The 72,089-nt window shown below is 36.7% G+C and overlaps 1 long non-coding RNA gene and 1 pseudogene across 3 annotated transcripts; one reads left to right on the forward strand and one right to left on the reverse strand.

Annotated features, from left to right (window-relative positions):
- Positions 1 to 5,307: 5,307 nt before the first annotated feature.
- LOC119530512 lies at positions 5,308 to 21,726 on the reverse strand (annotated as a pseudogene).
- A 3,410-nt stretch (positions 21,727 to 25,136) lies between these two features.
- On the forward strand, positions 25,137 to 39,912 carry LOC119528863. Of its 3 annotated transcripts, XR_005215775.1 has the most exons (5): positions 25,137 to 25,267; positions 26,383 to 27,471; positions 30,573 to 30,730; positions 38,930 to 39,165; positions 39,687 to 39,912. It is a non-coding gene; the product is annotated as an uncharacterized LOC119528863 (long non-coding RNA). The 3 variants fall into 3 exon arrangements; XR_005215776.1 differs by lacking the exons at positions 38,930 to 39,165; positions 39,687 to 39,912 and adding an exon at positions 32,605 to 32,642; XR_005215774.1 differs by lacking the exons at positions 38,930 to 39,165; positions 39,687 to 39,912 and having other exon boundaries at positions 30,573 to 30,828.
- The last annotated feature ends 32,177 nt before the right edge of the window (positions 39,913 to 72,089 follow it).

The raw sequence follows: 72,089 nt of genomic DNA on the forward strand, positions 1-72,089 counted from the left end.
AATGTTAACAAAGCAAAGATATAATTTACGTGTGACAAATGAGTCCTTGTTCTTTTGGTTTTTCCTTACTAGGCTAAATTTCTTTTTTCAGATTGTGTTATTTGAAAACTTCAAGTTATCAAATGTATTGTAACTCCTTTAGTTATATGAGAAACTATGCGGCATTTTGGCTAGTTGAAAACTGTTCTTTTAATATAACATTGCTAGTCATGGGCATTTTTGAGGACTTCCATGTTGAATTAGCAGACGGGTGGATTTTCATCAATGATACTGCATTAATGCGTGCTGTGGAGGTCCATGCCCTGGTATGCAGGTAGACCTTGATTAGGGACATTCCTGAGCGCAGATGTTACCGCCTGCAAGGATTGATGAGAAAAGCAAAGACCCCAACACATAACTCAAAGAAAGAAATCAACAGTGAAGATAGGAGCTCTTTCTTCCTGTCAGCATCTGGATCTTATTGCTTTGGCCAAAATGTTGCCAGTTGAAGAACACAGTTCTGCACCAAGGGAAGGAAGTGACAACCATGGCTCTCACTCAGATTCGATGTCGATGAACCAAACTAGAACTATGCGATGATTTGCTAAGAATATCAGTGTCTTGACTATTTTGGGCATTGCCTTATGAAGACAAACACATCTATGCTAACTCCAGTTAAGCGTCATGTTATTCAATAATGGAGACCCAAGAGATGAAGAAGGGACACTAGTATTCAAAACAAAATGAAACAAAACAAGCAATTATAAGGAACTGAGAGCACTTGACACTGAGTTGGGAGGCTTAAAGTCTAGTGCAAGCTCCAAGACTGACCAGCTGTAGAAGCAGGAACTAGCTGATCATGAAGTTCCCCTTCAGCTTGGCTTAAATGATTTGGATTCATTTTCATAAGGAGTTAGAGTCTCAAGAACACTGAACGTTAGTAAAGGGTAAGTGAATTTGATTTCCCTTTGTGATGGAGAGACTTGCAATTCTATGTAAATAATTATTTGGGTTTCCTTTTGTGCATGCCACATTTGTTTTATTATCTTGAAAACTAAACTTGTTGGTTTGTGATTTGTTGAAATGTTCAAATGTGTGAAAGTGATTACACTGCTAACATTTGTTTTCTCAAGTAAGAATGATGGATCTACTTTCCTAGTGCCAGCCCTATTACTTCTTCATTCTGGCCAGTTAGATCTGTTGTCAGGCTCAGTTGCAGTGATTTGATTTAACATAGGTAGTATAATGAGATTTTCTGTTGGTGGCCTCTTCTTCAAACAAACAGATGCAAACCCACACAAACCTCTGGAAGCTACTAGCATAGCAATGTTTTTAGTTTTGGTATTTCTCTGGCAGTAGGGAAAAATAAATTAGGGAATTCTGAGGCAAAGACCTTCTGATTTTCACAACTACTAGAATGTTCCATTCAAGAGATTAGACACATTTAAGTAAAATGAAAGGGAATTAAAATGAATTACAGGCTAAAAGCAAGCAGCCATAGGTCTCTTGGCTGATGTTTCCAGGCAACACTGAAGGAGAAATGCCAGAAGAGATACTAAACATGAACAAGTGTACACTGCAATTTTTACCTCTCAAGGGGAATGTAAAATGATCTTGCTGTTGTTGATGTAAATATGTGTAAAACAGCAACCACAAAACACCTTACCCTTGAATATCTTTGAAAAGCTCTAAATGTTGATCAAACAGGAAATTTGATTAAAATGACAGTTTCTCACCACTCTTAATAGAGAAGTATGAATAAAAACAATGAGTGTGCATGTGTGTATGTGCACAGGAGCACACATGCAAGGGGGAGAGGTGAGGAGGTTCTCTTTTGATGAGAATCAGTAGACTGACATTTGACTCCTCCAAATTTTATAAAATCTTCCATTGCCAGAAGAAAAGGAAGCAATATCAAGAATTACTTTGGCCCTTATTATGCTAATATATAGGTTCTCCTGTTAATGTGTTCTGTCTAATAAGGCCTCTCTCATGTCCAGCTGAATTATTCTCAGAGGCCTTTTGCTCTTTATTTTTTGCCCAAAACTTCCATATGTATTTGGGTAACACCCCTGGGATACTGACTTGATGCAGTGCCTGAGGATGGAACAACCTGTCACTTTGTTCTTTTATGCCTTTAGCTTTTAAATCTCTGATTTCTCTCATTATTTCAATCTGGATCCAGGAGATGAGAGTGGGGAGTTGGTTGTGCTTGTAAACCACTGTTTCAAGTCCCAGACTCCCAGATGGATATACTGGTGCTTGTAGGAGCACTCATTAAAGACCTAATCAAGCAGGCTGCGTTGACTCATGGCTGCCTTGTTGTTGCTGGGTAGGCTTTTATGTTTGTTATCTCTCTCTCTCTCTCTCTCTCTCTCTCTCTCTCTCTCTCTCTCTCTCCTTTTCTCTCTCTATTTCCTTGGCACCTCTAGTATTGTGTTGAAGATCATCTGAGACTGAGAATGATATGTGATAGAAGGAAATTGGAACTGAATGTATTTACTGTCCTGGCACAGGGACCATGCATTTCTAAGCTGGCAGGCTTACCTGAATAAACTATCTTTCTAGGTCATAGCATATTACTTTAACCCCTGGATATCTCCTGTTACCTCTTCTCAAAGCAAAAATGTGGGAGAGAGTAAAGGAATCATCCTTATGGTTGTATTCACTCTTACCAGGTTATATACCCCAATGATGGCTTTTAACAAGAACAGTCACACCTAAGTGTTGCTCTTATTTAGAACAGACAATATTCAAAGAGAATCTTAATAAGAGAATAAGATATTTTCTGTTTATGGTAACCTGAAAAAATATAAAAATTTGTCATTCTACTATCTCCTGCTCTCCTATGCATAATTTTCCAGGCTTTGGGAATGCAAATTTCCTTCTCTTTTTCAGAAATATGTCATACAGGTGGATTTGCAGGAAGAGGATGAGAGGATGGACGAGATAGAATAAGAAAGTTTAAACAGTAGACTTTGGTGGGCTGGAGAGATAACTACATAGAGAGTCAACCAATCACTTAGGTGAATTTACTTTTTTGAGTTTCGTACAAAAAGGCTAATGAAAGGCTAGAAACAGACAACATTTTTATGCAGACAAACTTTGGGTATATGTTCTCTGATTTATACTACAAAAGCAAGGATAAATTGATAGCATGCAAGACTGTATTAACTTTTTACCCTCTGACTTTAAACTGATTAATAAGAAATTTGTTTTTTAAATGAGAAAGGCAGTCTTTGCTTTTGAAAATGACATTTGTGTAGTCGGAATGTTAAAGAAACTAAGAGTTTGAAGGATAAGAAGGGGAATGGAACAAGGTGATGTATGGAAGAAGGTGCGTGTGGAAGGGGGAGGTATATTAAGGAAGAAAAATCCATAGCTATGCAAAATGGTTTGGATCACTTCATTTGTTACTGAATCTGTACCAAAATGAGACTCAGAGTCTCTAAGCTGAGGTTTGCCCCTCTGTAGTGGAGTAACCTCATTTTCTGTATATGCAGAGGTGGATCAGAGGACGACTGTGAGCTGGCATTCTGGAACCCTTAATTACGTCTGGCATCATGAGAATTCGCCCATCTTGTGAGAGACAATTTGTTAAATCCCATTCATGTGTCCAAATGTGTGATTAGGGACTTGCAGTAACCACCCATGTTCGCACATTTATCATTCAGACACAAAACAAAATAGAAAACACCAAATGTCTCTAGAGTTGAGTCAGATCTTTCTTATCTTTGAACAATCAAAACTTATAAAAGCCTCAGGGAATTGAAATGACTTATGAATGTTCAAAGTTGCTAAGCTTTTGACAATTGTTCTAGCTTAAACAAAACTGTGTACAGTATCTTACATTGTCATACAGATTTTAACCAAAAAAAAAAGTTTCCAAAAAAAGAATATTGTTTTCTTGTTTCTTTTCCTTCTATTTAGACATATGTATATGTATCTTTGTTTTTCCCTTCTGAATTTTATTCTAAGTAGGCGCATCTGGGGAGAAACAGAAACTTCTCGATAAAATGTTAATAAAATCTCTGCCCTGGTCTGGGCTGCAGTCTGCATCCTGTCACCAGGCTGACCAGAAAATACACTGATAAGCTCGTAAAATACCAGGGAAAACTGTAGGCTCTACGATATGCGGATTCTACCACATAACCAACAGTGTTGGTTAAAGGGCCTAGATAAATCTTCTCTTGGAAGCTCCTAGGTCCAGCTGTCAATGCTCTTTCCAGCATGTATGTTTCCATAAAGTAATTTGTAACATATCACTGATGTTTAAGTTCATGAAGGAAATAGCTGGCCAACTTATTATTTTTAAAAGCGTTAATTTATGGTACAAACTATGGCTCGTAATCAAAGTGTATTATTTCCCTCTTTTAATTATACAGTTTCTAAAGAATGTTCAGCTGTCATGTTTTTCCTGAATATAGAGCATCAGGATGTGGGGAGCATAAAGTAGTGATTGCAGAGACGACAAGGAATCACAATTTATATTCTCTTCACTCACTTCTAAGGTAAAACCAGAAAGTGTGAAGTGCTGTAAACTAAAAATATAACTAACTGATCCATTGTGGTTAAATGCAGACTTTTTTTTCCCCCTCCTCAGTATTAATTCTAGGTGATAGGCGTTTCATGGAATATTGAGGCCCTCGATTAAGAAATAATTATGTTTCATTAATGCTTGATTTAGCATCTTATCATCCTTAGATGACAGAATGTAAACACCTAAAACGTCTCAACCAATGTTGATATCTTTACTGACAATATCATTTTTCATATTTCCATTAAAACATTCAATGTCTTTAGGTATTCTTGTCTAGTGAGAGTGGGATTATAAATTGGTGCAAGTTTTCCAAAAGTAACTTGGCAACATGCTATAAGAATCTTAAAATCATACTTCTTGAACTAGCCATTTCTCTTAGAATACAGCATAAGCAAAGATTACCAGGTATAGAATCAGTAAACCAATATGTTGATTTTTATGTAACCTGAGGTTCCCCAAGCTCCTCCAATTATATGAGAAAATCCTTTTGTTTTAATATCCACGTTAAATAAGTTAGCTCTCATCCACAGTTACTACAGAAAATTCAGGGACTTCCCAAAATGTCTAAGAATATGTGGGTGAGGTGGAGACAAGAGAAGCTTATATTTTCTTGGCTGACTCTGTTTTAACTTGCTCCAAACCTCTGCACCCACTTTTACCCAGTTCTCTCAGCATCTCTTCTCTGCCTCTGTATGCCACACAAGTCTTTCTGCTCCACTTCATGCCATTTCCATCATTCTCCCTAGAACCACTAAAATAACTGAATGTTCAGGAATGGTGGAAAGGATTTACAGCTGAAGAGAGGAGATAACCTGAAAATGGATCTGAGTCACATCTGTGTTGTTACTCTGCTGGTCTCCCAGGGAGCCCTGTCCCGGCAGACCCCCTTTTTTGGGCTCCAGACCGTCTCCATGGTGATGGGAACTGGTCGCTTCTATGAAAGCCTCCTTCCCGGTTCCTGGATTTTCTGAATCCTGGAGATCCTGTCCTTCTATCTCCCTTCCTCCAGTCCCAGATCTTTTCTCTGAGGACCACATGGAAGTATCTCTAAATCATTTTTTTAATTGAAAAACTTTTTCCCTCAGAAGAGATATACTTTTACATTATTTTCCAAATCAGTTTAGTTTCCTTAAATTGACCTCCACATGTTAAACTTTGCCCTGACTCTGACATTTTAAGTCAGGGGTCCTATTAAATGTTTTCGCTGAAATAAAAAAAACAATCTGCTAAAGTTGGATTCTGCTCTCAGTCCTACCCAAAATTCATGAGAAAGAACCCCATTTATCTGATGTCCCAATATATTTATAATATGAAAAGTATTCTGGAAAAAATAATGTCCCTAAAAAAGGATAATGATTGGGCAAAGTATAGTACATCAATAGAATAAAATAACATCTAATAATTAAAAATTATATTCATGAAGATGTTTATAGCTTATACGTGACACCTTTAAATAATATAACATTGAGTAAACTATATGACTTTGTGTGAAAATACTTACAAAGAAACAGAAGGAAATATACAAAAATAAAGGGTTTCTATTCTGAGTGGTGGAGTTAAGTGCTATTTTTAACTTTCTTTTAAACATGTTTTATGTTTTCCAGTATTTCCATAATAAGCATATATTGCCTTTATTTCTTAAAATGTGACTTTATTTATAATTCCAGGAATTTGGACTTTTAAACCTGTAACTTTTTTTTTTTTTTTTTTTTTTAAAGTTCTCCTTTCTCCTGATACTATTCATTGTTTCTTCACATTGGTGGTGTTGATCTTGTCAGCATGAACCTGGATATGCCTGATGACCTGGGATGAATAGTGAGGCCAGTAATCAAGAGTCTTAGGTTAATAAGTGTTTAGCTTTCCAGGAAAAAGATAAAAACAAAACGAAACAAAGAATCCCCCATAAATGTTCTCTAGGGATATCCATTTTGACAAACTTCCAGAAGCAATGTTTGTTAGTCAAATAACTACCAAGAAAGTGGCATGTATAGATAATCTTCTAAATTGATAACTTGACCCCAAGTTAGAAACCAATTTGGTCGAGCCATGTTCTGTTCATAGTAATTCAGGAAAACACTTTCACTGCTAACTCATATATAAACTAGGGACCCTGAATTTTATATGATTAAAGCCATCTATTGTGATTACATTTTTCTTGACCTGACATTTCAGGCTGCTGTGCACCCACATACTACATGTTCTACCTTATGGTGAAAATTCCTATCAAGATGGGTGGAAGAATCTGTTGTGTCTTGTGTAGCCAGTTGAGTCTTACGAAATACATCTGGCTTTTAAACTGTTCTCACAGCCTCCATTCAGTGCAACTGCAAAAATACTTTTCTTATAGTACATCTTTCTTCATAAGATCATGCATTGTATCTGGGCAGTACTTTCACCAGTCCAAGTAATATTGGAATCAATGATACAGAAAACCCGTTTATTGCACAAGGTTTAACTGTGCAATGTGATATGCTGGAGCACCCATACAAAGCAGATACCCATCCCAGGCAGATGTTTTTGTGTGATATGCTCAAATATATCTATTATTGATTAATAGCTACACACATTTTCCCAATTTATTCAGATGCCTTTAGCAATAAATAATATAAAGCAGTAGCCCCTTTTCTTTTTTCATTGAGATAAAAAGATCTATCAAACTTGGAATATCTGATTTGAAACAAATTTTTTCTTATCCCTCTCCTGGATTCACATATCAGAGGAATAAGACAGTAAAAAGTTTTTCTGTTAAACACATATTTGGAGACTCACTTCAACCCACAGTTTGAGATAGCCGTTTCCTTGCCTTCTGCAGTTTGAATTACACCTTGTATCTGAAAGTCACAGAGAAAAATAGTCTTTAGCCCAGGGTACCCATGCTAAGGCCAACTTCAAGGGAAATTGGGTAATACTTGTAAAGGAAAAGAATATGGTCATTTGGCTATGCAAAGTAGGAATCTGCTTTTATAGAATATATATAGAGATTTTATCTCCTCCATCATACACATACATTTGGAAATAGAGTTAATAGCCACCACTTACTGAACACTTACATTAGCCAAGCACTGTTCTAGATGTTCTATGTATATTATCTCCCTTATCCTCACAATCCTCACAATCTTGTGAATTAAATAGCTCATAATCCCCATTTTACTCCTGAGAAGACTGCAGCTGAAGGAGGTTAAACAATAATCCCAAAGTCACACAGCCAGTTGGTGGTAGATTCTGGATTTGAACTCAGGCTGACACTAGAGTCCATGCTCCTTAATCCAAGACAACTGCCCATCATTGCCATTTAGCTACCCTGCAATCACACATACTAACATTAAACCTGCTAAGCAGTTATTCCATTATCTTCCTCTTGTTAACATGTGATATTAAATATTTGGTACATACATGGGGCCTTATGGAAACAATCCTTTCTTAAAGAAAATTAAAGTCAATAGAGGTACACATTAGTTACCTTCTCCATTGCAAAAAACTTTATCAAAAATTTTTATAAAATAAATCCTAAAATACATTTTTTCTCTATTCAATTGTAAATTCTACTCCTTCCCTGAAACTATCCTGTCACCTTCATAGTATAAATTTCTCTTGAAGTTGGCCTTAGCATGGGTGCCCTGGGCTAAAGGCTATTTTTCTCTGTGACTTTCAGATACAAGGTATAGCTCAGACTGCAGAAGGCAAGGAAACGGCTATCTCAAACTGTGGGTTGAAGTGAGTCATACTCAGATGTTATTTCTGTGGTTGAAAAGTGAATTATTTTCTTAGTTAGAAATACTAGTAAGGGAAGTTGAATGGTGAAATCCAGAATGAAATGTAGATTTATTTTCCCGCAAGAAAATGTCAACTGTTGTTTTCCAAAGAATATCAAGTACCACTATATCCATGCATCCAACAAAAATTGACAGAACACATCCTCTGCAAGGGCTGGAGTTACAAAACAAATAATGCAAAGTTTTCACCCTCAAGGAGCTTTTCCTCTGTAGGGGAAACAGGCAAATATCAAATAACTCTGCTGCAAGGTAGAAAGGGATAAGTGCCTCAAGAAACTTAGGGATAAAGTGTCATCCCTTCTTGAAACTACTGAACAAAGAAAAATTCATGGGAGAGGTGGCATTTGAACTGGGCTTTAAGAGATCGCGAGATCTGAATGGGATGTTCTGAAGAAAACACAGCACTGATGGCAATTGCATTAGCTAATGTAATTAGTTTTGATTTTCTAGATCCATGTGTGTGCAATGAGTTATTTCTGCATGTGTTTTGCCTATGGGATAACTCAAAGTTTAAGTGATTAGATTCCCCATGCTGTACTGCATGGAGAAATTGGGGGAGGGAAGTTCCTGTTGTAACTGCTATCCCCGAAAATTAATTCAAAATGGGTCATAGAGACACCTAACATTTCTGGAAGAGAACACTAAAGAATACTTTGAGATCTAGGTATAGGCAAATGTTTATCAACATTTCTAAATTGTGCTTCTCCAAAATGAACTTTTACTTATCAAAAGGCACTACTGAGAAAATGAAAATTCAAGCACAGACTTGGAGAAAATTACTTCTATCCTGAATATATAAGAACACTTACAATCTAATAATAGATGATCAACCCAGTTGAAAAATGGGCAAAACAACTGAACAGACGTTTTGGCAAAGAAAACATACAGATGGCCAATAAGCATAGGAAAGATGCTCAACATCATTAGTAAGCAGGAAACAAAAGTAAATCCTCTGGCTAAAATTAAAGAGTGACAGTACCAAGTGTTGATAAGGATGTGGAACAACTGGAAGTCCTATATTATGCCAATGGGAATGCAAAATGGTACTGCCACACTGGAAAAACAGCTTGGCAGTTTCTTATAAATTTAAATAAAATAAATCCTATGACCCAGGAGTTACACCCCTAGATATTTTCCCAAGGGAAATGAACAGATGTGTCTACAAAAATACTCAAACAGTAATGCTCATGTGATTCTCTAAATGTCTACATTGATGAAAGAGCAGTTAAGAAACACAGAAGATAAACTGAAAGGCTTCAACACTTATCTGATAGAAGCAGAGTAGAGGAACTATCAAAGAAGCTGTATTTAAATACTTAGAATTTTCTATAATTAGAGACATGGGTATTCATATAAAATATACTCTAAATCCTAAGCAGATTAAATAAATCTACCCCTAAATACATTGTAAGAGAAAATTTGAAAAGCTTTGTCTAGAGGAATGACAGCAGACTTCTCTTCAGCAGTAATGGAGGGGAGAAGACAACAGACTAATAAACTAAGAAATTGTTATAGATTGAATTATGTACCCCAACAAAAACATGGTTTTAATCTTAATCCACATTCTAGTGGGTGTGAACCCATTTGTAAATAGGACCTTTTGAAGTTTTTATTTTTAATTAAAGTGTGGCCCACTTGAATCAGGGTGGGCCTTAATATATATTACTGGACTCCTTTATAAACTGAAGAAACTCAGACAGTCAGTCAGAAAAGAGCCAGAAACCAGCAGAATCTGGAAGAGCAAATGAGAGAGAGAGAGAGAGAGAGAGAGAGGTATCACCATGAGAAAGGAGGCAGAGAGGCAGGTCAAGGAACCCCAAATGCTGTGGCAAGCCATCACTAGAACACCGCAGACCCACAGACTCCGGGAGGAAACATGGCCTTCTTAACCCTTGATTTTGGACTTCTAGCCTCTAAAACTGTGAGCCAATAAATTCCTGTTGGTAAGCCAACCAATATGTGGTATTTGTCATGGCAGCCTAGTAAACTAAAACAGATGTATTGCAGCAATGAGAAGATGTGTGTATAATGAGATATATTAGTAGCACAATAATTAGTAAAATATGAGAATACATTTAACTATTGCATACAACTGAATAATTTTTTTTCCTTTTTAATTTTTATTGGGATTGTTCAGATACCATACAGTTATCCAAAGATTTAAAGTGTACAATCAGTTGCCCCTGGTACCCTTCATACAGCTGTGCATCCATCACCACACTTCATTTTTGTTCAATTTTTAGAAACTTTTCATTACTCCAGACAAGAAATAAAGTGAAAGATGAAAAAAAAAAAAAAAAAGGAAAAGGAAACTTGAATTCTCCCCTATCCCTAACCAACCCCCCTCAATTGTTGACTCATAGTGTTGGTATAGTACATTTGTTACTGTTTATGAAAAAATGTTGAAATACTACTAACTGTAGTATATAGTTTGCAATAGTTATATATTTCTTCCCTATATGCCCCTCTGTTATTAACTTCTAATTGTATTGTCATACATTTGTTCTGGTTCATGGAAGCGATTTCTAGTATTTGTACAGTTGATCATGGACATTGCCCACCATAGGATTCAGTTTTATACATTCCCATCTTTTGACCTCCAACTTTCCTTCTGGTGACATATATGACTCTGAGCTTCCCCTTTCCCCCCCATTCACACACCATTTGGCACTGTTAGTTATTCTCACATCTTGCTACAGACATGTCTGTTCATTTCCAAACATTTAAGTTCATCCTAATTGAACATTCTGCTCATACTAAGCAACCACTCCCCATTCTTAAGCCTCGTCCTATATCTTGGTACCTTATATTCATGTCTATGAGTTTACATATTATAATTAGTTCCTATCAATGAGACCCTGCAATAATTGTCCTTATGTGTCTGGCTTATTTCACTCAGTATATTGCCCTCCAGGTTTTGTCATCAACCCATTTTTTTTTTAATATGGTTTTGTTCACTCACCATACATTCCATCCTAAGTAAATAATTGATGGTTCTCTGTATGGTCATATATTTATGTGTTCACCACCTTCACCACTATCTATATAAGGTCTTTTACATTTCTTCCACAAGGCAGGAGGGAGAGTCAAAGAAGGTAAAGAGGCGAAAGAAAGAGGGAAAAAAAATGACAGCTAGGAAGCAGCAAAAGGAAAAATAACCTTAAATCAAAGTAGAGTAAAGAATCAGACAATACCACCAATGTCAAGTGTCTAACATGCCTCCCCTATCCCCCCGTCTTATCTGCATTTACCTTGGTATATCACATCAAGGTAAGATGTTTGTATAACAAGATATATTAGTAGCACAATAATTAGTAAAATATGAGAATACATTTAACCATTGCATACAACTAAATATTTTTTAAAATATTTTTTAAAGGAGTAAAATTAAAATTTTCAAATAAAAAGGCATTGGGGAGAATCTGGTTTCAGTGATTAAAGGTTCTTGTTCAGAAATAAAATGCAAGTTTCAGAGAACTACTGAAAAAGGGTAGGATTTGATTTAAAAATTATGGTTAAGTCTGTATCAACATTTAATAAATACCTTTATAATATCCAACTTTTAAATTAGCAGAAGGAAAGTAGGATTATAGAAATATTATATATTCAACAGAAGCTAGGACAGTAGAAAAGGAAGAAGCAATGGAAAATAAAGTAAATAGTAAATAGAAAATACAAATTAGATGGTGAAATAAGCAGTAGTATTAAGAATAAGTGAAAATCTAATTGAACTTGCCTATCAAAGAAGAATTTGTCAGATTATATTTTGTAAAAGCCCCAGTTGTTTTACAAATATTGCTCCTTCTCTCACACACACCACAAAAAAAGTTAAAAAAAAATAAAGAATTAAAAAGGCATACCATGTAAATAGTAAAACATATAAAATAAAGTCTAAACTGGTAATATTGATATCTGACAAAATAGGGCCCGATGTTAAAAGAACTAATAAGAATTAAAAGACACTACATAATGATAAATTTAAAAATCCACAAAGAGGATGAATTCAGTTTAATTACAAAAATGGCCTATGTCCAACTACTTTTGACCACTCAAATGACAATTTCTTATGGCTCAACCTAATGTTCATCATGAATTTGTATCAACTGAAAGGGATATGAAGCAATAAAAGCCAAAGTTGTACGGGAAGAAAAGGACAAACCAATGATAATTGTGATAACATTTTAACATGGTTCTCCTTGAAAGTGATAGATAAAGCCTACAAAAATTTAGCCAGGATGTAGAAGATATGATCAATGAAATTAAAAACCTTGATAAAAAAAAGATATATTAAAAATACATAATCTGTATATGTAAGTACAAAAAGAATCTTTATAAAAGTTGGCCCTGTAGTAGGTAAAAGCACCAGTCACAACAAAATTTCAAGAAGGAATATTATATAAAACACACTCTCTGATCATTTGTAAATATAGGAAAAGTACCTTCTTAGTCTGCATATATCATTTCATGGGTTAAAGAAGGAAAAATATGAAAATTATGAAACACTTATAACAATAATAAATTACTAAATTTCAAAATTTTTGGTCTGCAGCTTAAGCCATGCTTATAGATCAATTCACAGCTTTAAATGCATTCATTAGAAAAGAAGAATAAAAATAAAGGAGTTAAGCTTTCAATTTAAGAAGCTACAAAAAGGACATTAGAATTAACCAAAGGAATTAAAGGAAGGAAATTTAAAAAAGGGCAGATTTTAATAACATGCAAAATAAAGATAAAATACCAAGGATCAGCAAAATGAAAAGTTGGTTGTTTGAAAGGATGAATGATATAGTCAAACTTCAAGCAAGATTGATCTCCAAAAAAAGACGCAGAAATAAATCGGATTAGGAATGGAAAGGAGGCTACAAGTGCAAATGTATTTGAGCTTTAAAAATCCTATGAAAATACCACAAACAACTTTATTCCAACCAAATTGAAAATAGGAAAAATGAGTATTTTTTTAGAAAAAAATTTTATTCTGTAGATGCAGGATTGCAGAATAATTTAACATGCAGCGTCTAAACTATACTGCCTGGATCTGAATCCCAATTTACTCTTATTCCCTTTGTGACCCTGAACACATTAGTTAAATTTTTGGTTTTTCCATCTGGAAAATGTGGATAATTATAGTACCTCATAGAGTTGATATAAAGATTAAAATAGTAATGCTTGTAACATGCATGAAACACTCCAAGTCAAATATTAAGTACTTGATAAATATTAATTTTTTATCATTATTATGAAATCTAACTCAAGAAGAATAGAAAAAATAAACCAATCACAACTAAAAAAACTGAATTGATAATTAAAAGTATACTTCCTCCAAAGATACTATTTCCATTGTTTTATAGATGAATTTTACCAGATTTTCATATAACAATAATCCACATTTTCAATCGGCAGCTTCAGAGAATTAAAAAAGAGAGAAGGTTGTTTAACATATTTTACAAGAATTAATAGAACCTTGAAAAGGACAGTATTGTACTGAATAAGGACAATACAAGAAAAAATATATAAACCAATGTCATTTTAAACCACTGATACAAAAAATATACTAATTAAAATTTGGCAAATTAAATTTAACAGTGTTTTAAAAATACGTTGTGACCATGTAACCTGCGAAAGGAAGGAAGACAGAACTGCAGAAGTATTTATTAATGTAATACATATGTTCTTAATGAGTTGAGAAAAAAAATGTAATGAAATTTAACACAAATTCATGATAAAAGTGTTTCACAAAGTAAGAAAACAGAGGCACTTGTAATGTTTAATATCTGACAAACTAGAATTTAATGTTAAAATACAACGCACAGAAATTTGCGGCAAATATACTTAATGTTAAGATTCTAGAATCATTTCCAGTAAAGTCAGAAACAAGTGGCAATGCTTGCACTTAACGTTTCTATTCAATATTGTCCTGAGGTCCTAATTATTACAATAAGAAAAGGCAATGGGAGCTTTAAGAATTTAAAAAGGAGTTATAATATTCTATTTTAGATATGATAAACTATTAGATAATAGATAACTATTAGAACTAAAATGAGTGCTAATGTTTTTAGATATTTCAGTATACAGATTCAAAACAGGATTGAGAAGCAGTGAGGCATATTATCTAGAGCTAAACTATCTTGAGTTCAAAATCAGATTTCATCACACATTACGTGGTTCCTCTATTTCATATACATAAAATGAAAATAATGTCTCCCCATCTTTTAAGTTTGTTATAAAGTATAAATAAGTTAACAAATATAAGGTGCGTAAAACATGGCCAGACATATCATAAACACTAAATAAATGTTAACAATTTTTATAAAGAATTGGTATTAAAATAGAGACTAAAAATAAGTAATAAAAAGAATCTTATAGAAAATGGGTAAACATATGGACCAACATCTCAAAGAAGAGAATACCCAAATGACTGATAAGCATTGGAAAAGATGATCAATCTCACTAGTAATCAAGGAAATGCAAATTAAAATGCAATGAAGTGTTATTTCACACTTTGGAGACTGGCAAAAAACAAAGTTTAGGGCTCTAGAGCAATATTAACCCTACACACTGCTGGTATGAATGTAAATTGCTACAACCAATTTAGAGAGTAATTTGGCATTATCAAGGAACATTGGTGATACTTACACTAGATAATCCAGCAATTACCATAAGGATATAAACCCTAAGGAAATTTTAATGTGTGCCTCAAAAGACGTGTAAAAGAATTAGAAATATTTTTTGTAAGCAAATAACTGGAAGCAACCTAAGTGTCTTTCAGTAGAATAATGGATAAATAATGTTATGGTATAAACATATAAAATAATACTGCACAATGGTCACAATGAATGAACAAGAGCTACAGCCATGAACATTGATAAATATCAAAACAATGTAAATCACAGTTTGTACACTGGATCCCATCTCTTCTCACCACTCAAGCACACCACTTCAATTCCCTCTCTCCCTCTTCCCGGCATGAGCAAATTTCCATTTCTACTGGATTAATCACATGAGCGTACATCATGCTAGTCCTTATACCATTTTACAGGCTCTTCCAGCTACCACCTCTTTCCTGCTCCTTTACGCCAGAACTCTTTGTAAAAGAGTTGAACTCTACTTGGTGTATCCAATTCCTCTCCTCCCAACCTCCGTTTAATTGTTCAATTCTCTTACTTCTTTCCAAAACAGATGGCTGAGTATCATCCACACTTCTAGCTCTGCTTCTTTTGTTAACTTAATATTTTCAATAGATGATATAGTCATATGTTTCAGAAATTTAAAAAAATATTTATAATATATAAACAGTGAAAACTCTTCCTTCTACTTTTATCTCTTTTCTATGCAATTCCCACTTTCTTCTCCCAACTATTATTGGTTTCTTGTGTATTGATTCCATTTATTTATTCAAACACTACCTAACACTAATACATATTCTTATTTCTCCCTATTTTTACATAAATATAGAATATTATATATGAATATTGTGACTCTGTTGTAGAATTCTTTTTTACCTAATAATGTATCTTGGAGACCATTTCATATCAACATATAATAACTTTTTATTATTTTTTACAAGTACCTAGTATTCCATAGAATAGAGATACCATATGATTTATTTTACCACATTCCTATTGATGACATTTAGAAATTTAGTTTCCATATTTTTGCATTTACAAACAATGCTGCCATGAATTATCTGTGTATTTTGATACTTTGCATTTGTGTAAGCATATATGGATGAATTTCCAGAAGTGGAGATCCTGGGCCAAATCATAAATGGATTTTAATTTTTATATATAAAGCCAAATTTCCTTTCATAGGGCTTAATGTCAATTTATACTTCTCTCAGGAATGTATGGGAGTACCTGTTTCCCCATTGCCTCACTGAGAAATCCTATTATAAATTAAATTTTTTTCATTCTCATAAGTAGAAAATAAGTAGTCTTGCATTTCTCTAACTAACCAAACTTGAATATCTTTTCATATATTTAATGCTTCTTTTTATTCTTCTGAGAACTGTCAATTTTTAGCCTTTGCCTTTTTTTTTTTCTATTGGAGCACTGCTCTTTTAATTATCAAATTCTAGGAGCTCTTTGTATTTATAGTGGATATTAGTCATTTTGTCATTTGCGTTTAACTTTGTTTATGATTTTTTTCTGCCTTACAGAAGTTTCTTTTTTTTTTTTTTTCCCAATTTGTTGATTTTCTGTTTTGGTTTGAAGAACTGGCCCCACATCAAGGTTATAAAAGATTCTTATGAAGTTTTCTTCTAATGCTTTTATTGATTCATTTTTTTTTTACAACATTTGAATCTCTGGACACTTTGGAATTTATCCTTAGCATATAATACATGGCTCCAACTTCATTTTTTTCCAGATGGCTACACAATTATTCCATTTATTGAACATTCCATTTTTCAATGCCAACTTTAGGCTGTTCTTCATTTTTATATATTGGACTGTTTGTCTATTCATGCATCAGCACCAATTGTTTCAGTTGCAGTACTGAGGCTTTAAAATAGATTTTAGTATCTAATGTGGTTAATCCTTCCAGCATTGCCCTTCCTTTCTTGAATTTTCTTGCTTATTCTTATTTGTTTATTTTTTTCACATGAACATTTTTGTCTAGTTCCTTAAAATTCCCCTTTGGTATTTTTATTGTGAACACATTACATTTATAAATTAATTTATAGAGAACTGAAACCTTTGCAACTTTGCGTTTTCTTATCCAAGCACTTGTATTATGTCTTTCATTTCAGCAATATTTCTTTCATATGGCTTTGTATATTTCTTCTGGAGTGCTGCTTTCATATAACTTGCTTATTTGTTTTTATTCCCAGGTATTTGATTTTATTTTTTATTACTCATGAAAATGAATCTTTAAAATATATTCCTAAACTATTTATTATTACTGTATGTTTTAGTTTGCTAAAGCTGAAAAATGCAATATGCAATATAAATAGGGATTTATTAACTTAGAAGTTTACAGTTCTGAGGCCCTGAAAAATGTCCAAATTAAGGCAACAGCAGGACAAAACCTTCTCCCCAAAGACCTGCTACCGTGATCCTCAGCTCCTCTGTTATGTGGTCAGACACATGGTCATGTGTACTAGTCTCTCCCTTCTCTCCTGGTTTTGTTGCTTCCAGCTTCTGGCTTCAAAGGCTTCCTCCCTGTTTCTGTGGGGTTTTTTTTAGCTACTGTCTCTCTTAGCTTGTATGTGTCCTTTCTCAGCTTCTCTCAGGCTTTCTTCTGTGTCTTCTCCTCTGTCTTTTATCCTCTTATAAAGGACTCCGGTAAGAGGATTCAGACCCATCTTTCGGCAGGACTCAACTGAAATAACCTAATCAAAAGGTCCTACCTACAATAGGTTTATACCCACAGGAATGGATTAGCTTTAAGAACGATTTTCTGGGCCCCATAAATCTTCCAAACCATCACAATATACATGAACTCTATTAGTTTTCTTTTCAATATTATGCAACATCCCTTGATGTAATTACAATTGATCTCTTGCTTTTTACACATTTGCAAAAATGATAATTTTACCTTTTTGCCTCTTAACTTTCAGAGTTTCTTGCCTCTAAATATTTCCTCTTGTCTAATTGTGTTGATGATGATGATGAACCTTTTTTTCCTTTGGCCAGATTTCTGAGGGAATGTCTTTAGTCTTGGTTTATGGGCTGGCATAGCCATATCATGTTATCATGTAAGGAAGTTTCCATCTATTTCTCTTTAGCGAGTGTTTGTTTTTTTAAAATAAGAATTTCAATTGCATTTTCAGCATCCATGACTACCTGATTTTTCTGTAATCTATTGCTATGGTAAGTAATATTAATAATTCCCAGTATTGGTTTACCCTTGCATTCTTAGCGCTCACCCTGCTTGGACATGATATATTGCTCTATCAGTGAGCTCTTGAATTCTGTTTCTAGGACTTTATTTAGGGTTTTTACATTGGTATTTCTAATGAAATTTGTCTAATATATTTTTGTATCCATGCAATTTTTGTCTGTTTTCCTATTAATGGTATACTTGTTTCATAAATTTACTTGAAAGCTTTCCTTCCTTTTTTATGCTCTGCAGTAATTAAATAATACTGATTTATTTGCTCTTCAAGGAGCTGGTAGAATTCCTTTACGAATATTTTGGTACCTGGTACCTTTTCTTAGGGTGGAGAGGAGGGAAGTTGTTTGACACATTTTTCTATTTATTTTTTAACAGATCAGTCTGTTTAGATTTTTCCTTTCCTCTTGGTTCAGTTTTGAAAACTCATATTTTCCTAGAGTATAATACATTGGCTAAAGGTTTTCAAATAATTTGCAGTGAGCTGAACAGAGAATCTTTTGTGATTCTTTTTATTTCTTCTGTTTTTTGTTCATTTGTAGGTGTGGTTATTTATAATTTTTGATTATTTCTCCTTGTGTCAGCTTTAGGAATGTTGCTGCTTTTTTTGTATATAGACATTTATAGCAATTAGACAAATTTTCAGTTTTGAATTATGTCCTTTAACATTAAAAAGTTACTTTATCTCTCAATGCTTTTTTGACATCTCTGATATTAAAACCATGACACTTTGTTTGCATTTTCCTGGTATATTTCCTACACATCTTTCCCATTGTAGTATTATTTTAGGTATGTTTTCAGGATTTTTAAAAAGTCTCTTATGATTTCTTCTGTTTGCTCTATTGTGCATGTATATGTGAGTTGTGTGTGTGTGTGTATGTGTAGTTCTTTGATAATTAGGAAAGTTTGTGTTTTTATTTTCTCAATTACCTCGCAGTTGGCTGATCATTTAGAAGTGTCCTCAAGATAGTTTCATGGAAACAATATTTCTTGATTTCTTGCAAATCAAAACTATTTATCTGTAATCTTTACAACCGAAGGATAATTTGAAGATAAACAATGTAGGCATTCCTTTACTGACATCATGGAAGCTACTGTGGAAAAGCATGAGACCAGTTTGATCTTTCTCCTGCTTATAAGTATGCTGCCTGTTAAATTTATTTTCCATCTACCAAATTCTGAGAGTAAACGGATTCTATTAGTAATTACACTGACACAAAACCATACACCAGGACATATGAACATATGCAAAACTGTGATATATGGTGACCCTAACAATAAGTGATTTATGTTTTGGTCTCAGCCACACAAAGATTTATTTCTATTTAAAGTTTAACAACTTTATTAAAATATGCCTCAGAGCTAAGTGTTCTGAGTCAATTTTCTATGGCATATGGAAAATTTCAAAATGTAGGTTAAATTGCTCTTTTATTTCAAAACAGTTGTCTTAAGTTATATTCTTTCAGTGTTTGTTTTGTTCCATTACTTTGCTCTTCTTCTTTTCCAGGTATTCTTATGCTAGATCTTTTTTTTTTACCTGTCTTATGCAACAATCATTTTATGTCTAATCACTTTCTCTTAATTTCTGTGTCAATCCGGTTGCTTTTCTCACTTCTGGTGTCTCTTTTCCTCGACTGTATATAATCTGTTTTGTGTCACTTTCAATTGCATTTTTTTTGTGATTTTTTCCTTATACTTCATTTTTTAATTCTGCCAGATCACATTTTGTCTCTTATTCTTTCACCATCTCTTTCTTTAGATTTTGCATTTCTGTTTTATAATATTCCTTCAGAGATGTCATTGCTTCACTAAGTTTGAAAATTTTCATGGCAAAATCCTTGGTGAAAGTTTATATCTGCTCCATAGAACAACATTTTTATGTTTGTTCCACACCTGTTGATAACTTTTGCTGCTTTTATGTAATGTGTTTCTTATCCTTGTATTGGCATGTACCAGCTATTTTTTATTACTTATGATTGGATGAACTGTATTTTTTAATCTCAATTATATTTTTATACTCCACAGTTTATTTTGAAAACAACTTTTTCTGATATATATCCAAATGATTTTGAAATTACAGTTATCTCAAAGTACACAGAAATTACCTATATTCTCCTTTAAATGAAACAGTGATAAAAGAACACAACATATTATTTAAGAACTTCAACATAACAGAATTCTATTTTTCCAGCTTTTAAAACTATTTTTTCCCCTCTAGGCCAATATGTAATTTTTGACATTTAGGTTATATGTACATATAAAACAGACACATTTATCAAAGTGAGCATAAGATAAAACTGCATACAGTGTCCTTTCTGGATATAAATTTTCAGAGGCAAGCTGGTCCAAATGGGAGCAAAAAACTGACTTCCTTATGAAATAAGCTAGATAAACAAAAATTAAGAATAATGCTAAAGATTTATTCCATAAATCATTCTCTTTCCTGTACTTCTAACATACAAGTGTGCACTCTGGGAAGGTGTGAATCAAAATACTTCTGGTCAAGATTGTGAACTCCTATGACTAGGGGTATCTAATTTAATAAAAGGCCCTGGAGTAAAAAGAGAAGTAGTATAGGTGAATAGAGGAAATTTGTCCATCAGGGTATACATATCTATTTTAAAAAGAGGTAGATTATTTAAAAGTCTCAATGGGCTCAGATATTGACTTGGTCCTGAAAGTGCTTTTTAATTTCTTATTAAGATCTTAATTAAGCATATTAGAATGCTAGCTGTCAATGGATTAGTACCTTAAGGTTCATTAGAAAGAAATGATTGCTATAAAACACACACAAAACATTATATTTTGTGGTTCTACTATTTTGTTTGTTCCACTATTTTTGTAATTGGGGCAAGATAAGCGATCCAATCTGTTTAAGAACATTTAATGTACCCATAAGCTATCTGAATCAAAGATTTTTATTAACTCTTCTGCCAAACACAACATTGATTTCCATCTACAATTATTTTTTAAGATTTAAAAAAAAACAATAAATAAATTGAAAAAAAAGTTGTGGCCTTGAGCTATGAAGCGTTACACTTTTAACACACTGATTGACTGAAAAACCTAGCACATCACTGTAAAGATGTTAATCATTGTTGGCCTTCAGCAATGAGTAGATGCAGCTTTACTGTGACTTTTCCAAAAATGCTTTGCAGCACCTAACACACTGCTGGTACAGTCTCAGAGTCAGAGTCATTCTCATAATAGGGATCTTCAATAATAAGTTGTTTTTGTAAATCATAGCTCCCAAGTAGTTCAGTTTTCACTTGGCAGTTTTTAACTTCCTTTTTCTGTTCAAATCTCTGAGATTGCTTTCATCCATACATAGTATGTAATCAAATGTGGCAAAGTCTTCTTTGGTAACTTGCCAGGCTATGCGATTCATAGGAATATCATGTTTCTTCATGCAATTTTGCCCTTGATAATCAGGAGAGTTTCCTATCTTATAAATGGAAGTTGCAGCACTGTCTATCTTCCAATTGTCTGAAATATTTTGAAATATTTTCAAAAAAGTTTTCTGAAAACTGCTTCTGCAATGGGAGTTCAGGAAATGTTACCCAAACATACAAAGAGCACCCACTTTGTTGGCTGTGCTGCCATCTTCTCAGGAGCGAAGAGAAGCAGAGAAGAGGGGATGAATTGTGTTTTCCTGCCAGAAATTTCTTGTGAGAAGCTCTGTAGGGCCAGGTAATCTCTTAGGCTTTAGAAATCAAGGTGTTTTATTTATGTTTCTTTTAAAGAAGGCTGTTTCTGGCCAATACAACTCACCTTTATCTAGCTGTCTCCACTGATTTTATAAGCCAATCACCCAAGAATACTAGTACCACTTTTGCTCATTTCAGTTATCACTTGAAACTTGAAAGCAAGTGATATGGTATTTACAATTCAGTTATCACTTGAATAAGTGATATTCACTTGAATTTACAATTCTGTTATCACTTGGAAGCAAGTGATATGGTATTTACAATTAAGGTGAGCTCCATACCTTAAAAAAAATGTATTTTTTCCAAGAAGGGGAAGGATGCTGATGATGTAGCTGTGTTCCTGCCAGAATTTCTCTGTTCTTTTATGAGACTACCCTAATCAATATTTTCCCCACCCCCACTGAAACAGCTCTTGCCAAAATCATCAATAACCTCCAAACTGCTTATTCCAGTGGTCGATTTTTAGATGTTATTTTATTTAACTTACCATCGACATGTAGCACAATTGATAACTTCAGCTTTTTGAAACATTTTATTCTATTGTCCTGTAAGAAACCATTCTCTCAGTTTTCCTCCTATTTCACTGGCTAATTCTTCTTGATCTCCTTTGCTGATTCTTCCTCATCTCCCCAATCTCTAAACATTGGAAAACACCAGGGCTCCATACTCAGACCGTTTCTCTTCTCTGTCTTCCTCTCCTTCTTAGGTGACTTCATTCAGCCTCATGACTTGCACACCATCTAATTGGGAATGTATTCCAATTTTATGTATTTCAACCAGAGCACCCCACAAACTCCAGATTGATATGTTTAATTTACCACTGAACATCCCTACTTGGATGTTTAACAGACAGATCAAACTTAACCTGTCTGAAAACAAATCTTCCTCTCTCCATCTGACTTTTCCCATAGTCTTCTCCAAATCAAATAATGAAGACCCCCTCCTTCCAATTGCTCAAGGCCCAAACCTTGGAGTAATTATTGACTCCTTTTTTTCCTCAAAGAAACCTCACATCAAGCTATCATCAAAATTTGCCAGTCCTTTCTTTAAAATATATCCAGAATCTTAGCTCATCTCAACAGCCACCAACCTCCCTTGCTTGGATTTACTGAATTGCTCTCCTAACTGGTTTTCCTGATTTAGCCTTTTCCCTTCTAAAGTCTGTTTTCCACATAGCAGCCAAACTAATACAATTATGTGAGACTTATATCACTTCTCTCTTCAGATTCCTTCAAAGGTTGTCCACCTCACTCAGAGTGAAAGCCATGGTTACAAGCCATGATCTGGCTCCCTGCTCCAAATACCATCTCTTTGTGGTTTGGCAAACACTTCAAGAAATTTCTCACCTCAGGACCTTTGTACTTGCAGTACTCACTGCCTAGAATTTTATTCCAGTTGATGACTGCTGGTCTCACGTTCTCACAGTCTTCAGATTGTGCTCCAATGTCCCCTTATCTGTAAGTCTTTCTTGACAACCTTATGTAAAATGCCAGCCACTGGTCACCCCCCTCATAAGCACTAGGTAACTCCCTTATCCTGCTTGATTTTTCTCTATAGTATCTATCATGACCTGACATATATTAGAAGTTTACTTATTTATTGGTTCATTTTCTGTCTTCTTCTTGAATGTAAACTCCATGAAGGCAGAAGTTTGTTCGTTTTCACTTCTATATCCTCAGCACTTTGACCCATAGTAGAAGATTAGCTGAATCAATTAAGTGAATGAGTAATAAATGTGAACTACAGAAATATATATAAACTGTCATGTCATATATTTAATACTTAAACCTGTAAAATAGTATTTCATAACACTTATGGATATGTAATACATAGGAAAAGCATATAAACATCCGTAGGAGTAAGTGGCTATATTTAGGGAGAGAGAGAAATCACTGGAAGAGGCTATGGAGACCCTCAATTAAACATGTGAGGTTTAAATTCTTAAAAATGATTATAAGCAAATATAACAAACGATTTGATAAAACTGGGTGGTGGGTGCACTCATTTTGATTTTTTCATTTTGCTGATGTAATTAAAATATTTCGATTTTTTTAAGAAGGGCAAAACTTAGATTAATTTCTTAAAGATATATCCAGCAAATATGTGGAATTTAAAATTTATAAAGAGTAAGAAGAAAGCACTGAATTAACACAGAGTGTATCATGCCTGCAGAACCAATTGAAGTGAATAATTTGGCAAGGATGAAAATCCTCCTAAGATATTTAAACAACTCTGAAGGTGAAAAAAAGTTTTACCTGGGTCTTTATTTCATTGGATGCCAAGTGAAGTGAGTAATGGCTAAAGATGTCATTGATCTCCCATAGAAAAAGCAGCTTAATCCATAGTTTTAGAGACAATTGTCCTTGGTTATTAAAAGAAATAACAAAATATATCATGAGTTTTTCTATGATCCAGACTTGTGCTAGCAAGAATACTGAGCTGAATAAGATGAAATGGGGGAAAATATTTGGCTTCAAAGAGTTCGCAGTCTAGTGGGGAAGATGGACAAATAAACAGTTATAAAAAATGCTATAATAATGCTATAATAGTGATGTGTGGGGTGCCACGGGGGCAGAGAACTGTGAGAATGAGCTTCCCATATGTCAATAGAGATCTGTGCTCACAGAGAAACTTTACCCAGAGCCATGCTGTCATCAGCTATGTTCCAAAATCTACCATAATTATTAGTCCTAACTGCCAAATCCAGGGCCTCCCACTAGAATTTATTATGCTCCAGGTTTTGTGATTTTTTTTAAGTAATAAGGCATTTGTTAAAACTCAACACATTCTTACAAAGTTTTTATTCTCCAATTTATGTGCCATGTGGCTAACTTAATCAGATTTTTTTTCCTCTGCTTCTAAAATATCCTTATCAAACCAACAATCAGCAATTGATGGCCTTATTTATCAGAATACAAGGCATTCAGAAGAAAATTTATTCTCTCAATAATCTCTTGGTAAGAGATATGGAGGAAAACCTCTTTCAGAGGAAGTATTAATTTTATTTTCTAAACCTAAAGTTACAAAATCAGGTAGCCATTTGTTAGGCATTAGCTGGCTCCATCTTATGAGGCTACGAGTTTAGTTATGGGTAAAAGCATGTGTGGCAATTGTGATAATGAGAATCGGTATGAAGGGAAATCTAAAAGTATCCATCCAAATGATGGTGATAATAATAAATAAAACTAATAAACAACAAATAAATAATAAGCAGAAATTAAGAGAGCAGTAACAGGGATTTGTTCACGGATTGCTATTCACAAGTTCAATATTGTGCTTGCATTTGACTAATTATTTCCCACTTAGATTTATATCCACTGTCAGGAAAGAGCTTCATGGGCAAAATCCTCCTGGTTGGGATGAACTGTAAGTTGGCATCGTCACTACTGCTCCAAGCCTTCAGGTCTCCTGTCATCAGGTAAAAAGATTTTACAAAGGTAAGATGGCTTTCACACTGAAAGCTGTAATATAGAAATATTGTTCCTTTTGGGTAGGAATGCCATCTGCATTGCTTGAGATAGTTTAATCAAAATGGGAAGTAACAAATGGCTATTCTATGAACTTGGCAACTCGCAGATGAATGGTTTATGTGTTTGGAGGTTATTTCCCTTAAATGAATTATTGTAATGGTCAGCATTGCCCTTATTTTAACCACAATGTTTTCCCCTCCAGCTAGAGAGGAAAAGGTCCTAAAACTTTGAAGTTCAAGGAAGTAATTTTCCAGACCCATGTTTCATTCAGACATATGATGCTATCCTCTAAGAGGAAAACAGACAAATCAGAATGGTTACATTTAGAACTTCATCCAACTTATGTTATGCAGGAGGAATTTCAATAGTTGGATGGTAAATTACAGGGAAAATAAAGCTCTTTTTGGGAATATCCCTGGTCTGTCTCTTTGCTTGCAAGAAAAAGAAATGATGTCATATTCCTAGTTGATACATTAGAATGACTGCCTCAGGTTTCTGGTTTGTATTTTAGCTTATAATGTGTTGTATAACTTTAGGCCATTGGCAGGTAACACATCTATGAAAAAAATTATGCAACATTCAATCAATTTCATTCCTTTAGAGTTTATTCAATATAGCATTGCCAGGACAGACTTTGATGCAATTCACATCATGTCTCAGTTTCTGCTCAAAGCCATTAAACATGGCCTTATTTGCTTATAAAATAACGTCCAGATACCTAACTATAACATTGAAGATCATCTGTTGTCTGGCTCCACACCACCCTTCTATTCTTTTCCTCCATTAAATTCTTATTAAACATCCCATTTTCTGTCTATAGCTATCTCTGTGAATTTCCATCAACATACTTTCCTTGTTCCTTCTAAGTGACTTGATTTCCTCATCATAATATCTTTCTCCTCTCCTCACACTCACGCTTCAGAACCCAGTTCAAAACTACCTTCATGAGACCCTCCCAATCTTTCTGGTTAAATCTAATCTGTCTCATATTTAACTTGCTACTTTCCTTCAGACCTTAGGACATTATAGGTTCTTCTATAAATATTTAAAAAACATATTTACATTTTTTTTTCATTTCACAGACATTTACTGAGCACTACAATGTGCCAGGCACTACTATGACCAACAACAACTTTGTGGACCCTATATTCTAGTGGGAGAGACAAACCCAAAGGGAAAAAAGTAGAGGGAGAGAGAGAGAGAGAAAGAGAAGACAGATACGTAAATACAGATAAAGAAATTGACCGTGTAAGTGAACCTATAAAGAAAGCAAACCAGGGGATGATTTTAGAACTATCACAGAGACTGAGGCACTTTAGGTAAGTGGTCAAGGAAGGCTTCCCTGAGTTGGTGAAATGTAAGCTGAGATGAGCATCAGAAGAGTACAGCGATGGAAATAGCTAGGTAAGAACAATTCAGGCAGAGCAGACGTGTACAAATCCCTGAGGAGGAAAGAGCCTGACATGCTTGAGGGCATGAAAGGCTATAATGTGTAGAAAGCAAGGGCAGATCATTCAGTGGACCGTGGCAAGAGGTTTGGATTTTATTCTCAGTGCTAGGGGAAACCATTGCAGGGCTCTGTAAGAGGAGGGGACAGTTTCTGTTTTAAATGTTGTGATCTAAAATTAATGACCACTCTGTCTTGAGTGGAGAAAATGTATTGTGGGGAGATAGCGTACAATGGGGAAGATTAGTTAGAAGGATGTTGCAGTAGTCCAAATATGGCAGATTGAAGCTTCCTAAATGGATGCAACCATATCTTCCATCCCACATGCTTTGATGCTCCTGGAGAGGTGGGGTCAATGGTCCCTCCAGTTGAGTAGAATACAGGTTGTGATTGCTCCAACCAATTTAGAGTGGTAGAAATGATGTTATAACTTCTGAGGCAATTAAAAGGATACAGCATCTTCCTAGCTCTCTCTCTTTGGGAGTACTCACTTTGTTTGAAGCTAGACACCATGCTGTGAGGAAGCCCAAACTATGTGTGACCCATATGGATATAAACTGAGACCTCCATACCCAACCAGCATCAACCACCAGATGTGGAGTGAACCAGCCTCCAGATGACTTCAGCCTTCAGCTTTCTAGTCCCCCAGTGGAAACCCAGATGCCATGAACAAAGACAAGCTGTCTTCCTTGTGCCCTGTCCGAAGTCATGATCTACAGAATCTGTGAGCAAAAAAAAGTTGTTGTATGCAACTAACTTTGAGGGGTAATTTGTTTCTTAGCAGTAAATAAGAAATGGGTGATGGTAAACAATGCAACAAGAAGGCAGATCATGATATATTTTGGCAGTTGAGTCTATACAATTTGCTGATGAAGTGGTTGTTGGAGATGAAGAACAGGGAGTAAAGGATGACACAGATTTTTGGTTTCAAGAACGACATTAGCACCACTTACTGAGATTGAGGAGACATGGGGTGTGGATGATAGATTTTGAGAAAGAAAATCTGATCTTTTCTACTAGATTTTACACTCTTTGAGAGTAGGTAATGGTTTTATCTACTTCCTCCATAGTACAAAGTATAGTGTCTTGTGAATAGTAACTATAATAAATATCTCCTAAATTGAACTGTGTAGAAACTACTGCCCATGACTTTTCCAGTGAGATCATCTCTTCCCAAAGCATTAATCTACTATAAATATATGGATATAAATGAAGAGGCATTTTTAACATTTGCATAAAGTGAACTGACATATTACATCAATTAATCACATTTGGCAAGGGACAGATACATAAATTAACTCGCTGTCTTTCAGTCTCTGGCCGCACACAGCAAAGTGATATGAAGACCTGGAAAATCTATGGTTAATTTGGCTCATGGAGACATGCATATATTAAAACAGGTCATATTAGTCACAAAAATGAGAAATTGTTTTTCTGCATTGTGTTTTGTATACAAAACCGTTGTGAGTCTTGCTTTTGGCTAATTCTGGATTGTGCTTGTGTAACCTTGGTCTTTTCTTTATAGCCTGGTTGCTTAGATTTGTATTAGCCAAGCCTTCTTTATAAAGTGCCTAATTGAATATATTCTCTCCAGAGTTTCTGGGAACTTTCCTGATGGGTCAGGACTTTACATAGACAGCACAGAGGTAACAGAGCTGCAGCAATGGAAAGGCCACTCGGTGGGGAACTCTCCAGAATAACACCCAAGTGGCAGCTAGGTTTGTCTGAATTCCCTCAATTTCCAATGGGAAAAGCCATCCCATCTGCATTTTTGGTGTTTCACATAGTGCTTTATGAAAGCTTGCCCACTTTGTAAATACCTTCACAGGGTCTGGTTTGCCTTTCCCTTCTGGCATCTAAAATTAAGAATTTAGCCCTCTCAAAATATTTGCCAATCTCTTTTATATTCAGAGGGTAAATATGAACTCTTCAGACATCTCCTCTGGCCACATATTTGCGTCTGTGTTTCTGGTGGAGGGAGCTGCTGCCATGTGCACGCAGTGATTGCGCCTGCGCGTGCAGTGAGTGCGCCTGCGCGGAGAGAGGCAAAGGCACAAAATTCCGTCCGGCCGGTCCTGGCCACTGGAGTGGTCGCACGGACTCCTTCTGAATCGCTCCCACCATCCTAGGGAAAAGGTCCAGTGCTTCAGCTGATAAAGATGTGCAGTGACAAAGATGCCTCACTTTTGATTTTCTTTCCTATGGAAGGGAAGTTCGTTTTATTCATTTGGCTTATCTTTTAAAACCCGGTGGTCCTGTGTAAGACGTTAGTTACTGTTTATCCCTTATTAAATGCTTCTTCTAATTAAAAATCTCTCCACTTTGAAAAGGAAAATTGATTTGCTGTTTAAGATTTTTGTCGATAAAATCACGGTGATTAGGGAGGTTACAGTTAGTTAAGTCCTAATGTATAGTTGTCACATTTAGGCCATTATTTTTTAAATAATGTTCAATGACACATTGGGTTTCCTGAGGTCTTTAGAGTTTTTGTCAGTCGTAATCCTCTTGTGTTCAGAGGATTATGAGGTCCTTCAGGGAGTAGGTGCTAGTGGCCAACAGGTTTTTATTACCAACAAGGGAAGGAGTTTGCCTAAAGGATTGAGTAATTCTACGTCTATTGACCTTCAGGGCATCCCATGCTTGGTGAATCTAGCACCCACAGTGTTTTTGTTTTTGTTTTTAAAGAAGTGGACATACCAAAATAAAAGAAATCTCCTCAATATAAAAGGGAGGAAGCTTGGCGAAGTGTAGAGTGGAGGAGGGAGGGATGGAGCACACAGCAGCTACTTCAGGTAACTGGATGGCTTTTTGTCGCTCAACCCTGTTTCACTCATCTCTGCCACCATTCTGCATCTATGTCATAGCACCTGGGGGAGTCATATATTAAGGAAATGAATTTAAAAATTTTCTTTTAAATTTCACATAATAATTTTGTTTATTGTAGAAGTCTGAAACAATACCAAGATATAAAAGCCCTTCCCCCTCACAATGACTTACTACACTGCTCCTCCTGCTTCCATGTGGCTCTAGTCATAGTTCTCAATTTGGTTTGTATCTTCCTAGGCCTTTTTTCTATATACGTGTGCACGTGTGCCCTCATACCATATATATACGTGTATGGCTGTGTTTTGTTTTGCTTTTGTCAGAATGGGATCAGGCAATATGGAGAGTCCTCCAGCTTGATTTTTTTTTTTTTTTAGCCAATAGTAATACCATGTATCATGAATAGTCTGCCATATCAGTAATATTCCATTGTACACTGTTCCAAAATTTACTGAAAGGAGCCTATTATTGCTTTTTTTAAAAAAAAAAGTATCCAAAATTGTTTTCCTAAGTCTAGGTGCATTCTTTCTATGATGCCATCATTTATTGAAATAATGTCACTCTTTTTGATGTACTTTGAGAGACAGTTGAGACAAACCATTACTTTATCTTGGGACCTCAGGGGAAATGAAACATGCATTTTTTGGTTATATATAGTATTATTATTATTTTTATGAAAATAGAACCAAGTGTGGGAGGCAGAATTCTAAGGTGGCCCTCAAAATTCCTGCCCCTTTGGGTGTATACCATGTATAATCCTCTCACCTTGAATGTGAATGAGCTTGTGATAAGATGGAATATTGTTCTTGTGATTGGATTACCTTTAATGGAAAATATGTAGTTAAGATCCCTACTCAGCTGACTTTGGGCTAATCAAAAGGGAGATTATCCTGGTTGGGCCTGACCTGATCAAGTGGGCCCTTTAAATCCAGGTCTAGAAGTCAGAGACAGAAGTTGGACCAGTTTAAAGTTGCAGCAAAGGCTCTTCTGTTGGCCTTGCAGGAGCAAAGCACCATGTTATGGAGAAGGCCACGTGGCTGGAAATGTCACCCATCCTCTGGGAAGTAAGAACTGACAGCCAGCAGGAGGTGGCAACCTTAGTCATACAACCTCAAGGAACTGAAGTCTGCTACAACCATCGAGCTTGGAAGAGAGCCCAGGTGAGAGTGCAGCTTCATTTGACACCTCTATTTCATCACTTTAAAATGCTGAGCAGAGGACTCAGCAAACCCATCTAGTACTTCTGATCCGCAGAAACCATGAGATAATAAATGTGTTGTTTTAAGTTTCCAAGTGTAGTGGCTTGATTTGTGGCTCCCAAAATATATGTCCACCTCAGATGATCTGGCTTGAAATAAGGGTCTTTACCAATGCAATTAATGTAAGAACCTCTGGATGATATCATCATGATTATGATGGGCCCTAAATCAATGATGAGTATCCTTATAAAGAGAGAAAAGGAGAAGACATTGAGACAGAGTCAGATATTGGAATTGTGTGGCCCAAGTCAGTGAATGCCAAGGGTTGCTGGCAGCCACCAGAAACTAGAAGAGATTCATGGAATGGATTTTTCCTCAGAGATCCAGAGGGAACCAACCTGTTGGCACTTTGATTATTTTGGAATACCTCCAGAAGCGTTAGATAATAAATTAGTTTTCTTTTTTTTTTAAACTGCATAGTTTGTGGCCATTTATTGCAAAGCAATAGAAAACTAATACACAATGTTAAGATGTCAAGAAGTTTATTTCTCTCACAGCACTTTATTAGCATCTCATATGGCAATAACTGACTGGAGAGGCACCCCCGGCTATTGGCCCAGGTGAGCCACACTGCATTGCTGTCATACACCTCATACCTGGACTGATTTCTTATCTTCTGGCCCCTACAGGCTTTTGCAGTTTTGATCTTTGCTTTACGGTTTCGTATAGTTTTTGACATCAAACCATTTATTGGCATTTTATTGTTTCTCAGAATTGAAAACACTCCCCAGCAGGCATGGAGGTTGTTCAGAACAAAGGTCAGTAGATAAAAAAGTGAATTCCAAACTAGTTTCAAACCTATGTTGCACAGAAGCAAACTTTTCAGATCAGGCTCAGCCAAGAAAACTCTACGCTGGACTTAATGAGGTGTCCCTTTGTATTGCAGACCTAGTTATTTTATAGTACAAAAAATTAAAAGACTTTCTAAAACTTACACTGCTGTTTCTTGCCTTTAAGCTATGATGCAAGCACAAAAAATATAGCAATCTTAATTTCATTGGAAACTGAACTTGTCAAAGACATACTGACTTTTCAAAGATACAGTTCTGGGTGAGAGCACTTTGAGTTAGATTCATAGTTCATACTGTATAGTCTACTGATTGCAGCTTCTCCCAGGTTGACAGAAAGATTTGAAATACTGTCTTTATTTTTATTTTTATATATATTTTTTTTATTAAAGAAGCTGTGGTTTACAGAACAATCATGTATAAACTAGAGGATTCCCATATAGCACCCTATTATTAACACTTTGCATTGGTGTGGTATATTTGTTACAATTGATTAAAGTGCATTTTTATAATTTTACTAACTTGAGTCCATAGTTTAAATTAGGGTAAACTCTTTGTGCTTTATAGTCCCATGGAATTTTTTAAAAATTTTAAATTTGGTAACATACATGCAACATAAAATTCCCCCTTATAACCACATTCAAATATATAATTCATTGTGGTTAATTGTGTTCAAAATGTTGTGCTACCAACACCACTATCCATTATCAAAACTTTTCCATCATCCCAAATAGAAACTCTACATTTTAAGCCTTAACTCCCAAGTCTCTATCCCCACCCCATCCCCTGTATTCTAGAATCTGAATCTATCAGTTCATTTATTCTAATTATTATTTGATATCTGTGAGACCATACACAATTTGCCTTTTGTGACTGGCTTATTTCAAAGAACATGATGTCTTCAAGGTTCATCCAAGTTGTTGCACGTATGAGAACTTCATTCCTTTTTATGGCTAAATATTATTTCATTGTGTTTATATACCACAGTTTGTTTATCCATTCATCAGTTGATGGACATTTGGGTTGCTTCCATTTTTTGGCAATTGTGAAGAACACCATCAACATCAGTGTGCAAATATCTGTTCAAGTATCTGCTTTCAATTCCTTTGGATATATGCCAATAAGTGGGATTGCCAGGTAACATGGTAATTCTATACTAAACTTTCTAAGGAACTGCCAAATTGTCTTCCACAGTGGTTGCACCATTTTACATTCCCAGCGGCAATGAGTGAATGTTCCTATTTCTCAACATCCTCTATAACACCTGTAATTTTTGTTTTTTTAATAGTATTTATTCTAATGAGTGTGAAATGATATTTCATTGTGGTTTTGATTACCATTTCCCAAACCCCTAATGATGTTGAACACCTTTTCATTTGCTTTTGGCCATTTGTATATTTTCTTTGGAGAAATGTCTAATCATGTCTTTTGCCAATTTTTAATTGGGTTGTTTATCTTTTTGTTGTTGAGTTGAAGGATTCATTTATATATTATGTATATTAAACCCTTATCATATATGTGGTTTCCAAATATTTCCTCCCATTGTGTAGGTTACTGTTTTAATTTTTATGATAAATCCTTTGATGTATACAGTTTTTTTATTTTGATAAGGTTCCATTTATTTATTTTTTCTTTTCTTGCTTGTGCTTTAGGTATAAAGTCTAAGGAAACGTTGCCTAACACAAGGTCCTGAAGATACTTCCCTATGTTTTCTTCTAGGAATTTGATAGTTGTGGCTTCTTTTTTTAGGTCTTGGCATTTTCAGTTGATTTTTGTATATGGTGTGAGGTAGGGGACTGCCTTCATTCTTTTGCAAATAGAGACCTAACTATTTTTTTTGAAGGGAAAATTCTTCCTCAGTTGAGTAAGCTTGGTACCCTTGTCAAAAATCAGTTGGTGTTAAATGTAAGGGTTGATTCCTGAGCTCTCAATTCAACTCTATTGGTATAAATGTTTGTCCTTGTGCCAGTGCCATGCTTTTTTGTTTACTGTAGCCTTAATAATAAGTCTTAAAATTGGAAAGTCCTTTGCATCTGGGGTTAGAGTTATTCCTAGATTTTTTTTTTTTTTTAGTAGCTTTGGAAATGGAGGTTTTTTTCATGATTTAATCTTCAGTTTGTTCATTACTAGTACAGAGAAACACTACTGAGCTGTGGATGTTGATCTTGTACCCTGCCACTTGGCTGAATTCATTTATTAGCTCTAGGAGCTTTGATGTGGGTTTTTCAGGATTTTCTGTATATAGGCCCATGTCATCTGAAAATAGGTAAATTTTTACTTCTTTCTTTCCAATTTTGATGACTTTTAATTCTTCTTCTTGCCTAATTGCTCACCTAGAAATTCTAGTACAATACTGAGTAACAGTGGTGGCAGTGGGCATCCTTGTCTTTTCTTGTTCCTGATCTTAGAAGGAAAGCTTTCAATATTTCACCATTAAGGAGGATGTTAGCTGTGGGTTTTACATATATTTCATTAATCATGTAAAGAAAATTTCCTACTATTTCTAGTTTTCTAAGTGTTTTTGTCAAGAAGTGGTACTGGGTGTTGTCAGATGCCATTTCTGCATCATGAGATGATCATGTGAGGGTTTTTTTTTTTAATCCTAAGGTGATGTAATACATTAGCTGATTTTCTTACATTTAACCACCCTTGCATACCTGGGATAAATCCCACTTGATCATGATGTATAATTCTTTTAGTGTGCTGTTGGATTTAGTTTGTTAATACTTTGTTGAATATTTTTGGATCTGTTTGCATAAGCAATACTGGTCTGTAATTTTCTTTACCTGTGGTATTTTTATTTGACTTTAATATGAGGGTGAAGTTGGCCTTGTAGAATGAATTAAGGAGTGTTCCCTCCTCTTCAATTATTGGAAGAGTCTGAACAGGTGGTAATTCCTCTTAGAATATTTGGTAAAATTCTCCTATTAAGCTATCTGATCCTGGGCTTTTCTTTGTTTGGGAGTTTTTAATTAATGACTGAGTATCTTTACAATTTGAGGTAATGTAGGTTTTTCTAAGAATGTGTCCATTTCATCTAGGTTTATCTAAATTATTGGTGTGCAACTGTTCATAGTATCCTCTTATAATCCTTTTTTATTTCTGTTTGGTTAGAAGTAATGTCCCCCTTTTCATTTCTGATTTTAATTATTTGTGTCCTTTTATTTTCTTCATCATTTAGCTATTCTAATAGCTAAAGGTTTAGCAATGTTATTGACCTATTCAAATAACCAGCTTTTGAATTTGTGAGTCTGTATTTTTTTTTTTTCTTTCTTGATTTCGATTTTTCTCTGCTTTAATCTATGTTTTTTCTTCCTCCTCCTCACTTTGGGCTTAGCTTGCTCTTATTTTTTTCTATTTATTCCAGTTTTGAGGTTATGTCTCTTATTTGAAATATTTCTTTATTTTAATGTAACCATATAAGGTTATAAATTTCCCTCCCAACACTACCTTTGCTGCATCCTACAATTTTTGGTACATTGAATTTTCATTTTCTTTAACCTAAAGATATTTCCTAATTTCTGTTTGATTTTCTCTATTATCCAATGGTTCTTTAAGAATATATTACTTAATTTCCTAATAATGAGTTCCTTCTCATTTCTATATACATTTTCTATGCATTTTCTTTGTAGTTTACCATGGGGTTAAAATTCAACATCCTTAATGTATAATGATTATCTTTGATTTGATACCAATTTGACTTCAATAGCATACACACGTTGTTTCTATACCTCTCTGCCCCCTACCTGTTTTTGTTACAAATTACATCTTGGTACATTGTATGTCCAAAACCATAGATTCATCATTACTTTGTATTCATTTGCATTTAAGAAGTGGAGTAACAAACACAAAAATACAATAAAGAGTACTGGCATTTATAATTACCCAAATGGTTTCCTTTACTGGAGTTCTTTATTTCTTTACAATGCTTTGAACCATTGTATAGTGTTCTTTCCTTTCAGTCTGACAACTCCCTTTATAATTTCTTGTAGGTCAGGTCTAGTGTGGAGAACTCCCTCAGCTTTAGTTTATCCAAGAATGTCTTAATCTCTCCCTCATTTTTGAAAGAAACTCTCTCTGAATACAAAATTCTTAGTTGGCAGTTGTTTTCCTTCAGCAGTTTAAATATTTCAACCCACTGCCTTCTTGCCTCCATGGTTTCCGATGAGAAACAGGCAATCTAATTGGGACTGCCTTTTGTATAACACATTGCTTGTCTCTTGCAGCATTCAGAACTCTCTCCTGGTCCTTTCCATTTGACAGTTTGTTCATTTTGTGATAGGGCATATTTGTCTTCACATTTATCCCATTTGGTTGTCTCTGGGTCTCTGGAATGTACACATTCACATCTTTTGCTAAGTTTGGGAAGGTTTTTGTCACTATTTCTTTGAATAGTCTTTCTTCTCCAGTGGTGGTTAAGTTCATGTGCCAACTTGTCCAGGTTATGGTATCCAGTGGTTTGGACAAGCAAGCACTGATCTGCTTATTACTGTGGGATATTTCATGGATTTAAATCATCAGTAAGTTGATTGCATCTATGGCTAATTACAACTAATTGAAGTCTCATCAATTAGTTGAAGGCCTTAAAAGGATAAGTGATGATTTCAACAGTCAGAAGAGTGAATTTCCTTCTCTTTAGCCAGCCAGCTTCTCCTGGGGAATTCATTGAAAACCTTCATCAGAGTTCCCAGCTTGTGACCTGCCCTGTGTAATTTGTGCTTGCCTGTCCTCATAGTCACATAGTAGAATTCTTATAAAAAATCTCATAATATTTACATAATACATATACAGATATTTATACGTATACATATACAAGTACATTTACATATACATATCCTATTGGTTCTGTCTCTCTAAAGAACCCTGACTAATATATCCCCAGTCTCTCTTCTCTTTCTGAGATTCCCATAATGCATATATTGGTATGTTTGATCTTGTCACAGAGGTCACTTAGGCTATTTTTGCTTTTTGTAAGTCTTTTTTCTTTCTTCTCAGACTGACTCATTTCAATTGTCTTGTCTTTGACATCACTGATTCTTTCTTCTGCCATCTCCATTCTGCTGTTAAAACCCTCCTAGAAATTTTTCATTTCAGTTATTTCAGTCTTCAGTAGTTCTGTTTCATTTCTTTTTAAAATTTCTATCATTTTATTGATATTCTTATATTGTTCATCCATTGTTTTCCAGATATCCTTTAGTTCTTTTTCTGCATTTTCCTTCATCTTCTTGAGCATATCATGATCATTTATTTCTGTCTTTGTCTGGTATATTCATAGTCTGGTCTTCTTCAGTGATGTTTTCTGGATTTTTATCCCCTTCTTTTGGATGGACCATCATTTCCTCTTTCTTTATTTGTACCCCCTTGTTGCACACTGTACATTTTAATATTTCAGAATGTTAACTCTGGGATTTAATCCCCAAGATACCTGTTTCTTATGATTGTTAGCATCTGGTGATATGACAGAGATTTTCCTGAACTTTACCCCTCCTATCAGGAAGGTCCACCCAAGGTGAATGCAAGTTGGGTTCCTATCTATCTTTTCTGGGTGTGTGTCTTGCCTTGGGCTTGTGTCTTGCCCTGGTCCTATGCTTGCTAGTAACCTTAGTAGTTCCTCTGTTTTGAAAGCCTCCCTTACCTCCCAGGAGACAGACCTTCTCCCTCTCCCAGGTTTTTCACAGCTGGACGTAAAGTAACAAGCCTTTGTCCCAGGCTATTCACCTAAATAGTTTCTTAAACTTCTTTCCTTGTTTCAAACACATTGTGCCTAGAGAACAAATTCTGGGAAGGGGGCACACCAGAGAGGAGTTCCCCAAGTCAGCCTTCCCAGCTGGAACAAGGCCAATCTGCTCCAAATTGACTTGGAAAGAGGATGTGGGAGGGGCCTGGAAGGGTTCCAAGAGCTTTTTCCATGATCCTCCTAGCTTTCTTGACCTGCCCAGCCAATGCAGCCCTTCAGCTGTCCTCCACAGCTCTGAGGAGCTTACTCTTTCACCACCTTTGTCTGGTGTGGGTTGAAACACTGGCCACACTCAGAGCTGGGATCCAGTGATCCAAATAGTTAATCAAAACTTGTAATCAGTGATTGAAATGTGCACACTCCAGATCCTGGATTTTTATATCCCTTTCTGGCACAAGTCAGCTTTATCAGGGGCCAAACCCCACTGCTCCCTGCTGCAAGTGTGGGGCATTGGCACTGGTAACCTCCACATGGAGAGAGCAATTTACTGGTATTTACAGTAATTTACCAGCCTCTTCCTTCCACTCCCCAGTGTTCTATTGGACTTATGAGTTTCAAAAAAGTTGGTTCAGATAGTTCCTGCCTCTTTAATAGTTGTTCCGATGGAGGGACTGATTCCTAGAACTTCCTACTCTGTCATTTTCCCTCAATCCTGCCTCTGTTTTTTGAAAATGTGCCTCTCTTCTGTGAGACTGATTTATTACTGCAACTTATGCTCAGATCAAGACCTTCATTTCTTCCTATCTTCTGCAGCAGAGTTCAACCTGAACTTATTACTTGTTCAAAAAGGCAAAAATTCTCCAATGACTTATTATTTCTTTGTTTGTCAGCCTGCACATAGTGAGAAACATTTAATGAAAGAGTTAAAATGAGAAGGAGGAATTGATAAAACTCTGAGGAAAAATGAAGGCACAGAATAACTATGAGAGGGAATAAGCTCCTTTTTCATTTGATTTCTTAACTTATCTGCGAATAAAACCTGAGCCTCTGTCACTTAAGGAAGTATGAGAGCCTAGGAGTTGTGTTTTGATGGTGGCTGTGATTGAATATCAATCAGAATTCAATGTTCAGGTTCACTGCCTTAGCACTATTACTACTTTATACTGACACAACATGTAAGGGTGAGCAAACCTGTGCCTGGCAAACGAGATTGCTATTTTTCCCTAGTCCCCTAGGGTTTGTTGTAAGTAGGTTTCTCTCATGATCAGCAGAACCAATCGATATTTATTGAGTGCTGACTGGGTGCCTGGAAGTGTGTAAGGTCTTTTCATTTGTAAGATACCTTTTGTCACTCATTTCATTTTTTTAAAAAAGATAAGGAACCTCTACTATTATTTTTTACAAAATATGAATAAATTTATTTTATTGACTATCCACTCACCTTAAGATAGAAAAGGAATTAAAAAGTTTTCATTGCACTGCCTCACAAATAATCTCTCCCCCAATATGTCAGTTTTGATTTATACTGCTTCTGAGCTGGCTGAAACTTGTGTTAGGACCATTGAAGAAATTGCACTTCTATGTCTGTCTTTCTTCTCTAAAAATTTCAGAGCTCATCTCCACTTTAACTTGCAGTTTCCTCAACTGGGATCCAGAGAAGTGAAAGGGTCATCCAAATAAGAGGAACAAATTGCAAACAGGCAATAGAACATTGATGATATTAGAGACAGATCTCTAAATGGAAATGAAAGGAGTACATCTGACACACTTACTAAAGGATCCAGTCTTGAAGTTTTTTGGAGAACTTCTGTGCATTTCTCACAGAATGCCAGTTTGTTGACAAAGGCATCAGGAAGTAAAATATTTGTGAGGTATGTTAGGAGATGGATTCATGCTTCAAACCATTGGTAAATGTCATCAGTGTTATCTTACATCATGCAAATTATTGGACACTATTTCTTTTTCTTTTTTCATTTATTTTTAAAAATTTCATTCATCTTGCTAAATCACTTTTCACTAAGTTAAATGAAAAATATTCATGCTGGAAAATCTTAGAGCATTTAAAAATTTTCAATTTTAAATTTACAAGTTTATTTGTGTACCAAGCATAAGTTGAAATAGTCTCCTGTTACAACCCCACCCTACTTTCTTATTTTACGCATAATCTTTTGAATCTTATTTATTCACCATTCAAAAATAAGAAATAAACTGGATGTAATGAACAAGGAACCATTTTCTTTTGTGAGTGTTTCATTTGTGGCTTCTTAGAACAGTTCCAGGGCCAGTACTAATTAGTTGTCATTGTTTGTTTTTGTTCTCTGCCTAGGTTGGTGGGTGGGAGACCAGCTTTTATAGTGCCACTTTTATTTATTATTTTCTTACTCCTTCTTAGGTTGAAAATACCCTGCCTCTACTGTTTTACTGATTGTGATGAAAATGTACTTAATTAACATTTAAGATTCTACAGACACTTCAACAAATGTCTTTAGCACAAAAGTATCTATCTGCCTGGTGATCTCACTGCCCTCTCCCCTACGTGGGACCTGACTCCCAGGGGTGTAAATCTCCCTGGTAACGCAGGATGTGACTCTCGGGGATGAATCTGAACCGGGCGTCGTGGGATTGAGAACATCTTCTTGACCAAAACGGGGATGTGAAATGAAATGAAATGAAGCTTCAGTGGCTGAGAGATTTCAAATGGAGTCGAGAGGTCACTCTGGTGGACATTCTTATGCACTATATAGATAACACTTTTTAGGTTTTAATGTATTGGAATAGCTAGAAGTAAATACCTGAAACTACCAAACTCCAACCCAGTAGCCTTGACTCTTGAAGATGATTGTATAACAATGTAGATTACAAGGGGTGACAGTGTGATTGTGAAAACCTTGTGGATTGCACTCCCTTTTTCCAGTGTATGGATGGATGAGTAGATAATTGGGGACAAAAACTAAATGAAAAATAGGGGGGGGGATGGGGGGAGGATGATTTGGGTGTTCTTTTTTATTTTTTATTCTTATTCTGATTCTTCCTGGTGTAAGGAAAATGTTCAAAAATAGATTGGGGTGATGAATGCACAACCATGTGATGGTACTGTGAACAGTTGATTGTACACCATGGATGATTGTATGGTATGTGAATTTGTCTTAATAAAACTGAATGTTAAAAAAAAGCACCTATCTGCCTGAGAGCAGAAACCTTTCCCCACATTTAAAGACAGCAAGAACAACTGGTGATGTTGCTTGTATCCAACTATATATGTGTCAGGAGGCATGGATGTATGCCACAACAAAAATTAAATTCTTCTATTTATTTATAAATTAATGAATGTTTATAAAATATTAACCCAATATGATATTTTATAAAGGCATTATTCTTCTATACATTTGTATTACTATTTATGACAAGAATAATTTGTTTAAAGATGGTGGTGCTAGATATTCTTAGTAGTGTATATGGCAAATTTTACCTGAAAACATTAAACACTGGTGAAAGGAATTGTTGAGAATAATTATTTAATGGAAATAAATGTTTTACTTTTTTCTGATAGCATTTTCTCCCAGTATTAAAATTTCAAAATGAAGAGTTGACCATGGTACTCTAGTGATTAAAAGTGCCTTAATTTATCCCCATGTTTTTCAGTTCTGTGATCCTTCATGATGTTCTCTGCCTCCTTCTCCAGCCAAATCTCCCTCCATGTTCTTTACTATAGGCTTCATGATGAAGGTTGCCTTCCATATTACCACTTTCTTTTACTTTTTCATTCCTTTTTGTTGTTGTTGCCGCATTATATGATTCAAATTTCCTATATTTGTCACAGTCTTTCCTGCTTCAAGATACTTCTGTTGAATATAACCTAATGCATTTGTATTGCATATTAATTAGAATAATAGCTACAACTGAAAAATTTAGATATTGATTTCTGATGGGAGGAATCAATGTACTACTCTAGAGTTTGTGACCAGGTCATGATTAGGACACTGTTAACCTATAATTGGAAAAATTCCTGTGTAGTGAGAATGACCCAACTGTCTATGAAGCCCACTCCCAGGTATGCATGCGGTAAGCCACTCTTCCATTAGGGTCAAGTTTATATGGGTTTTTATTTGTTTTAAGCAAATACCTGACAATGACTACTATAACAGATTATGCAGGTAAAATGCCCAGAACAGACTGCCATCTCAAAGGGAGGGAGAGATAGAAAAAAAGAGAGAATGAGAGAGAGATTTCTCCTTTATGGTTGATACGAGTGCCACCAACCAAACAACAATCAAAAACAAAAGCAAGCAGAGGCGATGTTGTCAATATGGCAATGTAAACATCCCCTGGAAAAGCCACCCGTCAGAAACAACTAATAAGGACAAACTTCACTTGCTTGGAACTCTGGATAATGACAGAAACTGGAGAAGGACCCCACAAGTGAAACTGGAGAAGGACCCCACAAGTGCTGAAAGAAGAAAAAGAAAAACAATCTTGAGTAGAAGATCAAGTATATTTTCTTCCTGGACCTGGCAGGACACCTCCCCCCTACTTGGTCCTGCCTTGTTTGGGAGTCACACAGAAGCAGCATGGCCTGGTCCCTCCTGCCACAGATGCAGACTAGAGAGTCACTCAGTGGTGAGTTAGAACCCCACATGCATACAGGCACAGGGACCCAAGTCCAGAGACACCCAGGGCAGAGCACAAGCAGCTGAGGAATGCTGCATAACCCCCACCCCCTCCACCGGCCCGGGGGTCAGTGGGGAGACCAGCAGAACTGTTAGGAAGAGTTGCACATGCTCAATCCAGTCTCTGTCGGCAGGATGATCTAAAAGCAAAACAGACTTTTCTGGATTGACTCACCTTTCTGGATGGACTCCCTCTGGGTTGTTGGGGGTGGATTCCCTAAAAAGGTAGAAAAGACTCACAGGAAAAAAAGGGGGAAGAGGGAATCAAAATGCTGTAAGACAAGATGAGTCCCAGAATTGAGAAGTGTAAGGAAAAGGGGCACTGAGTGAGGGAGAGAATTTAAACAAATCGTAGGAGCTGGGGAGAAAATTCTGTCCAAGACAAATAAAACAGATCAAGATCCCTAGAGAAGGAAGAGAGGAAAGGAAGGTTTCTCCTGGAGGTGAAACAATTACACAAAAATTTCAATCTTAAAAAGTGCTTGGCATATCCAGGGCAAGAACCAGATGAAGAAGAGCTGAGAAAATCTGAAAAGTTAAGTACAGGCTACTCTAAAGGTCCAGAACAAGTTGGACTAAGCATCAAAAAGTCTTAACACAAAGCTAATCAACAATAAAAGTCTTGACAAGAGCGAGAAACTGACTTTCAGGGTTAACATATCAAAATAATCAGATGCCCAGACATTAGTAAAAAATATTACATGATAAAGGGCATATATGAAAACCAACAGCTACCACCATATTCAATGGTGGAAGACTGAAATCTTTCCCTCTAAGATCTGGAAAAAGACAGGTATGCCTATTGTCACCACTGTTACTGAATGTTATACTAGAAGTTCTACCTAGAGCTGTTAGGCAAGAAAAAGAAATAAAAGGCATCCAAATTGGAAAAGAAGTAAAAGTTTCACTGTTTGCAGATGACATGATCCTGTATATAGAAAGTTCCCCCAAATCTACAACACAGCTACTAGAGCTAATAAATGCATTCAGCAAAGTGAGGGGTACAAGATGAAATGCAAAAATCAGTAGTGTTTCTATATACTAGAATGAGCAACCTGAGGAGGAAATCAAGAAAATAAAATTCACTTACAATAGCAACTAAAAGAATCAAATATCTAGGAATAGATCTAACCAAAGATGTAAAGGACCTATACACAGAAAATGACAAAACATTACTGAAAGCAATCAAAGAAAACATAAATATATGCAAGGATATTCTGTGTTCATAGATTGAAAGGCTAAATATCATTATGATGTCAATTCTATCCAAAATTATTTACAGATTCAATGAAATCCCAATCAAAATTCCAACAGCCTACTTTGCAGAAATGGAAAAGCCAATTATCAAATTTATTTGGAAGGGCAAGGGGCTCCAAATAGCCAAAAAACATCTTGAAAAAGAAGACAGAGTTGGAGTACTCACACTTCCTGACTTTAACACATATTCCAAAACTCGGTGGTCAAAACAGCATGGTACTGGCACAAGGATAGATATATCAATCAATGGAATTGAATGAAGATTTCAGAAATAGACCCTCATATCCATGGCCAATTGACTGTTGGCAATGGTGTGAAGGCCACTCAATTGGGAAAGAACAGTTTCTTCTACAAATGGTTCTGGTAGAACCGGATATCCGTATGCAAAGAATGAAAGAGGACCCTTATCTTACTATCTTGCACCATAGTAAAAACTTAACTGAAAATGCATTAAAGACATAAATATAACAGCAGGACTATAAAACTCCTAGAAGAAAATGTGGAGGAGCATCTTCAGGATCTTGTGTTAGGCAATGGTTTCTTAGACTTTACAGCCAAAGCACAAGCAATGAAAGAAAAAAAATAGATAAATGGAACCTACTCAAAATTAAAAACTTTTGTGCATCAAAGGACTTTGTCACAAAAGTGAAAAGACAACTTACTCATGGGAGAAAATATTTGGAAACCACATATCTGATAAGGGTTAATATCCAAAGTACATAAAGAAATTCAACACCTTAACAATAAGGAGTCAAACAACCCAACTAAAAATTGGGTACAAAATGTAAACAGACATTTCTCCAAAATGGATGTACAGTTGGCTAAAAAGCACGTGAAAAGATGTTCAACGTCATTAGCCAGAAGGGAAATGCAAATTAATAACAATGAGATACCACTTCACATCTACTAAAATGGCTACTATTAAAAATATGTAAAAATTTCATGTGTTAGAGAGGTTGTGGAGAAATAGGAACATTCATTCTTTCTTGGTGAGAATGTAAAATAAAAAGGTGCAGCCACTGTGGAAGAGTTTGGTGGATTCTCAGAAGGGTAGGTATAGAATTACCATATGACCCGGCAACCCCACTTCTATGTATATAACCAAAAGAATTGAAAGCAAGGACTCAAACAGATATTTGCACATTGATGCTTATAGCAGAATTAGTCACAACTGCCAAAAGATGGAAGCAACCAGGTGTCCATGAACTGATAAATGGATAAGCAATATGTGATGTATATGTATACACTGGAATATTATTCAGCATTAAAAAGGAATGAAGTTCTGGTTCATGCAACAATATGAATGAACCTTGAAGACCTTATATTGAGTGAAATAAGACAGACACAAAGTGTCAAATATTTTACAATCCCACTGATATGAAATAATTAGAATAAGCAAACTCATAGAGTTAGAATCTAGAATATAGTTTGCCAGAGGCTGGGGTGGGGATAAGGAATGGGGACTTGATGCTTAATTTGTAGAGAATTTCTATTTGGGTTGATTTTAAGTTTTGGAAATGGATTGTGATAATGGTAGCATAACATTATGAGTGTAATTAACATCACTGAATTATATATGTGAATGTTGTTAAAAGAGGAAATTTTAAGTCAAAGATATGTTACTAGAATAAAAATTGAAAGATAAAACGTACGACTATATAACAGAGTGAACCCTATTGTAAAAGATGTACTATAGTTAATAGTATAATTATAAAAATATTCTTTCATGAATTGTAACAATGTACCACACTAATGCAAGGTGTTAGTAGTAGGATAGTATATGGGGAAAAATACACAGTATTATAAGACTATGAAGTATAGTTAATAGTGCAATTATAATCTTTTATCATTTGTAACTAATGCAAAGTGTTAGTAATGGGGGAGGGAATGTATATGGGAATGCAGTGTTTTTACATGATTTTTCTGTAAACCTTAATATTCTTAAATTTTTTTAAAAGGTTAAAAATAAAAACATAAACAAAAACAAGAATTTATCTATGTATTTTGTGCAATCTCTGCCTTGGCCCCACACAATGATTATTGAAGACTAGTGAAAGATGTACACACTGGAAGCATTAGCTTATCTGTTTCCTCTTATTGGAGTTTTTTTTTTTTTTTTTTTTTTTTTTTTTTCAGTCATAGGGAACTCCTTACAGCTTTCAAATTGCATCATGATATTTCAGGCCACCCTGCTTTCAACTTAAAGTCCCTTCTGCCTACCTGACTACATTCCTTTACCCATGTCTTCATCTTGTCAAATTCTACTCATCTTTCAAGGCATAGCTCTAACATCATCTTCTCAAGGACATTCTCTGGAACCCTCAAAATCATTAGTATGCACCCCTCTGGACTCACCTAGAACTCTGCAATTGCATTTATCACAGTAATTATGTGTTGCTACAATTTTGAGTTATTATTTCTCTTTTGGACCACAATCTATACCGGGAAGAAGATCATAACTTTTTCAACTTTGTATTCCTAATTCATGGCAAAAAGTCTTGAATAGAGGGGGTGGTAATACTAATTTATTGAATGAATTAACCTGTTAATGCATTTGACTTATACATTTCAGAAATTAGTTGGCCAAAGAAGCTAATCAATATAATGAGATGGAGTTCATGGTGTTTTATCTGAAAATAAATCTGATCTCAGAAATCCATTTACATTACACTTTTCAAATTAAAATCATGGAATTAATTTATCTGCCTTTCATTTACAAACTCTATATTTAATAATCATAACATATCATAGAATCCAGTTAAGAGAAACTTTTGTTCCCAGGTTATTGATTAATGAACTTAATGTTTATAATCACTTTTAATATTAGAAACCAATATTCTGGCCAATTTATTTAACCAATATTTATTGAAAGCTCACTATGTGCCAAAATTTCTCTGTTTTGGGCACTAGGAATATAACAATGAGCAAAATGAATCCCCTGCTCTTATGGAACTTTCATCCTAAGGGGAGTAGACAGATAATAAACCAAACAAATACATATATAGACAGAGACTCTCTCTTTAAGGAAATGCATTTTATGAACTTTGGGTTTAATTTGAAACTAATTATTAAGAAGAAGCTGAAGCTGTCATTTAGCAGAAGCAGCAGCTAAATTATTGAAACACCTAATTCAGACAGCATGCTCCTGTTTGCTTCTCTTGAAGATGCTGAACTGCAGAATTTGGGAGAGCCGTCCTGACCAGAAAGAGTCTTCTTGTTCAATGAGAAAACAAACGTGGATATTTTGAATTTTTTACTGTAAAATAGACTGAGTGTGGTTCTGAATATGGTCACACAAAGGTTTGACTGCAAATCCACAGCACTATAAAATTAAGCTTTCTGGGCAAAGGACTGTTTATTTAACCTTAAAAAATTGGGGGGTGGGGTGGGCATTTTTCTTTTTTCCCACTGTCAGAGCCCCACTTCCTTCCTCGCCCTTTTTTGGGCACCCTTGGCAATGAGCCCTTTTTATGTAGGTTCTCCAGCAGGCAGTACCTATTATTTTTAGCACAATTAATGGCTCACTTACAAACCAGAAAGTCTAACTCATAAAAAATAGGGAATGACTCACATTCATTAAAATGAATTCTGATACATTTGGCTACTTGCATAAAACAGAGGTACATAATGAGGTGATTGGAGGACACAGAACCCATTAATCCATGAGGTGGTAGTGATGCCAAGGAGAGACAGGCAGACATTTCTCTTAGGTCTCATGTGAGAAAAGTGATCATTTCTTTAAAGAGCTGCAGTTTGTGAGCATTTGTTTTCCTTGGAGGAATCCCTGTTCAGAACATAGAGAAAGAAAATTCTCTGAGGAAATAACCAGATGCATGAATTAATATGGTTTATAGCAGCTATGCCTTTCTCCAGTTCTTGCTAGATGTTCTTTAGCTCCCATTGATTCAGCAGGTCCTTCCCTTCATTTGAGTTTGGGCAGGACAGCTGCCTGACATCACAGGGCAAGGACTGAGAGAACATTGGTCCCAGTTTAGCCATGTCCCAGGACTTGATTCTGTCCACAGATTTGAATTGTTGGATATTCCTGCTCATTTACCTCAGAGAATGCAAATGACCATGACCCAGGGATCACCACCCCCACCCCACTTCTCTCTCTCTCTCTCTCTGTTTAATGCAAAGATGTTTGTTATTTCAGAGTCCTCTTGATAGAACCCATGGTATTACTCATCACACCTTTTGTCCCAAATACAGTTTTTGCATAATTAAGTCAATCTCATAGCAAAATAAAATAAATTAAATTGAATTAGATTAGTTAATTAAGTCTGACTGTTGGTTTAACTAAAAATTTTCAGTGTGAATTAGTTCATCTTCTAAATGAATTAATGGTCATAATAGTTGTTCTGGTCACATGTGTAGGGAAAGTCATAGATAGGGCCCCAGATGATTTTGTTTTTTTTTAATACAAATGACCTCTTTCACAAAATGTATAGGTTTACTAAGGTGGCTTTGACATAAAGAAATGAGAATATCATCATATTATATCCAGGATTGCAGCTACTTCTTGACATCTAGGAGATTCAAACATTCCCCAATTCAAGACAAATTTCAGCCATCCTCCAAAGTAGAAAGTTCCTGAAATTCATATAAAGAGCAATATGCATGATGTAATGAGTCAGAGGATGACCTCATAAGAAATTTTTGCAAGTGATTACTATCCAATATTTTATTGGACCATCCAAATTTATACGTAAGTGATGGTTGACATATACAGACTAATTTGGATTCTTCATAAAAACCCTTTAGCCAATGAAATCCTTAATCACATGTTTTTACTTATGTGGAAAAATTGAGGGAGTTATAATGTTTATTAAAATTTTAATTTAAGGAGGTAATTAGACTACATAGAGACATAAAGGTATATATTAATTAACATTTATCTGTATGTAGAAGATCTTTAAGTGCAGGAAACTTTACACTTGCTCTAATGAAGGAATATGAGTGTCAGAAGTTTGTGACATTGTTTTCAACAATAACTGTGCCCAGAGAAATTTCCTGGAAAGGGAGAAGAAAGCTGGTTACATCCCAGAATCAACAAACTGTCTCTTATCTCCTCATTGTTAACTCTGTTACATGTGGAAATAGGGTTAAAGTTGTCATTTGTATCTTACTTTTTTCCAATGTACTAGAGACTCAAGTCTGAAACCATGCAAGAATGTGAAATCCTAAAAACATATTATCCTCTTTAAGAAATTTGCAATTCACTTCCATGTTTTTAACTAAACAAAACTTGATTGAATGTTTTGCTATGTGCAAGACTGTAAGAAATAGAGAAATAAAAATATTGGAAAGTTACATGCCTTGTAATCAAGGAGTTACAACCATGGGCCACTTGCTTCCTGATATCTCTCTATCCCTCCTCCCCTCATGCCAACTTCTCAGGAATTATTGAAGGAAATATGTGCAAGGAGATTTAGATTTGGGTTCACCTTGCTTCTTATTGCAACCTGTTAGGAGGAAGTCATTATTTTTTTACCAAATAGGAAGTTAAGCACCTCAAAGTTATCTCAAAGGATAATGGCTAAAATAGCAGCAAGCAAAGAATAAAGATGGTGACTGCCCCCTGGGTGGCTCAGTGGTGGATTTAGCCTCCCCCATCATCTCCATATATCCTTCTTTCACCATTTTTTTTCCCACAATATTATCTAAAGAACTATCTGAAGAAGCTTCAGAATCCCCTTTCCAACCAGCTTTCTCATGTGTTGAAATATTGGATCTGCCATTGGCCCTAGAAAGGTCTGATGTTTTGAGCTTTTGAATGAAAATATTAGGGGCAAATTGGAGTTTTGTTTCAACTGAATAAATAAAACACTCAATAATTTATCAGCCCCTCTTGAAGATGCAGAAAGGGATCTTATTGCTGGTGTTAAAATATGCATTATGTCTCTGGGAAATTTTTCTCCTCAGCAGGCTATGTCAGCACAAAAATGTGATTTTGAAATGATCTTGATATGGATTGATGAGAATTCTGAAGATGATTGAGGCCACATATTAATGTGGGAAATCCTGGTCACAGCCAATTGTGGCAAATCATTGGCAACTCAGGGATATTTAACAGCGATGATTCTGTTTTTTGCTGTGTCAACTTAATTAAGCTGGAACTGTGATTCCCTGAACTCTCTGCCTTGTATGGATCCAGTTTAGGGTTGGCCACAAGAGAAATCTGCATGGTATTTGGAAGGTGGAAGTGAAGACAACAGCCATTATGTCTTAAATGATGGTGTAAGTGCCAGGCACCCTTGCAGATCACACTTGTTCTCACTCATCTGCTGGCTCCCCTGGTTGGCATGGGGCAGCAGTGGAGCACGCAGCGCCCCCAGTTCATGCTGGATCACCTCCTGTAGTTCGTGCAGTTATGGACCAATGGTATGAGCTGCTTTGCTGGGTAACCATGTTGTTAAAGTTCTTTCTCTGAGGAGGCGAGCCTCCCTTGCCTGAAAAACCTGTATTGGCTTCCTCTGTGGTAATTGCCCTCTGGGGACTTCTGATCATTTTTGGAAACTGCTCCCACCATTTCTCACTTCTAGGCCTATGATCAGACTCAGGTCTTGGCAAGCTTCATTGCTACCCTAAAGGTAAACAAAATGATTACCCATAACAACAAACAAAATTTTACCCGTAAGATAAGAAAAATGCATGTGTGATTTTTCCAATTTATATGACATACCTGGGGGAATATATATGGAATGGATCTTAAGAGGGTTGGATAAGTATAGGAAAACATATTATCTTAGAGTGGGTCTCTTGAGAGTTTTTGGATTCAATGTATTAGCCTGAGCATCTGGCCATGGCTCTAACACTCTTCTTGGTTAGAGGACTGAACCTTCTTTGGTATCCTGGAGAGATGGTATCTTTTGGAGAGTGAATCATGTCCCCACAAAAGGTATGTTCAGATCCCAAACCCTGGTCTTGAGGCTGTGAACCCATTTATAAATAGGACCCATGAAGATGTTATCAGTTAACATATGCCCAACCTGAATGAGGGTAGGCTTTAATTCAATATTGCTGGATTCCTTATAAAGAAGTTGGACATAGAAAGGAAGCTATGGGGAGCAGCCAGAAACTGGAAGTCAATGGAATCTGGAAGAGAAGGACAAGCCTCATGTGCATTGCCATGTGATGAGAAAGCCAAGGAACCCCAAAGATTGCAGGCCAGACAGAAGATAATAAACCTTGAAGGAAGCAAGCCCTATGAAACCGTGAGCCAATAAATTCCTATTGTTAAGCCAACCCATTGTATGTTATTTGTTTCAGCAGTGAGGAAACTAAAACACTAGCAGACTGAAATCAGAATGCTAGAGAGGACCTGCTCATTCATCCACTCACTATGTCTAAAGGATGTCCCCTTCACTGAGGCTTTGTGGCATACATTTGTGAGGGGAACTCTATGGTGGCTATTTTCTGTAGACTGGAAATGATAATGGGAGTGGCTGCCATTAAATTGGGCTGTCTGAATTCAGTGGGACAGATAGGATTCTGTGGTGGCAGGGACCAAGTTGTGGAACTTAATGGCCAGAGAGAAGATTGTTAGAACCACAGAGATCTTTGGTTTGGACAGTAGTGTGTCCCTAAAACTGAAATATGTGGGCAGCCTTTTAAAGTATTACTTGATATGTATAAGCAATAATACAGTGAATTGAAATCTAACTTGAATCATCATAGTAGCTGTGACCTCTTAAACAATTCCCAGAACTGAGCTAATTTATGAACATAGAGCCCCTTGAATGAAGGGAAGGCCAAGATATCCAAAGGAAGTATCCTGCAGAAAGCCAAAAAATTATACTGTAAGTGTTCTTCTTCATCTTTCCCCCAAACAACTTGTGGCCATTTCTCAGGGTGACTATTCATGATAGAAGAGGAAATAGCCAGACTTTTTGAGAATTCCGGAGTACTGACTTTGAACTGACCCTTATTCCTACAGACACAGGACAATGTTATGGTTCACCAGTCAGAGTAAGGGCCTGTGGTGATTAGTTTTGACTCTTATCCATCTCATAGTGGGCCAGTGATCCCCAAGTATACACTGGAGTTATTTCTCCAGTGATGCATAGATGGAATAACATAGTCAATAATGGGCAGAATCCCCACCTGGATTCTCTAACTCATGTGTTGAAGTCAGGCCAAGTGAAAGCCACTAGAATGGACTCTACCTATCAAAAGAGTAAATCAAAAGCAAAATAGCTTTCCTGAAAAGACTGCAAAAAATTATTGCCAATATCAAAGGCTTGAAAAATACAGGAATGCCAGCCTCTATCACATCCCCATTCAACTTGCCTGTTTGGTCAGCGCAGAAGACAATGTATTAGTTTCCCAGTTGTGAATACAAATGCCATACAATGAGTTGGCTTAAACAATGGGAATTTATTGGCTCATGGTTTTGAGTTTAGGAGAACTCACAAATCAAGGCATCAGCAATGTGATACTTTCTTCCCCAAGATTGTGGCATTCTGGGGCTGGTTGTCAGAGATCCTTGGCCCTTGGCTTTTCTGTCATATGGCGATGCACATGGCAATGACTTCTCCTTTGTCCTCCAGGTTTCATTGACTTCCAGTTTCTTGCTCTTCCCATGGCTTCTCTCTCTGTGGCCTTCTATATTGGGCTTCCAGTAATAGGATTAAGAGCTATCCTGATTGAGGTGGGTCACACTTTAACTGAATAAATGGGTTAAATTTAAGAGTATGTTTTTCTGGGGAGCATAATTCCAAGCCATCACAAATAGCAATATCTTGAAGTATGCCATGGGTTACCTTAAACCTAATCAGGTACTAACTCCAATTTCAGCTGCTAATTCAGATGTTTCATTTTGTTTTGTTTTGTGGGGCAAATAACCACCACATATTTAGCTATTGTTTTGGCAAATAGTTTTCCTCTGTACCTTTGGTAAAGACCTCAGAAACAATTTTCCTTCAGTTGAAAAGGCCAGCAATATATCTTCACTGTTCTACCTCAAGTCTACACCAAGTCTCCAGCCCTATGTCATAATCTAGTCCCCAGTTACCTAATTCCCTCACCACTCCAAAGAGCAGTATTCTAGACCAGTGCATTGTTGATATAATGCTGATGGAAATTGGTAAGCAGAAGTAGAAGCTACTCTAGACACCTGGGTAATACAGATTTATGGCAAGTAGCAAGAAATAAATCTGGCAAAAATTTAGGGCCTTCCACCCTAAAATTATCTAGGGGTCCAACGGTCTGGAGTTCACTGGTATATCCCCTCCAAAGTTAAAAACAAGTCACTGCATCTTAGTTTTCCTATTGCTAGAAAAGAAACATAATGTCTAGCGGGATCTCTTTGGATTTGGGAGGTAACATATGCCTCATTTGAGTTTATTCCTTATGTCCATTTATTAAATGACTGCCAGTAGTATGTGGAGCCTAGAACAAGTGATGTATCTGCAACAGGTCCAGGCTTCTGTGCAAGCTGCTCTGACACTCAGGTCATGAGACCCAGTAGATCTGATGGTGCTTGAAGTGTCTGTGGCAGATAGGGGTAATGTAGAGAGCCATTATCAGGCACTTTTGAATAAATCACCATGCAGATCTCTAGTATTTTGTTTTAAAGCTATGCTGTCTGCTGCAGATATCAATCCTCCCTTTGACAAACAGTTTCTGGCCTGCTACTGGGATTTAGAAAAGATTAGATGCTTGACTATGGGACACCAATTTACCATGCCAGCTGAGGTACCCAATATGAACCAGGTATTTGACCTCCAAACCATAAAAGTTGGGTATTCACTGCAGTATTTCATCATCAAATGGAGATGCTATATATATAAGATCACCTTTAACGAAGGCAGAGGTAAGCTTTGTGAGCAAGTTTCCTACGTGCTCAAGGCCCATTCTCTGGCTACATGACCTCCTCCCTCTCAGCCTGCACTTATGATGTCTCCGATGCCCATGGTCATTTAACTGAAAATGAAAAAAATTGGATTGATTTACCAAGGGCTCTACAAGATACGCTGGTACCATCATTCCTTGGAAGGATCAGCCAACTATATGTTGGCAGGTTGGTTATGCTGGACTATTTTCATCATGGAAAGAGAGGCACTTTGTCCTCTCAGAACAGGCATTTGTTTGCAATATGGATTTTCCTTAAGTGACTGCATCATTTCTGCTATATCCACCATCCATATATGTCTTATTCACTAACATGGTATTTCATGTAGCATTACTTCTGACCAAAGAATTCATTTAACAGCAAATGAAGAGTTGATAAGGAAGAAAGTTTTGAAGAGTTTATTACAGTCCCAGTTGAGTGGCAGCATCAATAGGATTAGGCTAGTTTCCTCTGAGATGCAGTATATACTCCAATTGAGCAATCAAATTATGGTGTTTTCTCCCATAGCTGGGATTCCCAAGAATGGGAATAGGAGTGGCTCCTCTGACTGTTATCCGCAGTAATCCACTAGCAAAATTTTGATTTCAGTTCCTGCAACTTTGGGCTGTCCTACTGTAGGAGCCTTGCCTTCCAAAGTTGGGGGATGCTTCTATCAGGGGATGCAACAATGGTTCCATTAAACTGGAAGTTGGGATTGTCACCTAGAAACTCTAGTATCAGTGCATCAGCAAACGGCTACAGTATGAATTGGGGTGATTGATCCTGGCTATTGAAGCAGAGATTGAGCTTCTACCACACAGTGGACATAAGGAGTGGGTATTTCTGGAATGCAGGAGATCCCCTGGAGCACCTCTTAATATTCCCTTATCCTGTGGCAATAGTTAATGTAAAACTACAATAACCCAATAAAGACAGGACTGCTGATGGCTCAGACACTTCAGGAATGAAGATTTGGGCCACTCCACCTGGCATGGAGTCACAACAAACTGAAGTACTTAAGGACAAAGGTAATGTGGAATAGGTCATGGAAGAAGAAAGTCATAAATATAATCTATCACCACATGGACAGTGACAGAACTGAGGACTGTAAAAGTTATGACAGTTTCTTATATTTCTAAAATACATATAAAATAATTCTTTTGTACCCCTCTCTCATTTTTCTGCTATCCAACATAAGGAATGTTAATAGTAGTTAACTTTATAGCTCAATATCTAAGTTACAGAATATCAAAGGGAGAGTATAACTCAACTGGAAGAAGAATAATTATAACCTAAAGACAAAATGCATATGGGACTATTGCTTTATAGAGAGAGTCATTGTGTTTGGGGTTGTACAAGGGTTAGTTGCATCATGTTCTATCATCTTTACCTAGAAGCTGAATATGCTTAAAAGAGGTATTTAGGGATGTCAAGGTGATAAGCAGTAGACACTGATGTTTTACCCAGTGTGAACTTAAATGAGCAGAAAATACATTTATCAGAATTCCCGTTCCTCTCTGGATCCAGATTAGGATTGGCCACAAAAGAAGCTTTCAGAAATTTGGAAAGTGTCAGCCTTTACCATCTGAAGGACTTTGTAGGGTGTCAGGCACTCCTGCTGAGCTGCTTGTTGGCTCAGGATAGCAGCTGGCCTTGAGCTCCCACTGGATCTCTTCCTTCAGATTCTCCAAGTCCTTGCTAGGTACATGCATGGATCTTTGGCAAAGGGAACTAGCTTCTTATGTAGGTCACCCATGTTATTGAGGTTTCGGGTGGTGAAAGACAGATGAGGGTTCCAATTTTTGCTTGCAGGTTCCAGTTGCTCCTTGCTAGACTCGGCTTCACATCCAGCATTTCTTCCCAACTGCCAGCCCTGATGACCTACAATGATTTCAAGACCACAAACAGATGCCGCATCAGTTAGGTCATTAATAATGTATAGGAACATCACTGACTTATGTGCATTAATCTTGTATCCCACCGCTGCTGAATTTGTTTATTAGCTCCAGTAGCTTTGTTGTCGATTTTCAGGATTTTCCAAATATAATACCATATCATCTGCAAATAATGATAGTTTTACTTCTTCCTTTCCAAATTGGATATCTTTTATTTCTTTGTCTTGGTGAAATGCTCTGGCTAGAACTTCTAGCACAATATTGAATAATAGAGGTGACAGAGGGCATCCTTGTCTCATTCCCAACCTTAGGGGGGAGGTTTTCAGCCTGTCATCGTTGAGTACTGTGTTGGCTGTGGGTTTTTTATTTGTTGTTCTGAAGATCACTATGCAGACGTTATGAACAATTTATACACAATTAATGTGTGTACTGAAAATCTACAAAGCCATATAGTTGTAATTCTTTTCTAAAGTTATTCCAGTGACGTTCCAGCTTAAAATTTGGAGGCAAGTTTTCCCTAAGAGGGTATCAAGTACCAATATCTTCAAATGTTGATAAGCCATTACATCGTAAGTCCCACTAATTCAAAATTTAATATCATACACACTACATACTCACATTTCCAATCTTTCACAACATATCACACAGTTATTAGAAAACTGGATGACCACAACCAAGGATGATACAGAATGCACAAAGTTCTGACAGGGAAAGCCAAGATGAAGGAGTAGTTTTAAGAAACAATTCTAGTAAAAACATGGGAATAAAAGTAATTTTAAATGTTTGAGACATATTAAATGCAAGACTGTGACTCCAAATCATCCTTTAGCATGCACTGTATTATAGGGTATAAAAACTGCCACCCTCCCCCACCCTATGGAACATTAAATTGACATCCAAGATAGTCAAAGCCTCCTAAAAATTCAGTATCCCACTATGTTCTGGTTGTACCAAAAAAAAACAAAAAAAAAACAGGCAATCAACAAATGATTTCTCCTCTTAAAAAAGAAAAAAAAGCATTTACACATTAAAAAAAATGAGATGAGGTGGGATTTCAGTCTCCTTCTTAAAAATGTTTCTTCTATAACTACTAAAAATCTTGCATTTATGAAATAGTTGATAAAAATATTCCTTTGGGTTGTAGGAGAGAGAAAACGGGACCACTGATAAGACATGGTATATGATATTACTCAAACTTGGATTTTTTCTCTCCTGCTTCATCACAGGCTGGACTCTCTTCATTTTTAGTTTCTCCATTTTTTGCAGGTAAATCTTGATTTTCTTGGTTAGCCACTTCAGCTTGTTTTCTCTTTGCTTCTCTTTTCCCTTTTGGTTGCACTTTTTTTCTGAAGACTTATCCTTTCCCTCTGCCTATTTTGGCTTCATCCCCACTTTCGCCAGAGCAGGTTTAGCTGACAGGCTGGCCGACCTCCTCTTGGGTTCCTCCTTCCCTGCAGTGCCTTCGGTGGAGGTGACCTTCCTCTTGGGCATCTTGGTGACAGAGCGGGTGCCTGCTGGATGTTGCAGGCCGCTGCGTGGAGAGAGCGCCTTCGCTAAGCTGGGCTGCTGGCTGCTGCGGCTCCTCCCACCACCCGAGCTGCTGGGATGTTTGTTTTTGTTTCATATCCTTACAGTTCCTATTAAGAGTCTTTCCTTAGTCTGTACTTATAATAGAATCACAACTTTCAGAAATCTGTAAGGTCTTCCTCATATTTTAAAATGTGTAGCAAAACAATAAACAAATAGGGCTTTAAATAATGAATGTGCTAATAGATGTTTCATATGTACACAAATTGGTCCAAATTCTATCTTGAGTGTGTGTGTGTGTGTGTGTGTGTGTGTGAGAGAGAGAGAGAGAAGGAAGGAGGGAGGGAGGGAGAGAAAGTATGGTGGTTTGAAGTGGTATGCACCCCAGAACAACATGTTCTTAAGTTTAATCCATTCGTGTGTGTGGGAACCCATTGTAAGACATTTTGATGAGGTTACTTCAGTTAAGGTGTGACCCATCTCAATCAGGATGGGTCTTCATCCTATTACTGGAGTCCTTTATAAGAGAATGAAATTCAGACACACAGAGAAAGAGCCAGGGGAGCAAGAAGCTGAAATCAACAAAAACAAGAAGAGAAGGAAGAGACCAGCAGATGCTGCCATGTGCCTTGCCACTGACAGAGGAACCAAGGATCATCAGCAGTCAGTCTTCAGGAAGAAAGCATTGCTTGATGATGCCTTCATTTGGACATTTCCCCAGCCTCAAAATCAGGAGAGAATAAATTTCCATTGTTTAACCTGACCCATTTCACGGTATTTGCATTGAGCAGCCTAAGAAACTAAAACAGAGAGAGAAAGAGAGAATTTTCTTTTAAATAATATACATAGAATGCAAAATAAAAGAAATCTCCTCCTTATAATGTTTAAGGGTAGGCTTTAAGACTAGCCAGGTTCAAATATTTATTCCTAAAATAATTCTGCTCTTCTAGGCCTAACCTTCATGTTCTAAATTCCAAGATAATAAATGTTTCATAGATCATGACAAGATGCTCAGCAATTGGGCTACTTAGCCACAGTCTACTCAGGTTGGGATCAAAGAGAATGAATAATTAACTTGCCTTCCCCCAGGCCAGGGTTTGGAACCAATTATGGAGACAGTAAATGGAGAGTTAAAAATATCATTTTTTTTTAACTGATAAAGGTAGGCTTTTTTTGTGTGTGGGGGAAGGTGTGTCAAGATGAGTTTGAAATATTTCACCCCTGAAATGGACAGACTTGTCCACACAGTCAGAAACATCTCAGGGTGACCACAGGTCCCACTAAGGTAACTGTGGAGCAGTCCGTATCTTTCCTGCAAAAGGGATAGTAATTTTTGCTCTTGCTATTTTGCTCTGCAATTTATACCTTATTGTACACTGTCTAAATCTCTACTTGCCCTTACCAAGCAGCAACCTCAAGATTTTGGTACACTTACCTTGTTACCTGGTAATGTGACCCAAGCTTCATTCCTGAGATGTCTGAGCCCTTGGTCACCATGATATCATTATTTCCAGTATTTGATGTTTTATATAACATTTTATTATTCTCTCTATATATGTGGTATTTCCCTGACAGGATTGTAAATTTATATATATAAATTGTATATATATAATTCTTTATGCTTGTTTTCTGCCTCATTTCCCTTAGAATTTCGGGCACACCTAGCAGTTGCTCAATAAAAAATAATTTGTTGAATAAATAAATGTATGACTGCTAAGTACATGTTGCAGATCTTTCCAGGGAAGCAGACTTTGAGATGGAGATTAATGTGCAGAAAGTTTATTAGGAAATGCTTACAGAATCAACATCTGTGGCAGAAGCAAAGGAAGCAAGATCAGTGGAGAGAGAGGTTGGGCTGTATTTCAGTCTCAACAAAGCTCTCAGCTAAACCCATGGGGAGCTCCAAAGCTAAGATGACCCTTGTGAAGTTATCCCCAACTTGGGAGAGGCAGCTAGGCCTTTATCCCACAGTATCTACCATTAATTGGATGCAGGCTTCCCCCAGGAAGGGGTGTGACCTTGGCAAGGTGCCTTTGCAGGTGAGGACAATTCCCCTGTAAGACTGGCAGCTGGGATCCGTCAGCCGGTAGGAGTCCCAGAAGCTTGCATATTACATTCTCGACTACTGAAGGGAGATCTAGGTGGTACGTCAGGGCATCCACTCTAGCCCATACTTTGTGATGTTCAGATCCACTATCTTAAATTAATCCTGGGGGAAACTCCTCCAGGATTCTGGTAAGCCTCTTGTCCTGCAGAAATTGATACAAAAAAGGTTGGTGGGACCGACTACAGCCTCTACCACTTGAGCTGACCTTGAGGACAGAGCTCCTTCCTTTACTATCAGTTCTGGATTTCTTTCATCCTCAGCTAGCTGACCTTCCATTCTACGTAGGTCAGGGATCTAAGACCCTAGTCATCATGCCCTTCTCAGGCCAAGGCTGCAGCATTTGTCCATGAACCATAAAAACTGGGTGAGAGAGTAAGTAGAGACACCCAAGTGTATCATCTGGAATATGCCAACTATATCCCACTTTATCCCCTTTATATCATAATATGGTTTCTTCTTCCTTCTGATGGTCAGGGTCAAATACTCCTTCCAGATGCTGATTCCTCTTCTTGTCCATGTTCTCCTGGCATGAGGAGCCTAAAGAGCCCTGACAGCAGCTGTAGCTTAAAGTCCAATGGAACTTATGCTGTGTACCCCATTGACATATTCCCTTTTGTCAACAAAGATCTCTATCCCCAACACCTAGATTTGGAGGATGGAAAGTCCAGTTCCCAAAGGGGGGTCACTAGGAATGATGTTAAGTGAGACCACTCACACTTAAATACATCTCATTTACCACATCTATCTCTATTCTATTGTACTGGCTGGAGCATAAGGCTTGTTGGCTCATCCATTTGCTTTGCAGCCAGGACTTACTGTAGAATGCTTTCCAGCTGTATATCCTACTCAAAGCTATCAGGCTTTCATTATATCTTATATATAGGTTGGAGTAGGTTCCCAGGTGTGGAATATGCTGCCTCTAAAGTCCGAAGAGTTCTACCAGCTTCTTCCTTTGTGGTGGCTGTAATGATGTAAAATAAATTATATTTGGTGCCTTGTTATCTTTGGTGCCTAGTCATAAGTTTCCTTTTTGAATGACCACTCCGGTCAGCCCTGCCTTGGGCATAACCATAACTAGCAAGGCCTGTACCTCTATATGGTTTGGATGAGAACAGCCATGTCTCCAAATGGCTTCTGCTGCTTCTGCTTTCTCACCATATAGCTTAGAGCTGCCAATCCCCAGCATCTGCAGGAAAGCCATACTCCTCCTCTCTGGGTCACAATTAAAACAAGAGCCCAGAACCTACGCTCTTTCTTTCCCTCCTATTCCACTAACCCTCATGGGAGCCTAAGTTAAATAAGCCCTGAGCCCCTCTGCTACCCTAATTCTCCCCTCTCCCCCTCCAGGTACTTTGATTTAATAAAGCTGTCCCTTCACGCATTCTCATCAATCTAGCTGTCTGTGCTGTGTCTCTTCACCCAAAGAACTCATATAACATCCAAAACAGTGGGGCATTTAAGATGCAATAATTTTTCCTTTTCTTTAGAGACATGAACCAGCATGGTGTAGACCAATGGACCTCTAAAGATTTTACTCATGTGTTAGACCCCTGAATCTTCACAGGGTATATGACCACTTTCTAGACTGCATATATCTTACTAAAGTCTCCAAAGTACTTGCCACCTTCTTGTTCATATGTTCTGATGAACATAAAATCATCAACATATATGACCATGCGGATGTTTTGTAGGATGTGCAACTTCCAGATCTCTTTGGAATATGACATGACAGGGGACAAAATAGATAACAAAGTCTTGGGGCAAGACTATGAATATACATTATTGTTTATTCTAAGTGAATATGTTTCTGACTCCCCTTTCTGATAAGAAAGGAAAGGGACATATTTGTAATATTCATAGTTGTACAAGTGTGCGTTAGGTCCTGTTAATATGCCCTGGCAAAGATACCACATCAAGCACAGCAGCTATGATTAGTGCTACTACTTGGGTGAGGTTGCACTAGCCTACTATCATCCTCTAGGACCCATTTGGCTTTTGTAGGTGAATATAATGGAATATGTTGGGACCACCTTCCCTGCCTCACCTGGGATGTGATATTGTTTTTGCTTTATTATCTTGACTGGGAATGGAGTCAGTTTCAGTGGTCTCCACTAGGCTTTCTTCAATACAATAGAACTTACCCCATAAGACAAGCAACCAAGATGGGGGTGGGGTGGGCAAAATACAATTATGTCTAATAAATTATACATTACTGGTGAAATGACCAGTGGTAGGTCTGTGATCCAAGTGGACCCCCTCTAAGCTGGGCTTGAGCCAGGATTATTATTTATTAACTGGCTCCCAAATACACCAACTTTAACAGGGAGGCCATAGTGATACTTTGGGAGACCAAGTATCAACGTCTATTCTAACCATGAGTGTACAGTTATCAAAATTCCCCCTTTTCCTGTAAACAATTACCTGAGTAAATGGCAGTAGATCCCTTTGGGGGTAATCATTACTATATAAACTTGCTGTGGTGTTGCAGTTCTTTCCTTTCTGGAAAATTCTCCTCTCACCTCTGACCTCTCAGTGGATTCAAAGTTGGAAAACTCATGCAAGTATGGAAACTGGTAACTGCCCTCAGGCTCTTGATTATTCATAGATTCAGCAGTGTCACTTTAGACCGTCCACTTGTCTTGCCCCTAGAGATAGATACCGTGCTTATTAATCATCTTCATAACTCTTTGTGGGTCAAGCCCTGGTTGCCACTCTCACAATCATTGGGACTATCTTGAACAATAGTTAAGTACTGACTTCTTTGGGGGTTGGGGGGGGGGTAGGGGGAGGAACCTGTCATACTTATTGCTATCAGTGAGCCCAGCTCTGGAAGAGAATCTCCTTCTATCAGCTCTGGTCTACAGAGGAATGCATCCTTGGAACTTCTCAGTGATGCAGTTCCTTTCTCACTAAAACATTCTTGTTGCCTTGGTAAATGGAGTGTTCTCTGGATCTCCTCACAGAACATACTCATCTGGCAGATTTTCTAAACTTTCATAGTATATCAGTTCTATCATGCCTACTTCTCTGAGCCTTTTGATCCCACTGCCTGCCAAGACATTTCTGCATTTCAAGTTCATTAGTTTGGGTCATTGCGTTTTCCAAGTTTTCATAAGCCATCCCACCAGAGTATTTGCACTTCCCATATCATTAAATGCTGTTATATTCTGACCTCACCTTGATCAAGTATCTTACAAATCTAGTCCCATAATACTTTCCAGGGTCCTGATGGTACATATTGACTTGATACTTCATTTCCTTCTGTTTTTAGTCTTTCCTTCCTTAGCAAGTCCAACACTTCTCCAGTTGGATTATGTTGTATTAAACCTATTTATTGGCCTAATGACATCAGGAGTAGGTAGGGGCAGCTGTACCTTAGCCTTCCTTAGGGACTCTGCAAACTTCCCTCACTGTGGACACAATCTCTTTTTTTCTTTACAATTTCAAGGCACACAGAGGATACATTAGGTGTAAGGTGAACCAAATGGAGGTGAGTAGGTTTTTGCTCCTCAAGGTGCTTATGATTTTACTCTCCTTCCATTATAATTTAACAATTGGACACAAGTAATTTTTAATGTGTGTTAGATAAAGATCATGCCATCTTGAACACTGTAGTTTTTGAACCCCCAAGATTATTTTGAATGCAAGATATTCTTACACCATCCAGTTATATGGAGCTATAGAAACATAAAATACAAGATAGCAGCATGGAGGCAGTCTGACCTACTTCTTAGTTACCTTTCTTAGCATGATGTAAATAGGTACAGGAAAGGAAGGGCTTTGTATTCAGAGCATCTGAATTCAAATGTTGCTTTTACTGCTTACTGGCCAGGAAAATCATATAACCCTTTTAAATTCTTTTGTTGCTGGGTGGAGGGGACTGTTAGATTATCTATGTTACACAGTTGTATAATAAACATGAGTACACACATTTTAAAATGTTATTTTAATGTGATCCCTGGATTCCTGAGTGGTCAACGAGGTCTTCCTTTTTCTAGAAATGTATGTGTGAGAGCAGATTTTAGTCATATACATTAATCAAAACAACTTATAATAGCAGATTGAATGCAGAAGAATAAAGCCATTTCAATTAAGCCAGGCATTAAAAAGTTTTTCAAAAAAAAAGTGAAACAAATTCCACTCCTCTCAGTAACTATATGTTTTGGAAAATATCGTTATTTTTCATAAAAATGGGTTATTTATGTTAGCATGTAAAGGGTTTATTGTTATTTTAAGTAAATTCATAGTTACATATCTTGAATATTTCTCAGTTTTAATTTCTGCTTTGGTAAATATCTATAGTTGTAAACCACATAAACAAAGGTTCTTTAGAGTTTTCGATAATTGTTAAGAATGTAAAGGGGAGAGACTAAAAGTTTGACAAATACTCTGTGCCATAACATTTAATTTTACCAGAAGTCAAAGATGATTGATTCTCTCTTTCTCTATTTTCCATCAAAACACAGAAATACAGAGAAACACAAGCTTTAAATAGCACCTTATATGAAAAATAAAGGTTATAATCATCCAAATGTCAGTAGAAATTCTTATTAAGCAAAGCTTGGATACAATCACTTGGGCAGCTATATAGGACATTGTAAGAAAGGTGATAATAGATTTCAGGCCAAGAACTCCTACTGGAAACATTCATCTTCCATCCAAAGGTCTTTCACTAAATAGAGGGAAAGATCTCACCACCTACCTTCCTGGGAATAGCTTTCTGGATTAACCAGAAACATTTCACATCTTGCATTCTCATCTCTCCTATCATTACCTCTCCTTGGTTACTATTAGATGATATGAATAAAAACTAAGGACAGAATTAGACAAAAATGGAGCTATTCCATGGAAGGATGGTAAGTCTGGCAACGGGAATGTAAAACACAGGGGCACTCTGAATTCTTAGCATTGAAGTTTTTCATTCACTGATTTTGGCAAGAAAAGAACTGCACTCAATATTTGATAATCAAGGAATAAATTCTACTACTCTGTGTTGTACAATAACCAAGCAGATGGTGAAGGAGATCTCCTTTAGCCCAACAGATCCAAGCTAAAGAAGATGCTGCCAATGGTATTTGGAGCTAGAGCACATTACTCAGTTCTCTGCCCTTTAAATGACAATGGGATTTTAACAAGAATCAGAAGGTTAAGTGTGGTTAGTCCTGGGTAATACAACTTAGCGTAGACTTCTTTTAAAAAAATAAAGGAAAGAAAACATGGAGTCTATGAAAAGTCTCTGTAGGTTTAAAGATGAAAGCAGGCTTACTACAGAAGATGCAGAAGATATTCTGTTATTTCAAAAGGAGTGAGCTTTAGAAAGCATCAACTTTTTTCTCTCAATAAGACTTAGGAAAACTTGCATGTCATGAAACAGAAGAGAAAAGATGGAATGATAAGATCACAACTAATATAACAAAGAGTTGGACGAAAGAGGGAAAAATAGTAAAGACATAGATAAAATGCAATCACAAAATTAAAATCAGGTTTAGAATAAGGAAGATGTGACACTGTATACAATTAAATTTATTTTATAAAAGGCAAACTACAAAAACTCTCCCAAAATGCAAACAATAAGAACAAGAAGACCAAATGGGAGAGACGATGGTAGATATTAAGGTCAAGATATTAAGATCCAACATGCAGATCACTGGTAAGCATGACTAAATAAAAAACTGAAAGCAAGTTAAAAGGAAATTTCCTAGGATAAAATACTCTGCAGATAAGAATGAAACACTTTTTGTGTCAGAGAAAACTGTTTTGCAGTACTTAGTCAATACCTAAATAGATCCTGTGACATTTTAAAAATAAAACAAATTAGTAGACAAAATTTTAAATAAAATAGTTTCATCAAATAATTCTAGGAATAAGTAATAAATAACAACTGTAAATGCAAAACAGTTAGGGAGTAATGACAACATTGTATATATAAACTAATGGAATGGGGACAGGTGGTTTATAACAAAATTTTTTGAATTTAATTTTTCAATTGATCATGAAAAAATATATATCTAGTTTCAGAACAAATAAATAATTTATAAATAAAACCAAATAAATTTAAAGAAAGAACAAGTAGAAGAGTAAAATAATTGGGAAATATCTTCATGACCTTGGAAGCTGGAAATACTTCTTTTACAAGACCTAGACAAATTTTATAAAGGAATAACTGAAAGCTTTGAGTTTATTCAGAGTAAAATCTTATGTCACTAAGAACTGTTTTTTAAAAAACAAAAGACAAACCACAGGCTTAGAAAAGTGTTTATGTGATGGATATGACCATAAATATAGAAGAAAGTTCTAGAAATATAAAGAAATCTTAAAGTCAGTACACAAAAAAACAAGCAACTCAATAGAAAACAGGTAAAATTTATTAACAGGGAATTCAAGAAAGTAAAAGTTGAGCATACAGTAAGTTTGAAAATATATACAATCTTACTAATAATCATAGGAATGCAAATTGATGTAAAAAGACGCAAAAATCACATGGATAAAAATCAAGACCTTTGACGTCAGCAAGGCCAGCAAGAAGAAGAATAGGATCTCCAGTGTTCTGCAGTGGGGCAGGTAAATCAGCAAAAACACCTTGGAAAGAAAGTTGACAATTTAATAAGTTTGACGGAACACGTACCTGTGACTTGGAAAGTACACTCCTAAACATATACCCTAGAGAATGAAAAGTCTTGTGTGTGTGACAGAGAGAGAAACAGAGGAAGAGAAGGGAGGAGGGAAGGAGAGGGAGAGAGGGAGAAAGCAATGAGAGGAGAGGGAGAGAGAGATTGAGACATTTACAATTGATTACGGCTAAATGTTAGACACCACATTCTGTAGTGGATAACTCTAAGAGAAAGAGAGGAACATGAAATATGGAGAGCCCTACACAGGGATGTCATTTAAGTATGTAATATATTAATTTTTTAAGTTTGGCGTGTAGGTGAGTATATATTATTTTATTCTTTATATTGTTTGATATGACTTAAAATTCATAATACAAATGTATTGATAAAGAATTAAGATATAGTCATAAATTAATGGATTAGAAACAAAAAAATAAAAGAATAGATCAATAAATCTAAGATCTTGGTCTTTTTGAAGATGAGACTAAGTAAGAATAAAAAGACAGAAAACAAATATGTGATATTATGCATAATAAAGACATACCATTGTTGATATTTGAAAAATTCTTTAGAATGCCCTTCAATTTTAATAAATGTATTTCAATAAAGATGATAATTTTCTAGGGAAATAACCGTAACTCAAGCACCTGTGAGATCTCCTGGACTCCAAAATCTAGATATTCATTTGGGGTCCTCTAGTTCATATCCTGTGATAGTCCAAAACCCTTCTGAATATTTCTGGATAACTCAGTGACTCTTGTCACCTCTGTCCCTGGATTCTATGCTGACTGACTCTCTTCAAATTTTATGTTGACACAGACATAAAACATATTCCTGTCCTCAGTTTCTACCAGAGAGAGAGAGAGAGAGAGAGAGAGAGAGAGAGAGAGAGAGAGAGAGAGGGAGAGAGAGAGAGAGAAAGAAAAGGAAAGAAAAGGAAATACAGGAAGGAAGGAAGGAAGGAGGAAGGAAGGAAGAAAGGATGGAAGGAAGGACACACCCTACTCACAGGATATTTTGAATTGTAGAAGATTTTATTAAAAATTGGATGATCCTGTCAAATATCCTGAAACAAAACATTAGACATAGATGCAATTTGGCCACCACATCACTGGGGAAATTTCTTTAGCTATATCCCTCATATGTCTTTAGTTTCACACCATCTCTCAGACTTCTCTCTCTTACCTCCTCCTAGTCTACACTTCCGGCTCTTTCTGTCTGCCTACACAAGAGCAAGAATAATCCTCATTTTCTCACACATACAGTTTACCAATTTCTTAGTTCCTGCTCCACCCATGCCTTCTGGGTCTCCTCTTCTATACCAAAGGCTCATCAAGGTATTTTCTCATGAGAGGATAGATTCTAAAAAGAGCTCAAGTGACAGCTGATAAGATACTATGTTATTGATTTCCTCAATTATAACTGCCAACATATTCTGAAGAAGCTTTAAAACAATATGTATGGTATGATCTCAAATATGAAATATGCCTATCATACACACAGACAGAAAAGAAGATAAACTATTTACAAAGATACAAAAGAACTATTAATAGTGGGTGGTTTTCTGCTTCTATTTTTTTAAAATTATTTAGGGACTCAGAAAAATGACATTAAATAAATAAAGTGATATAATAACAAGAAAGTAGTGGATGAATATTCCTGAAATAAATAAGACAAAATATGCATGCTTTCTGCCAATGCAGTTTCTATCACGTCTAGAACACATACTGACGCCATATTCTGCCTCCAGGCGAGACGAGCACTGACACAGCATCCTGGGACTGTGGCGGAGGTAGATGCTCTAGAATCATCGGGTATGTTCCTTGTCCCGTTGCTCCGTAAGCCCTGTGGCACGTTTCTCTGCATTGTGCACCCCCGGTGCTCTCTGCTGTACTTCCTGGAATTTATGCTTTTGCAGTAGTTGAATTTCTATCCTTTGGGAAGTTGCCTTATTTCATACTGATTCTCCAAGATGTCTTTCAGGGCTCTCTCCTGAAGTCAATTGCCTGCAGAAACTAGCATACACGCCCAGAAATGCATTTAATCGGGAGTGAGCACAATGCTTCTGGGCTGACATCCTGAAACTGTTGCAAGGAATAAACTCCAGATTCCTCTCTCACGTGCCTTGCCCCTTTCCTTATAATTAGTAAAAATACCATTTTCTCATAGAGCCCTTCCCCCGAAATCCTGGGCTGTGATACAATTCCCTGCCACATAATCACATGGCAGTTTTTATTTAGCCTCTTGTAAAAGTCATCCTTCATGATTTAAGTTCCATGAGAGCAGGATCATGCCTCTCTCATTTCCACAATATTCCTGGAATATAAAAAGTGATTAGAGTATAACTGATGGGATAGATGGATGCGTGGGTAGATGGATGGACAGCAGCCACCCAAACAGAATTTTCACTTCATTCTCTGACTCTTTTTACTGGTTCTTTCTTTTTAAAGCAATTTTATTGAGATATATTCACATCCCATATAATCCATCCAAAGTATACAATCAAGGCTCATGGTATCATTGCATACTTGTGCATTCATCACTACAATAAATTTTAGAACATTTTTATTACTCCAAAAAAATAAAAAGAAAAAAGAATACCCAAAATATCTCATACCCTTATCCTCCCCTATTATTTTTTAACAGTTTTATTCACATACTGTACAATCCATCCTAAGTGTAAATCAATGACTCTGGTATAATTACATAGCTATGCATTCACCACTACAGTTAATATGAAAACATTCTCATTTCTTCTGAAGAAAAAAATCCCACATCCTTTATATTTCCCTATTATTGATATTTAGCATTGGTATAGTGACTTTGTTACCATTAATGCAAGAATATTACAATGCTACTGTTAACTATAGACCTTAGTTTACAATTATTGTATTTCTCCCCACATACCACCCTATTATTAACACCTTGTAATAGTGATATGTGTTTGTTCTAGTTTTCTAATATTTATACAATTAACCATCATCATTGTCCACTCTAGGTTTTGCTGTTATACAGCCCCAGTGGTGATCCTCTATCTTTCCTTCTGGTAACATACATGACTCCAGGACTCTAACTTTCCTTTTCCACCATACTTACGCTCAGTCTGTTAATTACACTTAAAGTATTGTGCTATCCATTTCCAAACCTTTGCAATAAAACTTATTGAGTATTTTGTACTCCTTAAGCATCAATTGCCTGATCTCTGCCCTCTTTCTGTCTCCTGATAATGTGTGCTCTCTAATTTAACTCTCAGAGTTTGCTCATTAGAGTTAGTTCATATTAGTGAGACCATACAGTATTTGTCCTTTTGTTTCTGGTTTATTTTCCTCAACATAATGTCCTCAAGATTCATCCATGTTATTGCATGCCCCATGACTTTATTCTGTCTTACAGCTGCATAATATTCCATTGTATGTATATACCACAATTTTCTTATCCACTCTTCAGTCAATGGACATTTGAGCTGTTTCCATGTATTGCAAATCCTGGACAATGCTGATATAAACATCACTGTGCAAATGTCTCTTCATGTTCCTGCTTTGAGTTCTTCTGAGTATATATCTACTCTATTTGTCAGGGTTCTCTAGGAAAACAGAACAAACAGGAGATATCTGTAAATATGAGATTTATACAAGTGTCTCACACAACTGTGAAGATGCATGAGTCCAAATTCTGTAGGGGAGGCCACAACTCTGATGAAGGTCTTTGATGAACTCCACAGGAGACACTGACTGGCTGAAGAAGAGTGAAAGTTCTCTCTTTTCTCCCTTAAAATTGATTGGATTAAATCCAGCTGATTGTATTCTCTCATTGTGGAAGATATGTTGATGTAATCAGCCACAGAGGCAATCAATTGACTGATGATTTAATAAACCAGACTTCTGGTTTATGAACCAGCCACAAATGTCCTTTCAATAATGGTTAGGCAAGTGCTTGCTTGACCAGACACCTGGGCACCACCACCTGGCCAAGATGACACAAGAACCTAACCATCACAGTTCACCCCTCATCAACTTGGCAGCTATACACTTCACTGTTAACCATACTTAATCTCTAAATAGAACACAAGAACAGACATATGTTTCACCTAACAATACTCAGCTATCCTGCATACAACCAGAAATGCACTAAATCTCTCCAGAATAGGGTGAAAGTCCTTGGGTAACTATTCACTCTTAAACTTAATATCCTATCACTTAAATACTATAACATGAACAATACAACTTATGTCATATGATAAGGGGATAAGATAGAGAAGGAAACAAAAACTATTGTTCAGAACACAACAAGGAGGAAATATTCATGTGATCATAGTCCTCATTTCTGCAACTGGCCACATGGTCATAGTTCATATTTATCACTACCTACTTCCACTTATTCACTTTACCCTCAGCAAGCACTTCAACTGGCCATGGTTCTTTGCCTGGTGGGGTGACCCAAACCTTCATTCCTGAAGCTTTTGAGCCATTGGTAGTCCTGCATGGATGGGGTTGTTACAATTTTCCATTGACTTTAATCACAGGGATAGTAGTACTAAGAGACACCCCAGGGGATCTTGTGTATTCCAGGAAAAATCTTCTTTACCTCCATTATGTAGTTGCAGTCCTATTTCTCCTTGGTAATCAGGATCAATCACCCCAGCCAGTACAGTAATCCCCTTCCTTGCCTGTTGATTCACAGGCATGAGAAGCCCAAAGTGGCCAGGTGACAGTCTTAACTTCCAGTTCAATGGGATCATTGTTGTGACTCCTGGTGGGAGGAATCATCCTTTTGGAACTAAGACCTGTAGACTAGCAGAACTTAAGGTTTCAGGGGCAGGAAGCAAAAATTCTCCTAGTGGATCACTAGGGGTGATAGTGAGTGGTGACACTCCCATTTCCACCCCTTCAGTCCTGGACCATTGAAACCTGGCTATGGGAGAAACAGCACCAAAGAGTGGACACTGATTCAGAGCATACACAGCCTCCTGGAGAACACTGCCCCAACCCTGCAAGGTATTGCCACCTAGTTGGTGCTGTAATTAAGTCTTCAACAGGCCATTCTGCTATTCTAGCAACCCAGCTTCCTCTGGATGATGGGGAATGGTAAGATCAGAGAATTCCATGAGCATGTGCCCAGTCCTGTACTTTATTTGCTGGGAAGTGGGTTCCTTGATCAGAAGCAATGCTGTGTGGAATACCATGATGGTGAATAAGGCATTCTGCAAGTTCGTGGATGGTAGTTGGGCAGAAGCATTGCATGCAGGGAAGGCAAACCCATATCTGGAGTATGTGTCTATTCCAGGTAGAACAAATTGTTTCCCCTTCCATGATGGAAGTGGTCCAATGTAATCAACCTGCCACCACGTAGCAGGCTGATTACCTCAGAGAATGGTGCCATTTTGGGGACTGAGTGTCGGTCTCAGCTGCTGGCAGATTGGGCACTTAGCAGTGGCTGTGGCCAGGTCAGCCTTGGTGAGTTGAAGTCTGTGTTGCTGAGCCCATGTATAACCTCCATCCTATCATCATGACCACATTGTTCATAAGCCCATTAGGCAAAGACAGGAATGGCTGGGGAAAGAGGCTGATTGGTATCCACAGAATGGGTCATCTTATCTACTTGATTATTAAAGTCTTCCTCTGCTGAAATCACCCTCTGGTGAGCATTCACATGGGACACAAATGTCTTCATGTTTTTTGCCCACTCAGATAGGTCTATCCACATACCTCTCGCCTAGACTTCTTTGTCAACCAATTTTCCAATCATGTTCCTTCCAAATCCCTGACCATCCAGTGAAACCATTCAGTAACAGCCCATGAATCAGTATGCAAACAAACCTCTGGCCAGTACTCCTTCCAAGCAAAACGAACAGCCAGGTGCACTGCTCGAAGTTCTGCAACTGGGAGGATTTCTCCTCACCACCGTCCTTCAGGGACATCCCAGAAAGGGGCTGCAATGCTGCAGCTGTCCACTTGCAGGTGGTACCTTCATATCATGCAGAACCATCTGTAAACCAAAACCCAAGTTTTCTCTTCCTCAGTCAACTGATTATAAGGCACTTCTGAAGAGGTCATAGCTGTGGGCTGGGAAAGAGAAGGTAATGTGACAGGAGTGGAGGCCATGGGTATTTGGGCCACTTCCTCATGTAACTTACTTGTGCCTTCATGAACCACTCGAGCCCTATCTCATATATACCATTTCCATTTTATGATGGAGTGCTGCTGTGCATGCCCAACTTTATGGCTTGGCAGGTCAGACAACACCAGCTTATGATAGGCAACTCAGGTCTCATGGTACTTGGTGGCCCGTGGTTAAGCATTCTGTCTCTGTTAAGGCCTAGTAGCAGGTCAAAAGCTGTTTCTCAAAAGGAGAGTAGTTATCTGCAGAAGATGGTAAGGCTTTACTCCAAAATCCTAAGGGCCTGCATTGTGATTCTCATATAGAAACATGCCAAAGGCTCTAAACAGCATCTCTATTTGCCACTGACTTCCAACACCATTGGATCAGCTGGATCATATGGTCCAAATGGCAGAGCAGCTTGCACAGTAGCCTGGACCTGTTGCAACACCTCCTATTGTTCTGGTCCCCACTCAAAACTAGAGGCTTTTCTGGTCACTCAGTAAATGGGCTAGAGTAACAATGTCCAATGAGGAATATGTTGTCTCCAAAATTCATAGAGGAGAACTAGGCATTGTGTCTCTGTTTGGGTCATAGGAGGGGCCAGATGCAACAGCTTATCCTTCACCATAGAAGGGATATCTAGACATGCCCCACACAACTGGACACCTAGCACTTTTACTGAAGTGGAAGACCCTTGTATTTTTGTTGGATTTATCTCCCATTGTCTGACAAACAAATGCCTTACCAACAAGTCTAGAGTAGTTGCTACTTCTTGCTCACTAAGTCCAATCAACATA

This window comes from Choloepus didactylus, chromosome 3 (assembly GCF_015220235.1).
Source record: "Choloepus didactylus isolate mChoDid1 chromosome 3, mChoDid1.pri, whole genome shotgun sequence".
In the NCBI taxonomy this organism is placed as follows: Eukaryota; Metazoa; Chordata; class Mammalia; order Pilosa; family Megalonychidae; genus Choloepus; species Choloepus didactylus.